We start from the raw sequence: 72,089 nt of genomic DNA, 5'->3' as shown, positions 1-72,089 counted from the left end.
AATATTTTTTTATTCATGTCTTGGTATGAAGTTGTAGAACTTTGAACGTTCGAGTCGTTGACCAATGCTTTCACTTTTGTAGTGTTTCTAATTTCAGGATGCATTTTATCTTGCAAAAGCAGACCAAACTGCGCGTCAAGTTTTTATCAGTGGCTTAGAGTGTCTTTTGAAAACATCGTTAGACTGTACTGATTCGTAATGCAAATTCTGGCCGTTTTTATAACCACGGCCAGCAAGACCTCTCATCCAATCAGAACGAGGCATTGATTGGTGTGTCTGACTTGCTGATATAATAATTTGCAGTTTTGAATGATTTTGGATTCTATACAAAAAATAGAATCAGAGTCAAACATCCTGTGTGAATAGGTTGTATGACTGTTGCTGGCTTTGTAATGCTATTTCATATTTTGCACAAAATAACGTGTTAATGAAAACCAATTTGTCGTTTGTTTGTCAGGTAGCATGACATTTGAATGACACCTATCAGTCCGAAGACTGCACCTTATGTTGAATTGAATGTCAATGAAACTGCATTCAAAGCTTTAAAAGCCTCCGGCTTACTTCATTGCATGGGATGTCATGTATTTGAATAATAAAGAGTATATCACAACTTACAAATTGTAAAAAGAAATAGGCGATCGAACATGCTGCAGACTTTGACGGTGATTGTCGCCCTCTTTCGGTCCCTTGCTGCTATTACGCTTGTTTCATATCTTCCAGTCCCATTCTATATATTTGCTGAGAAAAATTTCTCAAGTTGGTTTGATCGAGCTCCAATGTAATTAAGTTGGTAGCGCTCGAGGCATAGTTTTCCGGAAGCGCGTCTTTCCCAGCATTGCTAGGAACACAGTTTTTTAAGGCTGCGAAGTTCGGTAATATTATTTGGCGATGTTGTTAATCCGGGAATGTTTGAATCATTGATATTTTTCATACGATATCAAAATGTTCAAAGGAAGCGACCCGAGATGTATCACGGGGAAGTGTAAATATTTTACAATGTTTAAGAGTAACGTCTTGAAGGTTTGATAAACCTGTCATCATCTCGACGTTCTCAATACGGATAGTTTTCAATCGGATTCGAACCCACAACATACGGCATCAGTCGCCTAGCTGAGAGGCCACAGACAGAACCACTCGGCTAAATCTCCACTCCCAAAAAAGAGTGGTTCAATAGCCGGCTAAGTTGTTACATGTTTCTGACTGAGACCGCTCAACACGTTGTAGAGTTCGTGTTCTCAACATTACTTCAACTGACATCAAGGTATATAGTTATGTTAAATTAGGTATTTTCTGCGGAAGAGTTTTAATTTCATTAAGACTGAGATCTAATTCTTTTACCTTTATGGCTTTTGTTATATTTGTTAGTTCTGAAAAACTATTATCTCTGAGATTCAAGTGCTCCAGGTCACTGAATTAAGACAAATCCGGAAGGATTGAAACTTTTCAGCAAGACCAGTGAGATGTAACACTTTCAAAGAGGCAAAGATTTTTAATTACTGATACATCCGTGACAAGATTGTTACTCAAGGATAATCTGTATAGCACCTTCATATTTGACATCTCGTGAGGAATTCTGAGCTTGTAAGCACGCAATATTATTTCTTCCAAGTTTTCCCCCCTCGTGACGTTATGAGGTAATAACTTAAGGGCAAGGTTCATAATTTTAGCTTCCTCAAGTTCCCCATACCGAGAGGTAAATACAGAGATTGTTGCCACTGAGATTTAGATGCGTCAAATTTGGTCAATTTGTTATGCCCGTATGTACAACGGTAAGGCGAATCTCCGCGGTATTTTAATCGATCAAATTATTGAAGTAACCTAAAGCATAGGTATACTTTCAAGGTTATTTCTACTCACATTAAAATTTTTTAGGTTTTTTTAAATAGCACAATTGACCTGAAATTCTTGCAATTTATTTACATCCGATTAATTTTTTTATTATTATCCTTAAATTGAACTTAAGTAAGACTGTACATTTATTCTATTCTATTTTTGCCGATGTCTAGATTTCTAGGGTTTTTTAAGGGCCGCACTGCTTGGTGAGCAAACGATCGAGGGCTACTTACTGCTTCTCTAATTGAGATACTCTAGATTCGAAACCTTGTAAATTTCCTCCGGAAAGATTGGAATATCGTTGAATCGCACGTCCAATCCGTCGTGTTTGTCATCTTTGAAAGCTTCCTGTGGTATCTCTGTCTGCTGACAGTTTGATCCCGCGAAATTTGTGACAATTTAAAAATGCAAAAAATTTAACATTTAAATCAAGGTCTTGAAAGCTACTCGCTTTCAACCCACATGCCAAATGGAAGGTCTAGCAATTTTCCAATATTTCAAATGAAAGAAAATGATACCAAGTGCTACATTCGATGATTGGTTAAGAGGGCTGATCTTGACATCAGCTGTATAACATTGTAACCCCTGCCTTTATTAGATACTGAAATTCTCCATGTATATTTAGTGGTCAAATGTTTACCTTCAATAATCGAATAGAAACAAAACTTGCGAAGCAGTGAGAACTTGTTATAACGGAAGGTCTCACCTTGAAATTGGAACAACGATTAAAACTTCTGAAAATAATTATTAGGCCACTCCCTTTTTGAAATCGTATTTTTTCTTCACTAAGGAGCTACCCTTTATTTCTTTTAACTTGAAATTCAACAAGCCTGCCATCCCTGTGTCCCCCATGTAGTCAATTTTTGATTTTCATAAAAATGAATCAATGAAAATTGTATGTTCTACACAAGCTTCAAAACGAGACCCCCCGCCAAGTGGTAGACCAAAACATGTACAGGAAAAGTTTGAAAGTCCCGAGAACGGCGCACAATACAGAATAGGTGGCCGAATGACTAAATTTTATTTAACACTAGTTGCCATATTTCCTCGAGAGATATTCATGTAAGAATGAGCGAGATATTAATGAAAGAATGAGCGAAATTTGAATAATATCAAACATTCTCTTTGCTAATTATATATATATATATATATATATATATATATATATATATATATATATATATATATATATATATATTACATATATATATATATATATATATATATATATATATATATATATATATATATACACCTTCTTCATTTACGCAAATAACGTGTAGACAAAAGGATTAAAGTGGACTTAAAAAGCTACTTAATGAAAACGAAAGCTTCTTAATGAACACAAAAGCTACTTAATGAGCACAAAATAATATGTATCCTTTTCTTGAGTTGTTTATCTATTTAATGTATTTTTTATCTCCGTCATGTATTTTTTTTCCTTACTTAAGCTCTTTATGGCGTCATCTTTGACTGTTATGAGTTGATAGTGGGCCATGGACTCGACTCGTCCTTGTGGACTATTTCTATTGCCCAAATCAGATAAGTCATACTTTCACTTCAAGACTTCCAATGTTTTTTTTTCTTGTGATTGTACCTTTGTCTAGTTAAATAAACAATTTATGGGAGTAGCAGGTGCGGATGGTCTACATAAAACGACCCAGGCTATAAGAGCATCGAGGTTGTCATCGGATAAGGTGTTAAAAATATCTGCAGTCGGGGCCTGATTATATTGTAGAACCACTTAAAGCTTAAAAGCCACGTGTGATGTGTGGGAAGCGGTTAAATGCCAATTATTAGCAAGACCGATGTCAATTTTCTGTCACATTTTGCAGGACAGTAGTTTTAACAGAGGTTTTCAAAAGTCATGCTTTCACAAGTTGCAGCAATATCAAAGTTATCGAAAACAATGACTTTAATGTAAGCCTAACTAGGCTGATTAAATTAGATCAACCTCTAAATACCCTTAATTTTCTCCATTTCTTCTTGGATTTATTAGTCCCCACGTTCACGTCCGGGGGGACATATAGATTAGGTCATGTCCGTGCGTGCGTCCGTTAACTCAGAGATTCCTGGAGCGATTTCATTCAAACTTGGTACAAGGATTACTCCTCATGTAATACATATGCACGTCGATTTTTTTGTGATCCAATCTAATATGGCCATGTGACGGACACCATGTCATTGACAATGACTTTTTGAAAAAGAGCTCTATTTCTAAAGCGACTGCATTAAAATTTGATGGAACTTTGGAAAGATGTTCGTCACACAGAGCTCTGATAGCACACAGCCAGCATTGCATCAATGAATTGCTAATTTATTTGATGGATTTTTGTAATTAGGGTGATAAGTCTAGAAATGCTGCTAGCAGCAAATTTGATGAAACTTGGTTCAGATCTTTAGCACACAGTTTTATATTAGTGTACAAAGACATTTAGCGGTGTCTTGGAAATTGATTTCTAATTTGCATATTTAATAAACTTTCCTAATTAGTGGAATATCTCCAGAACCACTGCATCAAATTGGATGAAACATAGTACAGTTGTTGATTTTTCAGTACTGTAATACTAAATGAAGACATTTAGCAGTTTCATGTCAATTAATTGCTTATTTGCATATTTGATGAACTTTCATAATTAGTGTGATATGTCTAGAAATGCTGCATCAGATTTGATGAAACGTGGCACAGATGTTGATCTTTTGGTGGTGTAATGTTGTGCATAGATATGTTGTAGTATCATGTTAATTAACTGCCGATTTTCATATTTAATGAATTCTCGTAATTACGCTGATATGTCAAGAAGTTGTTCATCAAATTTCAAAAACATACTCAAGCACTCATGATCCATCCGTGTCAAATTAAATGGACCAGCCAGAGATGTATTATGACTATGATTTTAATAGTTTAAAGGATTAACTAATAATAATAACCTTAATAACAATGTTAATGACCATAAAATTGAAAAACAACAACAACAATCATCATCATCATAATCATCATCATCGTTGTAACATCAACATTCATTATATAATAGTATTATATAATCTGTGAATAGAACCAATAGAACATCGACAATAAATCTATATAATAAAGTGAACAAATGAGAGCCAGACAACCTAATGCATCATAACTTTTCATGACATTATCATTTCACAGTGTTAGAAGGATAGAAGTGGCTCATATTGAAGGCTTATTTTAGAAAGATCCGAAGAGTAAGACTGCAATAGATGGAACCTTTCAAAGCATTTTGTCTGTGTTGCTATTATAATTTGGTAGCCATTAAATATTCTCTATCTGTCGATCACAAGCTTGACCGTTACATGTACAATACATATAATCTTAGAGAATATTCACTTGTAATTTTTGGCGAAATCTACCTCAAGTTCATTACTCTCGTTTTCACCTCTCGTCTAATGAAATCCAAAAATAATAACGAAGCATATTTATCCTCAGGTCAAAATCATGATGCTAAATTTAGCTCTTCAATAATGAAATCCCTTATTTAGATTAGATAACGCTTACTGCAATATAAATATTCAATAATTTAATCAGAAGGTGTCATCTTGACCTTTGTATAGTTGCCATGATTGAATGTAATAATTCCCCTGGTGTCATTTTTCAAACTTTATATCGTTGGCCAATTACGCTTTACGTGTTAGATCACTATGCAGACGTTCAAAACACTGCAATTCATACCAAAATTTTGCAAGTTGAGAAAAGGCTATGCCACAAGACAATCAACTGTTTCTAAATGCTCAAAACGATATGATGAATGTTTCCTTTAACTTGAAGTTCATCGACCTTTCGGCGTAACTACGTTTTACTTGCTATTTGTAAAAAAATGTTACAAGTTTATATATCGTATAAAAAAATCCGTTCGTTTATTTTCTAAATCCGCATCGAAGTCCACTGGACAAAATGCTTTATATACGTTCAGTATATTTACGTTTATCACATGAACTGGCCCGAATCGTCACTTGTGTGTGTGACGTAGAACAGGAAAGATAGAAAATCCGAATTACCCCTGTAGTACGTCATCAACCGGAACTTTTTTCTGCATAGTATACCGTTCGTCTCACCGCGGCCGGCTCCGAGGGCCGGCTGAGCTTGCGAAGCATTTACCTGACCAGCTTAGCGTGATTTCCGTAAACAATTTTTAGAAAAAATAAAGTGATACTTATTTGTGATAAGCTGTATTCAGAATGGCCTGAAAGTTTGACATGCTTGGATAAATATCAAGGTGTTGAACTGTACTAAAAATAATATATCCTAAAAACCTGACAGGCTGCAGACAGTAACTGCTGACGACTAGCGATGGGGCCGGAAAATAGCGGGAACATTAGGACAATTTTTTTTGTCGTTTGCGCCTTTCTCAGTATTGTGCCAGTCGGTAAGGTGCGTCTGACGTTCGCTGCTACGAAAACTGAGCAGAAATCACGGTAAAATGGCCAAAGAAAGTCCAGAAGATCTCGACGAAGAAATTCGCGGGCTATTCCGTCTCGCGGAGGAATTGGGAGCAACTGGAACAGATGATTTTTTTTTTGGTATAGAGGAAAATATGCGGCCCGTTTCCTCTAACATTCAGCCATCGCGATCGCGCTACGTCGAGTTCTGGAGACCGACAAGCAAGAGCTGATTGTGCCATAAACCAGTTCAACAAGTGGATGCGTATTATGCGACCTTCAGAAACAAGGCCGATATCCGAAATTCCACCAGATGTCCTTGACAGCTATCTCGGCAGCTTTTACGCTGGCGTCCGTCAAAAAGATGGTAACGGTACGAACCAGACTCGCTTGGACCTTCCAGCGATGGGATAGATCGCTTCCTCGGTGAGAATGGTTACAAATTCTCGATCGGCCGCGATAAAGAATTTAGCCATTCGCAGGCAACTTTTGAGAGCAAAACGTGCCCAATTGAAGACCCAGGGCAAAGGCAATAAACAAATGCAGCCGAAGAATTAAAGGAACGCGAGGGAAAATAAGACAAGATCTTCTGGGAAAGTGAACGAACAACCAAGGGCCTATCCACCGAAGGCTTTCGCTATAGCTGACGACCGCTCTCGCTGTCGCTGTCCTGTCGCGTAGAAACAGTATGCGCTCCGTCGACCGCCAAGTCATCAAGCGAACGACGCGCCCTTCTATCTGGCGATAAATTACGAACCAGAAACATATATTTGGTTCAAACGTCAACAAACGGTAGCGAACAAGTTAGATACCATCTTGAGTACGATCTGTAAAAAAGCCTGTATCGATAGTAAAAAACCAACCACAGCCTGAGACGAACAACCATCAGATGTCTGCATGAAAGCGGAGTTCCCCAAACGAAACTCATGCAGCAGCTCTTCGATCACCGAAACGTGCAAAGCGTGAACCATTTTGCGGTGAATTCGCTCGACGATCAGCAGCGGATGTCGGAGATTCTCTCGCGACTTTCACGTTTTCACGTTTAAAACCAATCTGCACTGCGTCAGAAAGAATAATAGAATCTCACACCCCAAGGACCTGGCATCAGATTTCTCACACGAGTTGGGGATATTTTGTCTGCGGCTCGTGTGAGACAAAATATCCCCAACGAGTGTGAGAAATCTGATCCCAGGCCATTGTTTTCTCACAGGACCAGAAAATGCGTTAAATTCACACTGGAAACATTGAATGTTTAACTGTATCAGCGATTCTCCTACTTTATGTGGCCGTTTTGTATTCCGTGTCACTAACGCAAACTCCGTGGCGAGTTCCACTGCCGATACTTCAACTTCTGCTACAGACGAGATGTCAAAAAATTGTTATATGTTCCAAGTGGCCTATGTTCACCAGTTATTTGGAAAATTCGGCCGTTTTTATTGTAAGTCTGTCACCAATGACGTACAACATGATCTTATATCTTGACGACGCTGTCATCTGCCCCGTTCTCTGACCTGCTTACTTTGTAGTTCCGGTCCGTTTGGTACTCATCGTGCTATTGGATAATATTTTGCGCGTTGAACGAAAGGCTTCTTATCATCCAATCAGAGCTCGTGTAATATACACTGCAGAGTGTGAGACGGTTTCTGAGAGTGTGGGATCGATTTTTCTCACACTGTCGATCCCATACTCCCAGCGGCCAGGAATGTGAGAACACCAAATGACAGAGCGGAAGACGCCAACAACGCAGAACCGCGACCGGTTATTTCTGGGGCAACGTTAACATTGAACGTCAGCAGCAACGTCGTCTCCTCCGCGACCGCGTTTCAACATCCTGCGGCAACAGCGGCAGTCGGTGAAATATTTGGTACTGCAACTTATAATAATTGCACGATCAACGTTGCAGTAAATATTGGAGATGCAACATCTCCTCAGTCTCCGAAACGCAAACGTCGTCGTGTAGCAGTGATATACGACAGCAATAAGGACAGCTTAAGTCAGTAAGCCGGTCGGCCATCTATGATCTAACCCAAACCATAAACAGCCCTTTGAGGGTCACCACATTTTCCAAAAAGAGAACTACAGTTACTTTGTCATGATGTTCAATTATCAAAATTACCTTTAAAATGTAAAGTTTTTATTGTTCAAACAACAATTTCTAGCGATAAGGTTCCGAATAAAAAAAATATTCACGCCATAATCGTACAGACCAAATCAAACACAGACGGTCGAAGCTGTCTTCAAATTGCAAATCGACCGGCCCATCCCGGCAGTAAAGTGATTGACAGACGTTTCCTTTGCTCTGTATCAAAATTTAAGCCCAGTGACTTACACCGGCTCCCTGATTGGTAGCCTTCAAACCTGACTCACATTTATGAATAAAAGTAATCTGCATATCACCAGGAGTAACCGACCGTTCACATTTAGCTATGCGCAAAGAGGAAAGCAAGTAATCCGGCCAGCAAAAATTCTACTCGATGGAATATCTCTGCTATCCTACGAAATTATTTTGTCACATTTTATCTAACGTAGAGTTCGGAGAGTGTTCATGTGATAAATGTATAATCCCATGGAATTTTTCGTTGTTTGACGTCAAAAATTTCATGGGATTATATATAAATATTGACGTATATGGAACACAATATTAATTGAATACGCAATATATATCTTTGTATAATATATCGAATATTTCAATACGTTGATATGCGTAGCGTACATCCATGTAGATCAATAGTATACGTAGTTCAGATCTTTGCACACCAAGTGTACACTATACTTCATGCATTTTATAAGTATACACTGACATAACGTATACTTAACGTATTTGACAGATTTACAGAATCAGTATGTGTATATTTATCAAGCATTTGGCCCAGTGGGCCAGTCAAGATAATGGTATTGTTCAGTTAGTATTTTGTCGATACAAATTGTGAAAATAAAGGGAATAGATAAATGGCGCAAGAGCACTATCCATAGTGCATAATTACTTTGATCAGATATATCACCAACCGTCTTCAATGCAGGTTGAATGTAATACTATGTCTATGTTAAAATGTATAAGACTATCTTCAAAATTGTTGATTTGTTACTATCATGCACATATTTACCTTTGATGGATGATTTATCTCAAGATTTACCGAGGTCAGTCTTTAATCAATGTATGAAATTCAGTTTATGCAGACGAAATAGGCGATATTTAAATCTACAATGCCTTTCAAAAGATCGCGATTTGATTTGCAAATTAAGCTTTTTGAAATATTCTTAACACCTTATCAAAATAATATTAAATTTAATGTTAATTATATCATATATTTGGATATTTTGTACGATTTGATTTCTTTAACAAACACACATCTACGACTTGGAATAGATTGACATGCGCACCGATGACCTTGGCCCTTTGAAGATGATCATATACACGTATACAGAGTATGAGATATTTATATATAATCCCATGGTATTTTTCTCTGTTTGACGTCATCGTATACGAGTGTTTTTTTTGCGGAGCCGTACAACTTCGAGCCAAAGGCGAGATGTTGTGCGGGTCCGCGAATTATATACTTATAATTTATATCATATGTTTATGAAAATGAACAGTCTTCTTAATTTTCTTTGATGTCGATGGATCAAAAATATTGTCACAAACTGCAGGATTTTCGTCGCGATTTGTGTTGTATTTACTTGGGTTACTTTCATTTCATTAAGTTAAGCGGCCCGTGACCAAGGAGATGTGCAAATGTTTAGAGGTACACTTTCATTCAGAAATCCGATCAAGTTGAGAATTTGATACATCGAATGGTATCTCCACCAATCAGATTCGGTCACATGAACGTGTCAATCATTGTCTCGTGCTGGACCGATGCCAAGGGAAGTCGGCCATTGGCCCATATAGCTTTTACCGCGCAAGCGATGGATAGCCATTATGATAGTATTTTGAGTTATTTAGAATATTTACAAATATATTTATGAAGTGAATGCAACAACACGATCGAAAGAATAATTCTCATTCCTAGAGATGCCGTAGCTTTTAAAAATATCACAAGTTTACGACCTTCGCGAGCCAGAAAGATTCCGTTCGATGACACACAGAGTGTACTACGCTTGTGATGGGCACAACGCTGCCGTCACCGGTCTCCGCCGGTGTCAACTTGTCAATATTCCCATCTCGGTCGTCAACGTTTCCGTCTTACGGACTCAGATGTTTGCAATGACACATATATCGCCCTTAAATACATCCTGATTTTGTTATTTGACGGAAACTCTGTTCTATTGTGAGTGTTGTCCTAGTCAACTTTCTAAATACATCGGATTCCACAGCGCTGCACTGCAGAGTCAGGGCTACAGCTCGACAGCTTATGTCTTCTCTACAGCCCTATGCTGCAGATTTGATTCTGATCGAGAATGTAACGGAATTTTTAAGCGTGATGAAAAAAATTTGTCGAATGCCTTTATGCTTGCGCCTTCTATATCTCTTTCCCGAAGAGTATACGATACTGATTTACTTGGTTGAACTTACATTGAGGTGTATCTTTCGGGTTTATCGCCCACCAGGATCGCCAGGGACGACGTCGGTTGGCGATCGCCAGGTACGACCTTTGAGCCTTACGACTTGACTGGAGCCGCGATGTTTCTGAGCCATTAAAACGATCGACGGTATCCCCCTTCGATTCTTTGGAATGGGTAAAGCTTTAGCGACTCGAAATTTCGTTGGATATGTCTTCTATGTTTCCATGTCTGGATTTATCAGGTCAACTGTTTGTAAAATGCCATGAAATGCAATCGATCACGACAAATCAGTCTGTGTCGCGGCATGCATGTATGAATTGCAGGAAAAAAGTTCAGTTTGATGACTTACAACAGGGGTAATATAGATTTTTTATCTGTATCGGTGTAGGTCACAGGTAGCGATACGGGCCAGTTCATGTGATAAAAACACTTATCATTGATTAAATAAACATATTATAAGCGGAGTTGAATATCAATTTTTGTAAAATCACTAATAATATTATGAAAAACGTCATGCAAAATTATTTATCCTTGATGTCTAACTATATACAATAACGTGAAAATGTCACACATAAGTTTTTAAATAATGTTTATCCTTCAAACAACTTTGTTTTATGTGATTTACACTGACATTCAAGATCTCTATTTTTCTTAAACTTATTTTTGCATGCAATTAGATCTCAAATGTCTGTTTAATATGTAAAGGTCAATTTTCAAAATTGTTTCATTATTACTTTAATGCACATATTTACCTTTGATGCATGATTTATCTCAAGATTCACCGAGTTCACTTTTTAATCATTACATGAAAGTCAGTTTATGCAGACGTAATAGGCGATATTCAACACACAATGTCTTTCAAAAAACATTATATTAAAATTAAGTATATTTGAAATATTCTTAACACCGTTTCAAGTTAACATTAGATTTAAAATTAATTATGTCATATATTTAGATATTTTGTACGATCAGATTTTCTTCAACAAACACAGGCCTATATAAGACGTTTGTAACCCATAATACCATCCAGTTATTCGAAATATATGGACATGCGCAAAGATGACCTTGACACTTTAAAGCTGATCAAATACACGTACACTGAGCATAATATTTAAAACTTTTCATTGATAAAATACAAGAGCATGTTAATGGATTGGTTGATATAAAGTAATGCTACCTTTAGTAAAATAACTGTATAATGACGTGAAAAGCACACACAAATATGAATCATTGATGGCTAACTATACAATAACATGAAAAAATCACAAACTAATTTTTAAACATTTATCCTACAATTGAATTTTTTAAATAAATTTACACTGCCATACAAGATCTCTATTTTTCGTCTTTCTTATTTTTCTCAATTTCTCCTGTCTGATTTCTGTTTTAATATTGAAGAATAATCTTAAATAATGTATGCAAATGCGCCTCTGCCTCATTGGCCTTGATCAATGCAAAGTTTCCTTCGATAAAGTATATGTTATGAATATTCAAAACTAGCTGAATGTACACAATGCTCATTAATTATATATGAAAGTTAACGATACATCAACGACATAGTGATACATCAACTTGGAAAACTATTCGCGTCTTCCGTCCGACCGACATTTTCTTCCCGAATGTTGCACAAGAACAACAATACAAAATATTTATTGAAGTAGAAGAAAACTAATTGTACATCCTTTACTCTATTAACGCATCAATTTGTATCAGGCATCTTGAAGGATGGCAAGCCATTGCATTTGCAGATCAGTACGTTGACATCTGCTGAACTCTCAGGCTGCAAATAGAAACGCACCTTATATTTTTTTTTGTATTTGTGTCTTTGGAATTGTGCACATTTATAAATGGCTCTTATTTTCAAAAAATATTGTATAACTTTCGACCATCTGACTTTCTACTTTCTATAGTATTATTCAAAACCAAAAGATAAAGTGTTAACAGTCTTGTATTCGAATTATCGAGTATATCGTAGCATTTAAGTAAGCCAGTTCATATGAAAAAAGGTAAACTGATCTTGATTCTATTAATGACGCGGTACGCCATACAACATTGCATTGCACTGTGTAGCCAAGTACTGTGTCTGAATAAGGGGAATAAAGGGACACACAATTCTTACCCAACATCCTTCACTGTCCCATTCGCCGGTGATGTCATTCCAGAAGCTGCAAATATTGACAGAAACAGTAATCCATATGTCATGTAGATCTGGATCTCTTCTTGGATACTCTATAAAGTCGAAAAAACAGAAAACATTTTGTTTATAAGCTCAAAAATTTCACTAAAGATTTGTTGACAAGTGTTAAACCATCTAAACAGTGATTTCACAGCAAAAATGAGATTTTAAATCCATTAAAGTATATCTTTTCTAAAGCCTTATATTAGTTAATGCTTGTATTATGTAACCATAATGATTGTTAAAAGTAAGAAACACGTGAAAACAGTTTGAATATTCCGTTCACTCTTCACTTCCCGCATCAGAAAGGGAAATGGTACAAAAATAACTCCAGAACACAATTCTACCCGTGCTAATTCACATGCATTTCTGTAAGATTCGGTTCAGGGGCTGACTAGAAAACATCTTTAACATTTGTCTCATTGTTTCGAAATACACAAAGCATGTCGAGGCACTGCCGCTTCAAAATCACTAAGAACATATGTCAAATTGTTTAAACGTCTCGTCTCTGATCACCATCAAGGTGCTTTAATTCTGTCGTCGCCGTTCAAGGCTAATGAAGGAGAGAATTGCTGTGTGAGACGTACTGATTTGTCAATAGGTGCGGATATATGCTAAGATATTGGAGTGATTAAGTGAACGTAGTATATCTTGTTTTGCTCCTTTAGTAGGGCTGAAAATGCCAGTTCCTATCAATTTCAAAACCAGCTTTTATCCCATAGGCGAGCGGCGAATCCACAAAAAGAGCCTTATTTTAGGAGTTTAATGTACCCACCTTACATACGGCCTCATCATACATCATTTGAAAGCTTATTATCTCTACTTTAAGAAAATTGACGATGTGGAGCTGCCAATTAGGGCCATAACCTCCCGATTTGCATAATTAACAAGGGTACCCAATTTGCATAAATGCGATATAATATTTGAAATTTATTGTTAACTTCTCTAACGATACGTTTAAACTATCGAGTGATATATCTAATGAAAGGTCTTTCCATGTAGAATACAAAATGGATATTCAAAGAGATAATGAAATTGATTTCACTGAAATATTTTCATGTTTATATGGAAAACAATATTTTCCCCTTTTGAATAACAGTATTTAAAAAATTTTTAACACATACAGCCACAAAACAAAGCCACATCATACATCATTTGAAAGTTAATTATCTCTACTTCAAGAAAATTGACGATTTTGAGCTACCAAATCGGGCCATAACCCCCTAATTTGCATAATCAGCACGCATACCCAATTTGCATAAATGCGATATAGTATTATAAATTTATTGTTAACTTCTCTAAACATACGTTTAAACTATCGATTGGTACATCAAATGAAAGGTAGTTGCATGTAGAATACAAAATTAATATCCAAAGAGATATTGTAATTGATTTCACTGAAATATTTTATATTTTTATGGAAAAAATATTTTTCCCTTTAGAATAACAATATTTAAAAAAAATTAACACATATAGCCAAATCATACAGCCACATCATACATCATTTGAGAGCTTATTATATCTACTTGAAGAAAATTGACAATGTTGAGCTATCAAGGAAGGCCGTTCCCCTTTATGTGCATAATTTACACTGGTAAGCAATTTGCAGAAATGAGATATAAAATTAGTAAACATACTTTTGCACTATCGAGTGATATATGGTATTTGGTAATGGTATTTGCATGTAAAACAAAAAATTTTATCAAAAGTGATATTTAAAGTGATTTTACTGAAAGATTTTCATATTTCTGTTGAAATAAATATTTCCTCTTTTGAATAATGTATTTTAAAAAATAACTAAAGTATCAATGCAACCACAAGCATTATGATGTGAAAAAAGGGCATTTTGAACATGGAGAACAAACAGCTGAAATTAGTTCTGAAAATTATTACTTTTTTGTTGAATGTATGTTTTAAAACATATAAACATCTCTTCTTGTTTGCAATATTACTCAATACCGATGTCTAGCTTTTAGAGGTCAGAGGCTGATTCTTCGAATATGCCTTTTGTTTGGAGTATAATATAGCCATTCACAGCATAAGGAAAGTTTTTAATGTTACTCGAGAATACCAACAGTTTCTTGTAAGATTGTAACCATAAAAACAGGATATATATAACATTTTGATTTTAACATATATGGTAAATGATTTGAACGCCAACATTTTTTCGTAAAGATTTGTTGGGAAAATATCACCAATTACTATTAAGTGCGAACATAAAAAAGATCCACATAAACGACACTATTGTAGTTGTTGAAATGTAGCTCTGTAGCTGAAACAATGTGTCAGGGTAAGCTGCAGTCAAAATAATGGCATGATTCATGATCCAAGTCATTCATGTCATTTTCAGTAAATCTAGTAATTGTAGGAATTCATCATTCTCTTCTTCACCAGCATTGTCATGAGTAAAAGGGTTGCCACACTTATCACTGCCTTGGCAGGAACAAAGGTCTGTGCAGGGAAGATTAATTTGACAGCAGACACAATTGGGGACATGTAATAAGAGAAAACAGCTCCACACATAGTTCATATCTTAGTTGTTTGAATTTTGTGTATGATATTGTGTATATTGTAAGTGTATATTATGTTATGTTCGGCCGTTTTATGTATAGTGTTGATTTGCCATGGCGAGACGTAGCCCTCCGTATGGGGTAGCAAGACTAATGTGACTGCGATCCTTTGAGCTACCTTTCGAGAATAGAGTTGTTTTCATCAGTCCTTTATTTTCTTTTTGTGAAACGTGCACTGAGTGAATGATTATAGATGTTACCAATCGAGTTGTTCCACTGAAGTTCAGTTTGTTCAAGTACGGAAGCTAAAATGTCTACTGTACGTTCAGCCTGTATTTGTGTATGTTCCTTTGAATCGGAGATCGGACTGTTGTAGATTTTGTGAAGTTTGGCATCATCGTAACGCTTATATTTCCGTTTCTTATGTATGTGATTACGCTACGCTCACAAATAACGGTGAGGGGCGGAGGAATTCGGGTTGGATTCGAAAATTTTGAGAGATTGTACAGCGGTACTTGGCGTTTTTGATCTGCATATAGGGGACCTGAAAATGTTTTGGTTCTCTTTTACTTTTTACGATTCCAAGGTTTTGAAATTAATTTGATGAAAATTTAATAACATTTAAATGTCATCCGATTGTCCAAAGTTAGTAATAATTAAACAAGATTTAGAATCGTTTTGTCGCATTTCATTACTTTTATCTCGAAAATATCTTGTATTTTGTATTGTCTTGCTGTTGCATGATTGTTCTAATGTATCGTAATGTTTCGCGTTTAACAAGGCCCTTGAATGTTGCCATTTGGTTTAATGAACCGCAATGTTTCTATTGGTTTTGTGTGTGTATTGCAGTCGAGAATGTTTTCTTTGTTGCACCGATGACCTTTATAGATAATGAGGTCTAACGATATGATTTCCTGAGAAGAGCTTTCGAAAAGTTGAAAGTATGATGCATTTGTTAATGTTTGATATGTATTCATTAAGCTCGTGTTGAGTTCCAATGAGAATCATACATCGTCTCTGAATCTCAGTCAGAGCGATATTTGTCCAGTGTGTTGCTAAATTATTCTCATTTTGTCTTGTGAAATGTAATGTCGGGAATTTCTGGTAAAACTGAAGATCCTGTACCGCACTCAAATACCTGACGGTAAAATTCACTGTTGACTTGAAAGTGCTTTTTTCAAGATCATTTTCAGCATAGCTATCATGTATTTTGTTGTTAGTTGTTTGATTATGCAATCATTAGATGATCTTTCCTGATTTAATACTCTGCCGACTGATTCCATTGCTTTATTGTGCTGTGTATTAGTGTACATTGAAACTATGTCTAGTGTTACCAATGTCGCATTGGCCGGAACTTTTATTGTCTCAATTTTCCGTGTAAAATCTGTCGTATCATTGATGTATGTTGTTTATTTCTTCACGATTTGTTTGAGAAAATAGTCAATGAATTCTGATCTGTGAAAGGTTGGACTGCATCATTCACTTATAATTGGGCGGCCCACGAACTTTCTTGGTGGGCGTCATTTTGTTCACTTGTATTTTTATCATGAGGTTCAAACTTGTCAGTGGTGCTAGTATTTTATTGTTAACTTGAATAATCGCCATGGCTAATTAACACTTTAGTGGTGGACCATTTGATATCCTAGGGGGGGGGGGGGCTTGGAAGATTTGGGGGAAAAAGATGCCAGGTGGAGTTGCTCGAAAAAAAATCTGGCTTTAAGTGGCTGATGGAAAAACAATTATGGACCATTGCGACTCGGAAAAAAAATTATTGGCAATTGTTCGATGCACACTGCAGCATCAATAAAAATCAAGCAGTAGCTCTGGAGTTTTATAAAGCATAAACCATTTCAAGCTTGAGGAACAATAACTGAATATGAACAATTGTACAGTATACATGACCTTCTGATTAGAGGAAGTATGCTGAAATTGAAATTGCTCACCAGTGTTTTCCAGAAATGTGTAAATCTGAATGTATGGATTTTGTCAAAATAACACAAGAAGAGAGACAGCCTGCCATGAACTGGGTCAAGTGGACTCAGTCAGTCAAGTGAACTGTTCAACTTGCTAATATCACTCAAACCAGGACACTTGTCAGACAATGACATATTTTTTCAAGTACAAGTAAATGCCTGGACAGTGTTCTCCCTGAATAAGGTAACAGGGGCGTGGCGCCCTCTTGTAAATTCAGAGCGCCCCCTTGCCAGAAATGAAAAAGATTTATTTTTTTGAAAAATAATAAAATGTACGGGGGAAAAAGTTGACAGTGATTTACAAGCAAAATGCAAGCTTGAGCGTCGATCCTGCCGGCTGCAAACGTAATTCTCATCGATCTTGCAAATTTCGCGAGTTTGTGATGTTATCCGAGATCATAAGCCCATGTGCAACTCATTCATTGATGCACCGTCCCTCCTCCCTCGTGGGTGGAGGGACGGTGATTGATGGCAGCCATATTTGCATGGCACAGGCCGTAACATTAGCCACGGTCGGTCCCTCCATAGGGGCTGTGCATTAGGTAACCGACTTAGCTGTATAATCTTGTCTAGGAACTTGAGGGTAAGCAAGGACAGCAGAGTACTCTGAAGTTTTTATAGGAGGTTAGAATTTCGCTTTTGTATTCCCTCCAAAACAAAACGACCTATTATTAGACTCGGTCGGACGTGTACGTGTATCAGGCTGAGAACACATAAGCGTAAGTGTTATGGTGATAATTTTGACATAGATGAATAAATGTATGTCTGTCGCTATGTTTTCGTTTTCAAAAAATATAATCTTCATTGAAATCAGTGAACTGGATAAAAGTTATGGAACACTGTCTCAGATTTCTTTTCCTTTGAGCTTATGTATATGAAAAAAATCTGAAAAAATACTCCCCAAGTGCCACCAAATAACACTATTTTAATCTCTGTTTTTCAAAAGCTCCAATGGCAGGAGGGGGCACCCCCCCTCCTGACCTCCCCCCGCGACCGCTGACGTGGTCGCTTGTGGTGCTTCGCACCATGTCTTTATCCTCTTTTAACAAAATCCTTGGGAGAACACTGGCTGCCATAAATGTACATGATTTTACAAATATATGTAGGATACCATCATCTCTTCTGATGACACCAGTGATGTTCTCAGAAAAGTTTTCACCGTGAGTTCGTTAATGCTTAATGTAGAACTCAGTAATCAGGTTGTTTGATTTGTATTTTCAGTGTGTTACCCATGGTATAAATGAGATCTATAAACTGATATTTTTGTAAAGTGAACCAAAAATGTACATGTATTTACATATCTTTATTTAGTTTCTTAAATATAGTCTGTGTGCGATAGAACAGCATCTAGTTACTGGGTGTGAAAAACTAAGCAAACAAACATTGCACCGAAATTTGGTAAAAAAAAAAATATCTCGAAGAAGGAAAGTGAAAAAAAAAGTTGCCAGCATATGCCCTGTAGAAAAAAAATAATTCATGGTGAAGCAGGTGGGAAAAAAAATAATGGCTTTCCACCAATCTTTCAAGCCCTCCCCCCCCGGATATCAAATGGTACACCCCTTATATAAAACAGCTAAACTGCAAACAACGACGATATGAACGGTGTGTTGAGTTGCTTTTCCTTCATTATATAACAATAAATACGATAAATGAAATATAGTGCCTTCCATCTAAATATTCCACATAACTGAACTGAAAATACAGATGTAACACAGATGTAGTAACAAATGATGTCTCTATCAAAACAATATTTCTAGAGAAATTGAAACAAAAATGACATCAATAATAGAAAAGGGCCATTCAACACACAGCTATTTATAACCAGATTGGAACAAATTTGGGATGATTAGATGGTGAAGTAATGTCGGTTTAATTTTCAATTCACCTCCAGATGTTTTGGTTGATGATGATTGGGCTATAAAACATCAAATTGTGGTTCCAAAGCCCTATTGTGCTGAAATATTGCGCCTGGCCCATGAAACGCCCTGGGCTGGTCATTTAGGAGTCAGGAAAACTTATCACAAAATTCTCAGTCACTTTTATTGGCCTAATCTCAGGCAGGATGTAGCACATTTCTGTAAAACTTGTCACACATGTCAAATGGTAGGAAAGCCAAATCAGACCATTCCAAAGGCCCCTTTACAGCCAATTCCTGCATTTCAAGAACCATTTAGTAGGATACTAATAGACTGTGTTGGGCCCCTACCAAAAACAAAATCAGGAAATGAGTACATGTTGACAATTCTGTGTACATCAACTCGGTTCCCCGAAGCCATACCACTGAGAAATATAAAGACAAAGACTATAGTGAGAGCTTTAGTCAAATTTTTCACTTTATTCGGCCTCCTATGTGTCCAGTCCGATCAAGGCTCCAACTTTATGTCTGGTATTTTTCAACAAGTAATGGATCAGCTAGGCATTAAACAGTATAGGTCATCCACCTATCATCCAGAAAGTCAGGGTGCTCTTGAGCGATTTCATAAAACTTTGAAAAACATGATTAGGACCTACTGTTTTGACACAGAGAAGCAGTGGGATGAAGGAATTCATTTTCTGCTCTTTGCTGTTAGAGAGTCAATTCAAGAGTCTCTTGGTTTTAGCCCATTCGAGCTTGTATTCGGACATACAGTCCGTGGCCCACTTAAGCTCGTTAAAGAGAAATTCCTATCAGACGATGATGATTGTCTGAATATTTTGCAATATGTGTCAGATTTTCGTACAAAACTCTCTAAAGCATGTGAATTAGCCAGAGAAAATCTTGAGTCAACTCAGCAGTCAATGAAAATCAAATATGATAAAAGCACCTCAAAACGGAAGTTTGAACCAGGTCAAAAAGTTCTTGTTCTACTTCCTGTTCCTGGCAAACCACTCCATGCTCGTTACTTTGGGCCATACCTAATTGATAAAAAATTGAGCGATTTAAATTACATCATAATAACACCTGACAGGCGAAAACAAAAACAGCTATGTCACATAAATATGCTTAAGCCATATTTGGATAGGGATAATCCTACTATAACTCAGCCTGTCAGTACAGTCAGTTCTGGCCATTATGAAGATAGTGATACTGAAACTGACTTGAGTGAAAATACTCTAAACTCAAAGCTGGGCTCGGTCAAGCTTCAGAACTCAGAAATCCTTGAGAAGCTGGAGTCTACAAAGTTGGCACACCTCCAGCCAGAACAACAACAACAGGTGAAAGAACTGCTCCACGAATATAAACACCTGTTTCAAGATGTTCCAATGAGGACAACGTCATCTATCATGACGTTGATGTTGGGGACAGTAAGCCTGTAAAACAACATCCATACAGACTGAATCCAACAAAAGCGAAATATCTCCAGGAAGAAGTCAAATACCTGCTGGACAATGACTTTATTGAACCCAGTAATGGTAACTGGAGTTCGCCGTGCATACTTGTTCCCAAATCAGATCACAGTTATCGTATGTGCACGGACTTTAGGAAAGTCAACACTTTAACAAAGACAGACACTTTCCCGATCCCGAGGATTGATGACTGCGAAAAGCCAAGTATGTGACGAAATTCGACCTACTGAAGGGATTTTGGCAAGTCCCTCTGACGGATCGTGCTCGTGAAATATCCGCCTTTGTTACACCAGACGGATTGTTCCAGTACAAGGTGATGCCATTCAGAATGAAGAACTCTCCGGCAACGTTCCAACGGATGATCAACGACGTCATATCCGGGCTAGACGGATGTGCAGCTTACGTTGACGACGTCATCCTGTATAGTGACACCTGGGAGGAACACATCAAGCTCATGCGGAAGTTCTTTGAGAGACTGAGCAAAGCAATGTTGACTGTCAACCTTGCCAAATCTGAGTTTGGTTGGGCGAGGGTGATTTACCTCGGACATACTGTAGGACAGGGTGAGGTAAAACCTGTTGATGCCAAAATCAGTGCCATTTCAAGTTTTCCCATACCAAACTGCAAACGACAACTGATGCGCTTTCTCGGTATGGCTGGTTACTACAGAAAATTCTGTCCAAATTTCTCCACAATTACTGAGCCTTTGACTAACTTACTTAAAAAGAAAGTAAAGTTTGTTTGGTCAGAGCAATGCCAACAGGCATTTGATACACTTAAAGCCACACTGCAAAGTGCTCCAGTGTTGTCTGCACCAGATTTCACTTTGCCATTCAAATTAGCTGTGGATGCTAGTGATACGGCTGCTGGTGCTGTTTTATTGCAAGAGGATAGTCATGGTGTAGATCATCCTGTTTGCTATTTTTCACGCAAATTTAACAAATCCCAGAGAAACTACTCTACAATTGAAAAAGAGTCTTTATCTTTGATATTAGCTTTACAGCATTTTGAAGTTTATGTTACTTCTTCAAATCAGCCAATAGTGGTTTATATTGATCACAACCCTCTTGTTTTTCTGCAGAAATTTAAAGGCAAAAATCAGAGATTGCTAAGATGGAGTTTAATGTTACAGGAGTTTAATCTTGATATTAGACATAACAAAGGCAGAGACTATTTAATTGCAGACTGTCTCTCTCGTATTTAGAGTTTATTGTTGTTCACTTTCAAGAAATTTTACTTTAGAGTAAAAAAAAATAAATTTTGAGTACTTAAATCTTTTTCAAGATTACATTTACAAAAGAAAGAGTTTTCTTTGAAAAATTTTCTTTTTTTGAAGAGGGATGTGTTATGTAGGTCATTTCCCCCACACTCATCATGACCTGAGTCCAATTAGTCTAGAACATTCTCAAGGTCACTGCCCTTAATGACCTCACAACCTTGAATTCAATTAGTCATGTTTGGAATGTTCTGGAAAGTTGATTAGTTGTGTAAGAGAGATAATTTTAGAACAGTAATTAGCATGTCAATAAAAGTTCTAGACTGTTCTTATATGCTCTTATGTAAGCGCATGTGTATATAAAAGGGACGTGCACAGCTTCCAGTCAGACTTTTGGGATCGTGTCTCTTGTGTGTTACTAAACTCCAGCAGTAGTCATTCTCAAGACTTTTCAAGACCTTCACTGCCAACGCTGGATTTATACTGTGGACTTTGTGCAACTACAAGCCTGCAAGCCGAAGGACTGTTCATTCATCCGACTGACTGTTACAACTCTGAGACTGGAGCTTTGCCGTCCCAGCTGAGATAAGTAGTCTGTACACTTTTAAAGCTTGTACTGTATCCCTGACTTAGCAATTAGTTTTATTTTTGTAATAAATTTTGTTTAAACGGAAACTGTTGAGTTCACCCTTTTGTTCGTTTTCTTTTCACATAACAGTACCCATCGGATTTATGCAAATTAGGGGCTACGGCTGTACTTGACAGCTAAATGTTGTCTATTTTCTTGAAGTTAAGATAGTAAGCTTTCAAATGATGTATAATGTGGCTGTATGATGTCGCCGTATGTGTAAAAAAAATTTAAAATATTTTTATTCAAAAGGGGAAAATATTTTTTTCAATAGAAATATGAAAATATTTCAGTAAAACCATTTTAAATATCTTTTTAGATATCAATTTTGTATTCTACATGCAAATACCTTTCATTTGATATATTACTCGGTAGTTTAAAATTATGTTTAGAGTAGTTAACAATGAATTTCCTAATTTTATATCATTTTATGCAAATTTGGTACCCATGTGAATTATGGAAATTAGGGGGTTATGGCCCTACTTGGCAGCACCACATCGTCAATTTTCTTAAAGTAGAGATAATAAGCTTTCAAATGATGTATGTTGTGTAAGGTGGGTACATTAAGTGTGAAAAATAGGTGAGCCTGCCGCTCGCCTACCAGGAAAGTGCCCATAAAAATTGGCAGCTTGTAGATGAGTCATATACAGTTGACAAAGCCTGTTTAAACTGTTTAAATCGATATTAATTTGATATCTTAAGTACCCTCGGTAAACGGTGGCTCAGATCTTCATCATAATTGACAAAAAGGGACAATTGCCCGGAACAACATATATTATGTTTGTAGTAAGAATAGTATCAAAAGCATATGGCTGCTGCGCATGAACAAGAATGAATATTCTTAGAGGGTTTCCCCAAAATAACCTTAAAACGCACTCTGCGATGCACATAGTATCAGGATATACTTTTGGTATCTTTTGAAGTTCTAACAAAATTAAGGAAAGCCAAATCTTTATGTGACTCATATGCAGTAATCGTATGATTTCGTTTATGACTCATATGCAGTAATCTTATGGTTTACTTTACAGGCACGACCTATATCCACAATATCGTTTACAAACCCAGTGTCAGCAAAACAAAGTACGTCCCAGCATGCGTTGCATTGTGTACCACAGTTTTAGCAGGATTACCATGTATTTTCCATCCTCCATCGTGCATTATTTCATTAGCCATCAGACCTTCTCGAATATATACTCCATACACAGCAGATGGATCGTGAGATTCAAGTGTCATGGAAACCATACTGCTAGGGTGTGTGAGGTTGAACGAAAATCCAACAGGTTCGGTTTTTGATATACCCCGTCTTGCTCCCGTGGTTGTCGTGTTACTGTGTGCTGCCATGACATCGGTTTTGGTGATATTGATTGTGAAGATGCCATCAAAAGGACGTGGTACACCGTATTCGTCGTTTATCTCCATGGAGACGACTGGTGAACGTTTAAATACATCCGGTGAGTCAAACAGATGCGTGTTTACAATCGTTGACAGAAACTGAAACAAAAATGTCAGGAGTAATTTACAAAATGAAGCATATAAACACGACTTACACTTCTTTAAGGTTATACATAATTCATATATATGTCAGATACGGAGGTTAGTTTTGTCGCTTACGTTAAGCATTGACAAAGGTTACTGGGAGGTTTCAAGATTATGTACCGTTCGATTGCTTTGAGTGTCGTAAAAAAAATGAGTAGATTTTCAGAAGGGGAATACCATGAGCGTAGCATGTTCTTCATAAGTTGAGGTGGACAGGAAGCAATACGTATTGTTACCTTTACTGATCGTGTCTGATTCCCGCTTTCTTGACTGTCTGGCAGAGTAAAGCCTCCAAACTTCGAAGTAAGTTGTTTGTTCCGGAGGGAAGATGGTCGACTTTTCTCCACGCTCGCTTCAATGAATTGTGTCACTAACGTTAAATTATCCTCCTCTTCAGAATTCAGTGTGAGCATTGCAACATCAAGCACAACGTCAAGAGCTTCCGCTAAATTTGCAAGAATTGTCGTAGCCTGTATGATTGACAAAATAAGAAAATCATATGTGTACAAATAGTTTTCAATGTGCGCTTAAAGAATTAAGGCTTGAATATTTTATTAGGAGCAAATTATTTAAAGATGAAGGCTTTGTTGTGTGATCGAATTATCTTAAAGCCCGAGTAAATATTGCTTGATCAGGCTATTGACAATGTTGTGCGCATGACTGTGAACACGATAACTGATGACGTCATCCAGCAAGCAAGATTTCTAGCACTGCATGAAAACCCAATAATTCAGATAAATTCACATTAATGAGTTGCCTGTATTATAGTATAATACACGTGAATTCACACGAATCCACATGTATACAGGCTTGCTGAATACAAAAAATGAATTATTGACTGTATTCATCTGTATATGCACTCTTCAGCTAAAATACAGGCAATAATCCATGTTAATACAGTAAGTATTATAGGGTTTTTATGCAGTGTAGGACCATGAAAAATGAATTATTGACTGTATTCATCTGTATATGCACTCTTCAGCTAAAATACAGGCAATAATCCATGTTAATACAGTAAGTATTATAGGGTTTTTCTGCAGTGTAGGACCATGATCATGTTGCCAACGCAAGAAAAACAGCATATCTGCGTCTTGCTATGACTGGCTGAATGACCTAGGGTGATTTTAGGTGTTTACATCTCTGTTCACACACGTACTACTTTGTTTCAGAGCGTATAAATCCTTTGCAGTGGAGGGTAGCATCCCATTTTGTAGCATTATATGCGGTATATACAGCTAGCAAACAGTCGTTGGCCGTGGTTGGTCGATCAGGTTGGGCGGTAATTTTAAAATTCCGGTCCAGGTGCTGATGTAAAAATCAGTGATGAGGCGATTGCCAAATTGAAGGAACATACTTTGGTGGACTGTCATGAATATCGTTGGGATATCGCCGTTTGATAGCCTAGACCAGTCAGTATAAACTTCTGCGTACGTCAAAACTAAACGACCAGATGCAAGCATGATGCGGCTAATATATCAGCGATAAATAAGGTACTGTAGCTACTGGGATACCGCAGACCGTCAGGCTCTTCGCATGTTTTTGAGACTTCACATAAACGCAGTTTGAAAACAGCTCTAAATTTCCTCCTAAACTCTTGAAAACTCTTGAAAGGCGAACGTGCCATGGCCGCTGCCAGCATCTTAACTTTTACATAATCGGAACTTGATCTCAGCAAGCCAGTCAAACCGTCGTTATATAGTTCCCTTTATGATTAGATACTCGTGAATTTCGATGTTACATACATTTCTTTCATTTGGAATTATTATACAATGTCATGGAGAAAACAGAGACTCTTGGTACTGCTTGCAAGATATTTTGTGTTCGTTGCTGTATGTTTTCATAATAAGTAATGAGTACCATTTGAAGTAGCATGGCTTTCTGTGCACGCCATTGCACAACTTTCGTACTGAGGTGGTTTAGCCAATGAGCGTCACAAAGCATAACACCTTTTTTGATGTCGGCGCTATATATATATATATACTTTGATGATTGATTGAATGAGCTGTCATTGAGCACGCGCGACAGTGTGATTACATATCGTTTCGTTTGTTAACAAAGTGACAAACTAACAAACCTTAGGAGAAATAACTTTCCACTAATTTTACTTTAAATCATGTACGTCTGTAAGCCGAGATGCTTGTGCATTCATATTGTGCGATTCAGTATCATTACCTTGTACATAACTTTAAATCAGCGTTTCAAACAAAAGTAAGGCAAAAATGTACCTAAATGGCCATACTGGGCCTTCAATACATTTGTACATATCCTTGAAAATTTTGGTAATAGTTTTTTGTACAGCCTTTTTGTCAACAACCCGAGTAAAAAGTCTAGTGTGTTCTCCTAAAATTGAGTCTAATACTTTATGAAAGATATTTTCTTCTATATCTTGGTACGTAATATTGTATCTTTAATATTTGAATGGCCCTCAAATCAGCGGAAAATCACAGTTGAAACTTTCCAAAGAACATGTACTTCAAGGGATAACAGCAATTTACTTTTAGTACTCACTTTATCTTTTGCTGGCTCTTCATATTGCAATTTCATTAAGATCATTGATCCACAGAGGTTTGAAGAAGTGTCGACGATGTCTGCAGACAGGAATTAGCGTGAAAAAATAGAGTAGGTGATTATAGCGTTACTATTTATTTCAATTTGTATGATTTTGAGGTTTTTGTGTCATGCACATGCTTCATTGACAATAAACATAAAAATAAGTTATTAGTACATGAAGAATGACTTACTTGAGACGATTCTTTGAGTTTGTTGTGTATGAATATCGGTTCCGTTAACAGTTGTTGATAACAGCGCTTCTGTTACGTTTTTTAATGCCAAGGATACTGCAACCTGTTTTTTGTGTAAATTACAATGACTTTGATCAGAATTAATTACAAGCTCAATGTAGACACGTCTTTACTTGTTCGAATCATATGAGTGGTATGCAACGCCCATGGTACAAAACTGTTTATCATATATCTCATATCATTTCATCTAAAGACTACCTTTGTATCCAGCGACATTCCGTCACCATCTCCTTTTGACGTGATATCTTCTAATATTTGTGATGCGGGTTCTAGGATGTCCACACTTAAATCTTTGGCAGTTGAGAGAATGATAGCCAGAGCATTTATCAGCTCTTCCTTTGCCTGAAAAGATAAAGTAATGATAGCACACTGTTTGATCGCTACATGTGGGTGCTTGAAGACCTTGTGTGGATACATGTTTTAACATATATTTTACAGCATTGAACAAAACTGATCAAAAAGTAAAGGTTTGTTTCAGGTGTCTCAATCATCAGCAAGTGAACAATTTAAGTATACTAGTTTGAGCTCTTGGAATAGGTGAATGTACAGGACCCCACTTTTCTTTGTGATCCAATTACTCATCGCTGTATCTCCTTGTATTTTCATGCATGTTATTTGACCGTCTTATTCAATATCTTCAGAGCAGATCATTCGCTTGACATTAAGTCGTATCAAAATAAATTAACGGTAAGAGTTGGAACGCTATAAGAGAAATAAGTATGAGTCAGCGTTGTAATTTCCACCCAGGCGGACACTAAAGCGCATTACTTAAGTAACACATAAAAGGAACCTGCTATATTGTCTACATTAAGTGTATAATAGTCCTATATTATTTTTCTTAATGAAGGGTCAATGTGATTTAGCAAACCAATTTTGTGCATCATTGATGATGATCAAAACCACCGTGGACGTGTAACTGAGTGAGTTTCGTACTAAGTATACTCAAACGTTTTATACACTGTTATGTTGATCATTTTACCCCACACTTATAACTTGAGTGTAATTAAACTAGAACATTTTTAGGGTCACTGTCTTTCCTGACCTGGAAAGTCAAATTAGTCACAGGTGGAGATGTTTTAGGGCAGTGATTAGTATATCAATAGAAGTTCTGAGTTGTTGTTTTCTTATATAACGATTAGTATAAATACTTAGGCAGCGTGGGTTAGTCAGACAATTTTGGGATCCTTCAGGACTGTGGAAACTCTGGCAGTATAGTTTTTTAAGACTTTGTTTCACTGCCACGCTGGAGTTATACTGTAGCATTTGCACTGCGGTGGACTTTGCACTCAAAGTCTTAAAGCAAGCCAAAGGACTGTTCACTTTGTCTTACTGTCATGCTGGACGTAGACTCTGCACTCAAGTCTTCAAGCAAGCCCAAGGACTGTCCACTTTGTCTCACTGTATGACTCAATTCTGGAGCGGTGTGTCGACCCAGCTGAGATAAGTAGCTTGTAGACCTTTACCGTTTGTAATTTTCTCCCTTGACTTAGCGACTATTTTATTTTTATTTTTGGAATAAATTTCATTTTTAAGGGAAGCTGCTGAGTTCATTGGTTTTGTGTTTTTGTTTCACATAACAACACTCCCATGTAATTTTGTCTTGCACTTTTTTTTTATTTAGTCCATCATCCAACGGGCGCTAGCCCATTTACAGGATTAGGTACCCATAACCCACTACCTCAATGGAGCACTTAGGAGTAAAGTGCCTTGCTCAAGGGCACAACACCGAGCTAGAGTCTCGAATTCACCGTCCTCCGACAGTGGATCCGCTACTCTGGATCTACCGGGACTTGAACCGGGTCTCGAACTCACCATCCTCCGACAGTGAGTCCGTTACCCTAACCACTGGTCCACGGTGACACTTTGGTGTCACATAACCCAAAAATAGGTAATTTTGTCCTGATATCCCAATGTCTGCTATCAGACACAAAAATGATCAAACTGATGTCATTAAGGTAATGCAACTTACCTCCGATGTAGTTCCAACAGTTTTGGTGACCACATACAAAGCGGCTATGGAATCCTTGGTGCCATTTGTATTAAGTATCTGCTTTACTAAATGTTGCAAATCTCTGGATTGCGAGTCATTCCTAACATAAACCTTGTCACAAAAATAAAATTGCTTTGCGTATTAATATGATTTTCATGCCATGCGGCAAATGGTAAAATTGGTCTAGTTCATTCCACTATTCACTCACTTCAGTCCAGTCAAGGAAATTCAACATGAAATCGAATCAAAGGATTGCTAATCGTTATGATTCTACTCTGTGCTGTAATATCTCACCCTGCTACAGTCAAGATAATCTTAAAATATATCTTTAGATATTAATGTCTTTATGAGCTTCTTTGTGCTGTGATACCTGACCCCCCATTCTTTGCCAATTTTGATGATTTGAGCAATTGCTATTCTACAAATTTTGCATTATGTTTTGCCGTAGTCAATTTTGTGAGCAAAAATGTAACTTATGGTAGAATGCGCCTCAAAAGTGAAAGACTTAAACTTATGTTCAAACTTCCTAAATGAAACTTTCGACCATTCTCTTCAAAAATCAACAGTAAAAACCGGGGGTCACGGTGAAAAGTTTGCAACTAGCAAAATAAATTATCCGACATTTTGCAATATTTGAAATTCAAAATGGCCGCCTTTCCTCTGTCAACTTTATGGGGAAAATTACATTTTGGATTTTCGAAAAACTATGACGGTGAAAGTTTTTTTCTTTCTTGAAGAGCTTTAAATGAAACCCCACAATTGGTGGGTCAAAAAGGAATTGTAGAAATTTGAGAGTCCGACTTTTTGTCCTGAGGCGCGGTCCACCTCAAAAACGAGGGTTCCCATCCTCATTTTTGATTTTTGAATCCCAACGTACCCTTACCCCAAGATTTGTCATCTACAAATGCTCATTTTAGTACTTGTTAATGGTTTCAGTGAAGAACAAGCCTAAACTCTGTCAGTGATTAGTGTAATAAAAATGCCTAGTACTCACTGTTGCATTCAGAGGAAGCCTTACAATTTCTCCACACGCATCACTGACAATTACAACGAGGTCTAAGATGTAATCGTTTTCTTGTTTTCCGCTGGGAAACCACATCCCTGGAAATGAACTCTGCTCAGATGTATATATCAAGTCACCAACGTCTGAGGAACTACCTTTGCTCGTTCTCAATGCGTAAGCTGGTTGAACCGTGTCATTGTTGTCACAGGATGACGTTTCAACCAATAATTCCACGTGGTAGCATTCCACATTGTACATGTGAACCAGTGATGTACCTGTAGTTAAAAATGATCGCCATTTTACTACAATTGTTGGTAAATAAGAAAATAAGATGACATATATATCCGATAACATATATCTTATAAAACACTGGTTATATGGATTATATGATATTAAAATGTAGTGTTAATAGTGGTGGTGGTTCATTACTAATAGTAGAAAAGGGAAGGTTCACAAGTTTGTTCTCTTTCCAATTAGTAAAAACTTAATAATAATAATAACTGCACTGTTCAGTGAAATTACATACCTTTTGTTGGCTTAACTTGGCAATGTACAACTATCACAACGTCGACGTCAGTGCGGGATGAAAAAAGAAAATTTGACGCATAAATTATGTTCTTCGAGGCGATGCTGATTGGGATCATCACACAAAGTTGGTTCTTTTTGAGTAATTGTGATGTTTATTAGCTTAATTGTTAACACACATGAGCTACTGTCGTAACGATATATGCCAGTCTGTCCGTCTGTCTGTCTGTGTCTGTCTGTCTGTCTGTCTGTCTGTGAACACGATGTCTCGCGAACGGCTGAACGGATTTCAGCGGAGTTAATACGAAGATTATGTTGTCAAGTTGCATATAATTAACTACTTAAATTTCGGTGGACGTGGATTATATAATGATATTATAAGATTAAGAAATAGAAACATTTTATACGAGTTGATTTTTATGGGGAGCACTATTGCAGTATTGGCACAAGATCAAAAATCAAATTATATGAAACATTTTCCTCATACCAATATCACAAAATTATGTTGGTCAAATATATATTTCATATCAACCATCAACTTATTTTTATCATAGATCCTCGAGAAAAACAGGACAGGCAACTGCGGTAAAGGTCAAAGGGACTTTTGATTAGCAGAATACGATCCTACTTGGAATAATTAGGATGTGTTAATGGGTCGGAGACGGAATGGAGCTGGACGCGATCGACTCCACAGACTTGGCAAGCGGGTACTTGGCAATAATGTTTTTTGAATTACAAGTTATTTTGGATTACCCGCAAGTCCATTTCTAGAAAGAAAAGTGTTCAAAATATTTTGAGAAGAATTCGTCAAATGGTTTAAAGTATTTTTACATATTAGTAGCAAGATTTGATGCAAATAGAAGTCTACAGGGAGTCAGTATGTTGCTGTAAATTGACAAAGTTTCAAATACAAATCCGAAACACATATCACTGCAGTTCCAGACTTCACAGCAGTTGACATCACAGAGTTGTTTTACTTCCGCAATCGTCCGTTTATCTCCACATTTTTGCACATTTTTGCAGTTTTTTAACCGTCAAAATAAGTTCTGTGCGAGGAGCGCTCCATGATTCGGTAAAGTATGTATAATAACTACTGAAATGTTGTTGTTTGAAAACTGTGAACGGCCAAATTTGCGAGGATAGCGTTTAGCTTTGTGTAAATGCCTGTCCATCTTACCGCTTCTGACTCCACCAAGCGTTGTTGAGTCCCGATTTATCGCAAGGTTTCGCCTGACAGCGAAACACAGTGTTGAAAATGTTTTTTTCTCAGTATTTTGCGAGTGTAAACATGTGTAGCATATCCGAATTGCAATGTTTCTTTAGGCTAAAACAGAACCAAAACGTTAGAGATCGCGTACTTGACCTCCGATGGAGTAGTCATTTTTTGTATTCCCTGATTTCCTTAAATTTTGCGTGACGGATTAAATAAAGGTCAGGTCTTCGTTTCTTAGGGCTGGGGAAGTGTAGACTTGCCTAACTTGTAAAGATTTGTTGTTATCGGAGATTTTTCCTGCAGGGAATGTTAGCTTTAGATGTCGATACCTAGCAAGAGTTTTCTGTAGCGTCTATGGCTAAATGTACACTGTTTTTATCGTCTGGTGTTTTCCTGTTGGCTTCGTCTAGAAACCAAAATGGGATCTTCATCGTTATCAGAACATTCCCCATGACTGGTATATCAAGCAAAAACCTCAAAAAATATCTGTGTCATTACTCGGAACGTGCCATGCAAGAGCAAAGTGTACATATGCACAACGTCTGTTTGATCGTTAACGAGATTAATGTACGTACTGTTGTCGGGGACCGCTTGGCAAATAAACTAAATATTTTCCAAGCAAAATCGTACAAAGAAACAACAGCAGTTGCCTGTCCTGTTTTTCTCGAGGGTCTATTATGTTTACATGTATGTTTACAATGACAACCTGATGGCAAAATATCAAAGAAAAGAGTAAATTTACAGGCAACTGCAACATACTGAGACTTGAACATTTCAGTTCACAATTGACGAATCTGTCTGGTTCTACATCTAATGAACAAAAATGTAAAAAAAATGACCAAAAAAAAATCGTAATTGCGGATTCTTGATGTGTCTCGATCAAATTATTTGAATGATTGTCATGCATTTTTGAAAGTATACAAAACATTCAGGTTGATCGTATCAATTGAACGTTTACCTGTACTAGTTTGAACACCGCCTATGTAATTCACCTTTCCACTAATAGGAATATCACCTAAAATAATATAAACCTATTAGACAAACTGTTGCTAACTAATGCAACAAAGACCTGAAAAAAATGTCAAAAGTCACAGTTACTTACTTTTTAAAACACATGTGGCGCAATGACCTTTATTTGATTGGGGATCACACTTTTTATTTATTTATTTTATCCATTTATTTATTTATTTATTCATTTATTTATTTGTTATTTATTTAGTTATTTATTTAGTTATTATTTGTTTACAACCTACTAAAATCTAAAATTTTAAAACAGAACGAAAAAGAGTTCCCACTTTACGAAAAAGTCAGGGTTTTCTCAATTTTCATGTGAAAAATGGAAAAGTAGCGGCATTTGATTGCTTGTTTTGGATAATTTATCTCCAAAATTGCGAATTCTAAAACTTGTGTTAAATAACTTTAATTTTTCTTTGCATTTGACAAGATTGCCATATTTTGACACAAAGATACAATTTCCATTTTCACAGAGAAAAAAATAATTTTGGTGATGTACATAAATTTACCTCTTGTGAATGGCATGAAAATGAAGGAAAAAACTGACCAATGAATTTGCACATTTTAGATACCAACACACCTCATTAATTTTCTCTGAAATAATTTTTTTTTAATAATGAAACCCACCTGTACTTACATTTTTGCAAAGAAAACTTGCATGCATCAAATTGCTCAAGGTAGTTTGCAGATTTTTAAAGAAAAAATCCTCTTATACAATTGACTACAATTATTTTCTCTCATTTTTCATTATAATTTGCGAAGACTGGATGTTAAATGAAGCAACTCCTCTATTTTGTGCATTTTTTACAAAATTTCTGTCCAATAAGCTTGTCAGCTGACAAAAGTGTACATTTAGAAAGCCCATGGTACAATTACCTTAGCCATCTCAACTTTTGTTCACTTTGAAGTTCAAGTTCAACTTTTGTTGATATTTGGAATCCAACCGTGCCTAAGGTAACTCAACTTTTGTTCACTTTGAAGTTCAAGTTCAACTTTTGTTGACATTGGAATCCAACCGTGCCTAAGGTAACTCAACTTTTGTTCACTTTGAAGTTCAAGTTCAACATTAGTTGACATTTTGAAGCTCACCATGCCTATGCTATTGTTCGCTCTGAGTTGGACCATGCCACCCTGGAAGATATCCCAGAATTCACCACTTCATCTTCCCTTCACAAATGACGGCCATCTAGCGATATAGCGGTAAATACGCTAAATTTTCAAACTAATTTTCAGAGCCACTATGTAATTTCTAGTAAACTCATTTTCACACCATCCGGTGTTTATTGCCTGATGTACAAGGTAGTGGTATTTTTACGAATTTCCATTAGTTCTACGCATGAATTTTTTGATCGAAAAATTGATGCTTGTAAAGTTTGGTCAAACATCCCACGCATTCACTTTTCCAAGGACGTTTTTCGATAAAATTTGTATGGTCAACCCAATGTAATATCATTCGACTCTTAATGGTACGAAATGTGTCAAACTGTCAGCCGACCCCTATCGACCCCTAGCATTGGGGCTTTATTTCTACCCACTTTTAGTGATTTTCTAAAATGTGGACGCCTTATGTAAACATAGCCAGGGCTGCAGCTTGGGGCCGGGGCAGCAGGTAACCTCGACCCCTGTCCATTTCGACCCAAGTATTCACACCCTCTTGTTGTTGTTTGTGGTCAGATCAATCCCGGTGCCTTGGTCACTTCGACCTTCAGTCACTTTTCATGTTACATGTACCTGACAACGTTTTACTGAGTACATTATGAAACTTGTTTCTGTGAGAAAAGCTGCTTGCTTCAAATTCGCTACAACAACCAGATACTTGTGTACGCCAGCGGCCCCATTGTCATTTACTGACTAGGGAATGTGTGTCACTGAAGTGGGGATGGATTACAGCATGTCATTTACTGATTTTCGGAATAAGGCATTCATCATTATCGCAATTGCTTGTCATATGCGGCAAGACTGGATGAGAGAAGCCGACCCGCTCGCCTTGGTGTCTTGACGCCAAATGAGCCGATTTCCGGTTTAAGCGTTGGACTTACAGCAATGCATTATGGGATATCTTCCAGGGCGGTGTGGAGTTGAACTTAAGCTAATGTCATCTGTTCACTTTCAAGTGACACAAAATTTACTGGTGAGTGTTGTGGTTTTACCATGTGTAGCAGTGCATAAATAGCTTTAAAATAAAAATAGTGCTTACACTATTGAATACATATAACAGGAGAGATAATGCATTTCTAGTTAAAATAAATGTATTTTTTAATTAAAATTGACAGAAATAAGATCATACAAACTACAAACACATGGGACCATTAAGATTTATGCAAATTTACAGGGCTGCAGACATTTATAGAAAATCATTTGAAATACATGAAAATATTAACAACATACATTTGTATCTTTGTAAAGACTGGACTGAAATTACTATGGATGGCAAATCTTTTCAAAGTGATGCTACACAAAAGCGTGACCCTTCAAGTGTTTTTGCATGACAAAGTTCCACCCTCCCAATTATCATGTGCTAAAGCAGTAATCTATCCTCTGTGTGTCAAAGTCTAATAATAATAATGTCTGATTTGACACAGACTTTCTCATTTGACCTTTGAACAATTATATATTTGTCCACATCTGAATGGAAAGTGATATCAAAGAATATAAAGGAAAAAGTTTGAAAAACTGTCACAAAAGTGGTTTCAAAGAATGTTACAAAATATGTAATTACATTCTCTTAAATTCTTTACAAACATGAATAAATCTACATATATACAGTGCCATCCAATAATATATCAGTATTTGAAACTTCTATCTTTTGATCACCAGGTGTTTTCATATTCATAGAAGATAAATTTCAAGTACAGAAACTGTAAATTGTGATGGTTTTTTACTATTCTTCTTTTTTATTGCAATGTTCTATTCCTAAGGTATTAGGATACACAGTATTCAGCCTGTCACTTCAGCCTGAACACGCATGTTTAACTGAAAATGTACATGTGAAAAGTGTATTATTGATGAGTGAATTCTGGTGCAGACTAGAATTCAAATGTAAACATTAAAGGCCAAGAAATGCTAAATGTTTATGACTTTTACCAAATTTCAGCCAGATTGTCTTGTCTTACTCCCATGAGTACGTTTGCGTGCAGGGTTTTAAGCCTGTCAATTCAGCTTGTACATGTGTAAACTGCATTGCCATTGTTGACAAATGAATTCTGGTCCGGACTAGAATTCAAGTTAAACAGTTTCCCCAGTTTTGGTAATGTACAGTCTATATGCATGTGTTTGTATATCAGCTTGTGTGTCCTCTGTTAATTACACAGAAAATCTGCAAGATTTCTCAGAGCTACTTGTAAATGTATGCCTGTACAACTCCCTCCCATCATTGTCATCAGTTTGTCTTTATGTACTGCATGAAAGTGAAGGTGTTTTGTAATATGGCAGTTTCCCCAGTGTTGTGTAGTGAGGAAATTTCATGTAATGAGAAAAGTCACACAACTACATCTGAGTGTCTCTACACTGTAAATTTTTTTGGGGGGCTTGAAAAAATTACCCGTGTAGGACTTGAACCCACGTTCCCCGAATTCGGTTAAAGTTGGTTTGACATGTGCTGTCCTGTTTGCCTTTTTTCTTCCGAGAAAAAGACCTCAGATTTTACACTGGCTATTCTCCCAAAGGAGATGTTTTAAGGAATCACACACCTACACACACACACACACACACACACGTGTATATATATATATATATATATATATATATATATATATATATATATATATATATATATATATATATATATATATATATATCTTTGTGTGTGTATGTGTGTAGGTGCGCGTATATAGTATGTCTATGTATGCAAGTGTGCTGCACAGAAAAATTTGCACAATTTTTCAGAGCTACACTGTATGCCTGTACACAGTCACTCTATCATTGTCTTCTCATTGTCTGTCTGTACTACATGTCTATTCACACATTTGCACGGTATATATATATGTGAATATACATATATGTACATATGTAGTAGTACAGTACATACAGGGACTATGATGTGCATATGTATGCACGTTCATGCCTGTTGCAATGTAAAGACATAAATAATGCACGTCCATCTCAACCCATGTTGTTTCCCTGTACACCTGTAAAAACGTTTTCCAGTGTGTTAACTTATTATTTTCCATTTGAGGCCTCGTGTTTCAATTTACACCAATGCAGTTACAAATATTTCAGTATGCTTGCTATGACAATGGGTCAGAATTTTATAAATTCATGACAAGCATTGTAACATATCGATTGTAATGACAACCACCATTGTTCATATCACTGGAGTAAAATTACCAAGCTGTTGTGAGTTTGAAATAGAATAAATTATATGCAGCACATAACATACATTGGCCTGAAAGTGTTCATCTTAATTTGTTCAAAGCCTTGACAAGGAGTAAATTATTTTACCTACAATTTTATGGCATTAGAATATTCATGCAACAGTGTCCCTTAATGTTTTTGGATGTCACTGACACTTGGTTCATAAAAGTAAAATGCAAAATTGCTAAAGTGAGCATATGTTGCTTATAATATTATTAGTGAAGTATCTTAAAGGTACCCCCTTTTTACTCAACATTTTGGAAACTTCAAGCTCAACTTGGATGGGTACACCTCAAACCGCACCTCCCCCCCCGTGTAATGATGAGTTTCTCCTTGCACCATAGGTATGCAATATGCATGTTTAAATGTTTGACCCCTTGTTAACTTCAAAATAGATGACCTAGGCCTATACCTTCAACTGTTTCATCCGATGTTTTGTTTACAGCTTGTCGGGTATTCCTTCTCGTCTCAATTGCAGATTGTTGCATTGCATTCCTTTGTAAAGCTGCTGCTGTTATTAGCCGCGATAAGTACAACATTCATATGATTTGAGGCAGATCGTCCAACGCGCTGGGATTACCTCCGGGGATTACCTCCATTGAAGGGAAAAAGTACCTGCCGTGTGCCGGTGCAGTAACGATCAGTGACCCGAGTCAAACGATGGAGGTAGCAAACGAAGTCAAACATCGCATTTCGGCATGGTTGAGACATCTCGCTTCTACTCTCACGGTCAAAATAATCTTCGCAGCGGCGTTTTCTTTGTCCTTGAGTGCAGCTGTGCATGTTTTGGTATGTAAGCTGGGTGTGTTTTGACGTAACTGTATATACTATTAAAATAGGTAGGGGTCAGTTCCTTGTGCCATGCCGCCAGAAAAAATATTGCAATCTTAAAGCTGAAACTATATCACAGGACGAAAACACAGTAGTGATTGTAAGTGATATACAATAGAATTATACTCAAGAGAGAAATGCACACCTTACACTTAACAGGCAGTACAAGATCTGTTCCCTACTGTCCTTCCCTTTTTACAATGGACTACCCGACCCTTGACCTTCACTAAGGTAAAAGGTAAATATGAACCGAATCTCGACACACAGACAGAAACCGGCGGAACGCATAAGTCATGTCACGGTTTTTGTGGAGGGACCGTGGTCATGCACAGTGGCTGCGTGCACGATTTTGTGGAGCGACCATGCTGCGTATCATACCATCGTCAAAGATTCGCACAATTCAACATTTATTCGACCAGTCTTCAAGGCGACAGCTTATGCAGTGAACTGTGCGTGATGTAACAATTATGCAGTGGATCGTCGCTCAGACCTGCTTATCCAGGTCATGGATAATGGCGTGCAGTTGCAGAAAAAACAGCCGGCTTTAGACTCAAGCACCTTACACAACATGTACTTTTGAGCACAGTCGAATCGTGACTTTAAACAGCGTGTATGTATAACCGACATACTTGTTCATCTCAGGAATTTGACCACTTCGGTTCACTGTTGCGGCCGGCCAGGAATGTAGTGTAGTGGAGGTATCTCATTCACACACTCTTCCATGCCTATATAAAGGTATGTCAAGTTTGTAATCTTTATCCAAACACCCTTTTGGTTCAAATCAAACAAACATTGACCAGTAAAGCTCAATCTTCAAATAGCAAGGGAGGAGTCCTTGGGCGAGGGGGGAGGGGGTTGTTACTTTGAAATGTATTATGCCAAGGGACACTTTGTAAATTTTAGGCATGTCCATTTGATCAACAGACATTCAACTGTAGACATTTACATTTCAATTACATTCAGCATCGCCCTTCAGGTCTTTTTATACTCCATTGTGTAATTATACAGACATACACGGTATAATATTGCAAATTACCAAGGTACATTTTCTTTTAACATTGCACCTCTGCTTCTACAGTACATGCATGTGCGTTTCTCAGGCCCACTTCTCCCATCCCTTACCAAAAAGATAGCGCTATTTATAGTAGATATAGCGCTATTTTTGTAGGTTCTTAGGAGTTTTTGGTAGATCTCAAGAGGTGTTAAATAGGTGTCATTTTACTTGTAGGTCTTCAGGAATAAGTCTAGTTATGCATCTACTTAGTACCTAATAACACCTATCTTACACCTACTTCTGTATTAGATCAACTGTAGGTGACAAATAGATTTGTGTAGGTAAAGCACACCTACATAGACCTATCATGACCTATCATACACCTAAAGGAAAATTGAGGCGCCCTCACAGGAGAACAAACGTAAAAGCCGTAGTTGAACTTTAAACCCTATTTGAATAAAGAATTCTGCCTACAGGGGTACACCCAATTGATCATTGTTTAGGGGATTTCCCGGCCTAAAAGTTTGTCGGCTGCAGGCTGGTGAATATTTATGTGACCTTTGCGCTTGTTTTGGTTCCGTATTGCACTGAGTTTTCAACCAAAATCTTAAAATTGGCCGATCTGAGCGATAGCACGGAGGTTGGACATCGCATTGCTGACATTTTTTGTGGTAGCAGCAGTGACTCATTTTATGGTTTTACCAAGTCCAGACATCGAGGATGACATGTACTCTCAGTCCTCTGGTTCGACTATGTGATTGCCATGAATCGTCTGACAATAAAGTTGACAAAGACGGTGCAGCAATGATCAACCCGGAAATAACGCTGACATCGATTCAAGACCAACATCGTATGCTTCAACAACTTCAAGTTGCAGTAATTCTGACGACGATTTGGGTGAGTGGAGTCATGAATTTGAAACGAGAGATGGTTTGACGATAAAGAACATTGATGTTTGGTCATGGCGGGAAGTTCGTAATCGGAGAATGGCGGTACCTGTTGTAATATTGAACTACATCGTTAACCAATGGAGGTACAATGAGATGGATGTGGGAATAGAACGATACGCGAACTAACTGAACAGCATGGAGGCGAAGCAAAATGATTCTAAGTCAAAATGGCCTGAGAACATCTTGAGAACCCGGAACATTTTTGATTGAACATTTTCGAGTTTGTTTCGGACTAACACCACGATGGGTCTGGTTGATATGTATGTATGTTTTTCAAATATTTTTGCTTGAATTTCTGGCCAACTTGATCCAGTGCTTGCCTTCAGTGCTACTATGCCGAGAGACATGTTCACTTTGTTGACACTGACAGAGTAATATACAGGATAAAAGAGGTGATCCTGCATTTGACAAGCTTTGGAAAATTCGTCGAATTTGTGGAACATGATCACTGGTATAATCTTAGAAAATGTGTAAATCTGAGCGATGTGCGATGTTTGTCTGTGGATGATACCATGGTCAAGTTCAAGTGACGTATATTATTCCACAGAAACAAGCCAAGCATTTAAGTTAACTGGAGTCTAAGCACAATCACATATATAAAAAAAATAAATTTCTTGTGAAATTTTCGAACGAAAGATTGCTAAAATTCATAATTCATAAATTGTAATATGTTACTTGATCAAATGTGCATTTCGGTGCTTTTTAGAATGTAGACATTTACTGTGGTCACATACATAGGTCTATCATAGGTCACTAATAGGTGCTTGTTGTATCTTAGTAGGTGTGTTGCAGATTTATGTAGGCATGTTAGTAGGTCTGTCGTAGGTCTGTACTAGGTACAAGGTAGGTGTCGCAGTAGGTGACTGGTAGATGTCTGTAGGTATCATGTAGGTTGAAATCCTTTTTTTTCCAGGTGAGGCAAGTTGTAGGTGTGCAGTAGATTTCGTAGATATTTAAATGACTTAATTTGCATCTCATAAATATTTCGTTGAAATTACTACTTAACGCCTATGATAGACCTACTTGTTAGCTTGTAGTTTTGTAATAGGTGTAGGTAGATTTCAAGTAGATATCCATTGTTTCAGTTGGAAATAAAGCTCTGTACACAAACTTTCACCTCCTTGTCACCTATTTGTCACCTCTGTAAAATAGCGCTATCACCTTCTAAAAATAGCGCTATGTTTTTGGTAAGGGTTTGCCAATATCTTGTATTGAATATAAAATATATTAGGATTTCACTGAAATTTTCCAGCTCACAGAGTCAGAGCCATTCATTGTGGCACCAGAATTTTGCCAGCACTGAAGGTCGTCTAGCCTTGTGTTAGGAAAACTATAAGTACATATAATTTTACTAAGTGCAGTGGTTTTTCAGAGACATGCACAAAAATTTGTATCTTTTAAACCTCAAATTTAATTAGGCCATGTTGATGCAAACTGTCAATGTAAAAGTAGTGTACAGTTTGCAATTTCCTGAGAAAACTGACAAGAACTTTGCCATTTAAACAAATCCAATCATGGTGCAATGAAGCATTTGATAACTAACACTTCTCTTACATGTTCCCTACCACAAGTTTGTTGAACTGATTGCACTCTGAATAATTGCCTGTATTTTCACCAAAAGTACCACATTATCTTTCACAATATACAAATTTTATGTTTTGTAAATTCATTGAACACTAACAAAAGAGCTCTCCATTATATTTAAATGATTAGAGAGAAAAATGAATTAAATGTGAACTGACAAATATAAAGAGACTTAAATAGTACATGTACAGTTGTGTACCAGTCAAACATACATTTGATGCTGAACACTTGCAATAAGTAGGTCTTTCATACTCTGGTATTTTAATTGCAAAGGTAATTCTGGAGTTTTAAATGAAAGAGTAAGTGAAAACTACACTGTACAGGTACATATGACAGCCAGCTATAATACTGTACTGAAATGCCAGTGTCAGTTGCTTTGAGACAAACAGCTTATTACACCTTGACTAAACTGCTGGATCTACTTTCCCTTGGACCCCTCACCAAAAACAAAAAATAGAAGCATAGTCACATAGGGGTCATGATATAAATCTATGAAATGGTCATAAATGTGAAGACAGTCAGAATTGAGCTGACGATGTTCTGGTGTACAGTACTGAAAATGAGAGTAATTATACACATGGTACATAGTGAATTTAAATATTTTTTGTTTTTTCTTTCAATTACATGTCAATACATATTTTGTATGCTGTTTGGTTTGTATGGCTCAACTAATATGTGTGTTTTATTATCTTTGATTGTAGATCATTGCCATGAGAAGGACACCAACAACACAATAGAGGCTGAAGAATTACATGGGAACATGAACAGTACTTCATTGTGTGTAGAGTTGATAGAGGAGATTGGTGACGGAAACAAAACGGATGGGACCCAGAATACTTGCCAAGACTTCAAGACCATATTGAGGAGTAAGTAGTCAAACCCTTGATGGAAAAGCTACATCATATGTCAAAGAAAATCAAGGGACTATAGTTTACATAATGTAGGTAGATTCTACAAATACTCAAAAATGTTTGAAGCTTTCAACTTCGTTGATTTAAGAACATTGTCACAGAGTTTTCCTTTTCCTTCCTCCAATTTGGTTTTAGAATGGATACATGTAGCGAACAAAATTCAAATTGACATCTTTTGATACATGTACAGTAAGATTGAAGTCATGGTCAAAGATACGAGAAATTCCCCTGACAAAATACTGGTTCAGTTGCTTTGAATATTGAAACAAGGACTCTAAGGGGTGTCTTTAGCTCATACTTGTATACATGTAGTTAAATACATGAAGCTTTTTTATGTGATGTGTATTTTGCATAATTATAAAAGAATGTAGCAGTTATACAGGAATTTGTTTGGCAATACTAATTACGTACAGTTTCAGACTTTCAATTCAGTCTAGTTTTTGTGGGTTTTTAGCTTGTCAAGATCTGTTGTTACACATTTAGAAATGATTTCATTCAATTCTATACACTGTTCTATGGCAGAGTACTAATGTGCAATATTTTGTTCACAATCTGATTAATTGCTGGTGGCTGAGATAGGACCCATACATGTATATGTACATGTACAACTCACATATGCTTGAATTATTTCAACTCTGTAAACCAAAACAAAAGATGAAATCATGTTTACTTTGATACATGTATGCTTACTGTCAAAAGAGAGCATTGATATACTTTTATAAAAAAAATAAAATTTAAATAGAAAAGGCCATTGCTTTGAATCTTCAACATTTTGCAAATGTGCCATGATAAACATGCAGAAATTATTCAATTCTGAAAATTGATATTACTTACATTAACCCTTTTCCTGCCAATTCCATATTTCACCACCAGGTCAAGATGGTTAAAATGATGAAACGCAACATATTCCATATGATGTATTTTAACATATTACTGTACATTTGAAGGCTGTTGAAAACATAAATTCTATAAACTTGATTTTTTTTTATCAAGCCAAGTGGGTGAAAATACGTCATGTTTTGGCTCAATACCGCTTTTTACTGACTTGGCTGATGGGGAAGTGATACTGTCTGGCACGAAAAGGGTTAACATAACACTTTTTTACATCAATCCTTAAGCAGTCACAATATTTCAACAGATCACTTGCGGTATTTGCTTCGTTAGATGGCTATTGTTTTTCTCAGGCTAGAACTGAAGGAGCCAAGTGTAGTTGGATGTTTTTAATTGTTGTAACATGGCAAGGATATTTTGACGGTAGATTGGAGACAATGTGTTCTCTCTTGTAGACAATGTGTTCTCTCTTGTAGACAATGTGTTCTTCTTGTTGACAGCAATTTAAGTATTAAATGCTTGAAGAATAATTTAATCTAACACTTTCTCAATACGGTTAGGGGTCAAAAATATCTATCTGTGCTGACCTGAATTCAACATTAGTAGTACTGAAGCAACAATTTGGACAACAGTGAAACTCTAACAATCACATTCTTTTTCACCTCAGTGACTTCATAGGTCTCTGTGGCAGCTACAAAGTCACATAAAAATTTTTTAGCACACAACATGTATTTCCATACATGTAGGGACTAATAAACAGAATTGAAAATTTAATTGTTTATGGAAACTCCACACAGGGCACTCTGCAGTCCATTTTGTTGTCGTTCACAACTGTACATTTTCCTCATCTTTTAAAACCCTTTGAAGTGTATACCAGTTTAACAAGAGGGGTATGTGTTCAAAGACTGTTCATCAAATTTCCTTCCAAATTATTATAACTTTTTACAATCCACATTCATTAGTTACCATATTATTTTTTATTTAAGTGTGATGCTACATGTACATGTATCTGTATGTAATGATTAAGCCCCTTCATATCAATCAACATGATTACATTTTATTCTGTATCAGATTTGTTCTTACATGATTAGGTTTTCATTTTTCTCTGACACTTCTGTGTAGAGCTATATAGGCTGGCTGCAAGGTCACTTGTAGTATGATGTAAAACTCTGTCTTTCAATTTGAAAATAGTATAGTAGGTCTCCAGTGCTACACTTAACTTTGTGGCCACCCAGTGTATGGTTCATCATCATGTATCAGGACCATCAACTTACAATGATAATTCAAAGACACTAAAAATTGCATTCATTTGCTAAGAACTATGTATATTGTATATCAACTGCTTTTTACCAGTCAATTACATTGCAGTAGCATGTATATACAATGTATTATCTGTTGAGAATTTGTTGAAAGCATTACTACTAGATATTGCTAAATTGTTGTAACATTGCAAAAATAATGATTTGTTAATTGTAAGGTGGAAGGGTTGAAATTTAAACTTAATGCTGCATTCATAAACACCTCTGGAGGTGAAGGGCAGGAGATTTCAGGGAAGACTTAAAAAAAAATTTAAAACATGCCCGGGGCATCATAAAAAATTGACATTGCAAAGGATGGGAGACTTGAAAATTTATTGAATATCAAATTCCTTTCAAAATACCTTCTGGCACTTTCATTTCCAGCCATTTCCATTTGCGGCGTGACATAGTTATATGTACTTATGAGTACATGAAATTTCATGTACACACAAGCACATATACATTGTAATTACCATCTTCTAATAGTTATGTCAATTATTCAGGTCCATAAATGCACCAATATTGCAGTTTTAAATTAGGAAAAAATTATTCACAGTTTTGCCATAGACTCCAATGTATAGGGATCAACATTTCTTGTACACATATGCAGTTTTTGCCTGCCAATTCAAGCAAAGTACATTTAAATGAATTATCACACACATATAAATGTAAAGGTATAGCTTGTTTTTATGGGAACAAATTGAATAATTTGCCCAATAGCCTCGCATGCATTATGATTTGATATTTTCAGACAAAGCATTATATTGGCCACATTTTGCCTTCCTTTGGGAGTGACTAAAAATTATAGCAAGTCAGAAGGGAGGGGAGGGGGTTTGAACACATTGTAATTTTAATTTAAAATTTGTTAGGGGGTATTTGAAAAAATCTGAGAACTTATTTGGGAATCCCCCCTCCAGAGCTGTTTGTCAATGCAGCCTAATGGCTCAGTGTAGAAAAGCATTCAATCTAAGTATGGCAAATTATAACTGTAATTTTGAGATATATTTTGTTTGAATATATTTGTACCTGATGTAACACAAACATTGACTTTTCTTTCAAATCAGATGCTCTCTTAACATAATGTACAATGTATTTGTGAATATATTTTGTAATGTATATTACTACTACATGTACTCATTGAAATGTTAAATTCCTTATATATATGTCAATAAATGGTTATGAATTGTAATTGAATGTAATTTATGCCTGTCACTTTCATTTTTTCCACAAAGAATTTCACTATTACCTTTATCTGTGCACACATTCTATATTTACACATATTGTCCTCTAGTGATGGTGATTCAATTAGGAAATGTCTAAACAGTCATAACTGAGTATGGCCAATAGCATTAGAACAGACGAGTTCACCATGTGAAGTATCGTCAACAATTGTTCAGATTTGGAACTGACTATATAAGTAGTGTTTAATCAGATTATTGACTTTGAAGTGTTGTCAACTAAAGTTGAGATTTTGAACAGAGTATAAATGTTGCAATTTTCGACAATGGTTGACAAACTGAATCACCTTACTCTGAAATTGAAATTTTTTATAATATAAGGCAAGTACTGCTAATCACGTATGTGTTTTGTGGACTTTTCCTTGGAAAAAAATGAATTTCATGTGCAGTAATTTCTCGGTCACATTTTTCATCAGAAAATGTTACATGGCCATATTTGTATCAAGATGGACTCTCTTTTTCATAGAAAAATAGAAAAATGAAACCACATTAATTTGTGTTAGGATTTTCAAGCACTTTTTTTTGAAAATTTTAAAAGAAAAAAATTGATTCCATGATTTTAAGAAAAAAACTCATTTCACCTCAACTTTTCGTAAAGTGGGAACTGTTTTTCGTTCTGTTTTAAGTTATTAAATGGCAAATTTCCCGTCACTAAATAGCCATTAACATAATTAAGATAAATGAATACTTTTCATTGTACAAGACATCTGTTTAAGCCCATTTATCAGTAGGCTTGCGTCATTTAGCTTCTTATTTCTCCAAATATTGTTTTGAGGCCAATGATATCGAAACTTCAAATTACGTAGTTTAACTTTAACAAAATTCGGTCTTTTATTTTTTAGAATGATGTTTGTGGTGTACAAAAAATCAAATAAAAAGTGTACCGAATGTATTATCTAAAATAGATTTCACTTGGATTAAGGTAAACTATGCAGTAAAATGTGTCAAATACCATATGCCTTTTGTTTCGATAGATCTCTGTAAAGCTACTTAAGCCATATCTCCAACGTAAAAACTTTCCGCATATCAATTGAAAAACTGTTGACACTGAAGCTCCATCTAATGTAGTGTTACTGAACATATCATCCTCAATCGCTCTTACTATAATGAAGATCCACACTGAGAATGATGTGTAAGCCAAGCCATGTAGTTAAGGCCATTACAGCCCTGTCTAATTGGTAAACATATACCAATTTGTTACTTGAAAGCTGCTGATATGAAATTTCAAATAAGTATAACGTAATCCGTGTACTTTACAGAACGGATCTTACTTTGGTATAGATCCATCATGGAGTAAAATAATTTGTGTCAAGAAAATGTATCAAATCGTCCCTATTTTAAAGGTACAGGCTACGCCATGTCATATAGGTGTACAAATTCCAAAGGATTATACTCGCAAAAGGCTATTAATATTGAAAATGTAGTAAACACAGTGCAGTACATTTGGTATCCTAAACATGTCTTAAATTGATGACAGATTACTTTTAGCTGCTGTAGTTGTCACTAAATTGTATCATAAGACAAAGGCTATATTAACAAAAAAAAAAAACAAAAAAGAATTAAAATTTTGTACACTATAGAACTTCTTTTGTAATACTATACGTATATACATGTACATAAAAATACGAGCTGTGCCCAAGACATTCATATAATTGACGTGCTGCATTATCTGTCTCATATAACATACTCCTTTAATTGCCATGTGTCATGCGTTAAGTGTATACATATATCTATATATATATATATATATATATATATATATATATATATATATATATATATATATATATATATATATATATATATATATATATATATATATATAAATATATGTATATAATCTCCAAGTATTTCTCACTCGTGTGACGTCATCAAAGACGAGGGTTCCCCCAACATAGCGCCAGTATCCCTCCGAGCAGGGAGGCGAGGAGGGATACAGCTATCTATCGGGGGAAACACCAGTCCTCGATGACGTCACACGAGTGTGATACTGAGATATTATATTTCTATCACACACATATTCCCGCTTCTTTTACTCGAATAAAATTCACTTTCGCGTGAGATGTAATTTGAACCTTTAATATATCAGCGTGGCGGATGAAGTTATTCGGCTCCAGCTAATTCTGGTCACATTCGGTCGCAGGTTCATTTAGATTCGTTAGAGTAGCCGCTGTATATCGGATTTTCGCGCAAAACTTGAATGGAAATAGCTGTTATCATCGACGACAGGGGAAAGGACGGTGATACAGTATCTTCAGATATGCATTACTTTATTTCAAGGTAAAGTGGTTATGTAAAATAATGCATCGAAATTTATCCTTGTCTGGCTGTCCATAGCGGTGCTCATACGTTAGGTTGTTTATACTGTACGAACGAACACACTGTGCAATGTTGTCGTCATTTTTACTGCTATCTAAAAATTGAGTCAAATTACTTAGCCTAAAGTATATGAATTAAACCACCACTGAACTGTATCACATCGTCCTTGATGGTCATTATGTAACCGCTATGCACTCAGGAAAATTAAAAGGCTCGAAACTGGCGAGGACTGGAGGGGTACCATGCAGTATGAAGATCGTACGTTCGCATATATTCTCAGCGCCCGGAACGCTTTTTGATTGAATGTGTATCATCATCCTTTATCGTAATTATGAATGAAACAAAAATTATATTATATCAAGCTACCATGCGCCATTTTGATTGGACGAGAGCTCATTCCACAGATACTAAAATACTATTTTAGCAGTGGTAAAACGGGCCCCTAAACCAGCATTTTCGAAAATTGCCCAGTCGGTGCATTTGAATGTTAAGATCTAAACTTAATCCGAAACAGTCCGCTTTGTTTCAAAGACCGAAGTCCGAATTTCGATATACAGATAAAAGTATGGGTCAATGATGAAAGACACCTCTGAAGCAGCACATCTGGGTTTGATGTACACAAATCATTGCATTTTGCTTGATTCAGCGGGAGTCGAGACGCGACACACAGCTCTTTAAAAGGAAGCCAGTATTCCTTCATACACAAATAAATTGACATTTCCTCACAGTAACGGCATGTCAGATATTCTTTGCCGAAAATTGGGCTGTAACAGACCAGGGTGTTCTAACGATGTAGACCAAGAAGTTCAAAATAACAATGGAATTACTCCTGGCGACTGCGACGAAAGTTGACATCAAATGCAACAATTAGTGTCAACGTCCAGCTCTCGCTGAATCAGGTAGCGTACTCTCCAAAACTGTTGATCACAGTTGCTGGCATCCCAAGTCTGGATTATTTCAAAACTCGAAATATCCATCATTCAAAAATAGCGCCTGTAACCTCACTGTACAGAGACTGGACGTTGCGATGGTCGACGCATGGGTACAAAATGAGAGAAATCTAGTTTTAGTATGACAAAACAGCCAGGACTATTGTTCTTATTTAAATTTACGAAAACCATTGATACTTTTTCTTTTGATTTGAACTCTTGACCCATATTCTGTTTCTGCAACAGGTCACAAGTTAGTGTTTGCGTTGCATGTGAATAAAATGCACTGTTAATGAACGTAATGCGTATGTTATCGTAGGATACTGTGTGCGTCTGTTGTCAACAGGATCCAAACTTATAAAAATGCTCGGTCTCGGGCGCTGAATTCCGACGTTCGATCTCTCATAAGTCCATTTTCTGCATTTGGTGCTTAAAGTGACGAAAATACCCAAGCAAGACAAAGAAACCACACAATTTGATATAATATAATAGTAATAACCCCTGTCGCTATCGGGTATGCACGAGATTTTGGTACAATTCGCTCAATATAGCACTCGCCTATCGGCTCGTGCTATATATCGCGCATTGTACCAAAATATCGTGTATACCCTCCTGCGGCGGGGGTTATTGTTTAATTATAAACAATCACAATAAACGAAGCGTAACAAGAAACTTTAACATTTGCTATTAAGCGCTCATTCGATTTAGCTTTTACTTGCGCTCATTCGATTTAGCTTTTACTTGTGTCACACATATGTGTAAAACACTTCATTGTGACCGCGGCTCCGATCAAATCTAGCTGTCGACGAAGTGGCACAAGCTACACCGCGTTTACCGTACCCTACGTAGCTCCGGTAAACATTTTCGCTTTCGTATGCGTACGGCCTACCGCAGACGTTCAACAGCAATACAACACTTTGTCGATACTGAAAATTTAACCAGTCGCCTGACAGGATGATTTGCTGATTTTGATACATTATATTATAAATGTATATTTGATTCTGATTCGGTGATAAATTCGTTAATTTTGACCGATGACGCGGCTGTTTACAGCTTGTGACGAGCAGTGGTGGTAGCAAACGCAGAGAGTTGTAACAGTTAAAAAAAGCCAGACAAACTGTCACAATCATCGCTATCAATATCTTTGACAATTTCGCTGTATATTACAATCTCATCATTTTCAGTAAATTTATCAGTACCCACTCAATTTTTCTCTGCATGAGAATGCTAGCAAACACCTTTAGTAGAAAAAAAGTGCCGACCGTATGCCCCTACTTCTGACGTCAGAAGTAGGGGTATACAGAAATCATGGAAAACGTATTACTACTTTGTGACGTCATAAAATAGGGATAACTGGGTCTAAGTATGATATATATATATATATATATATAATATATATATATATAATATATATATATATATATATATATATATATATATATATATATATATATATATATATATATATGCAATTAAAGATATATTAATTCAAACGCAAAATGGTTCCATATGGTGATGATGTAATGAATGCATTTTATATCATTCATGTCGACATAAAGCTTAAATTAAAACTGTTGCACATCGTGCGTAACAACGGTGGTTGTTAACTCCCTAAATCCTGATCATAAAGGTAAAACAAGTTTCTATCGTAATGATTAGCAAAAGGGCTCGCGCACGTTTCTTGAATTTGTATTGATACTTATCGTACAGAAAAAAGCCTAACACCCAAACCAAGTTTTGACCTGAGGAAAATTCGATGGATCAACTCTGTCATTTTTACAAATATCTATTGAAAACTTGGTCATTAGAAATTTAAATCAATAAAATGCAAGATAATTTTAATGTGGCAAAAATAGTTATGCGATAGTGTTCATCTGAGGGTCCACCCTGTTTATTCAAATGCATGAAGTGACTAATTGACTACCTTATTCGTAATTGATCTAGTCTGTTTTGATTCACTGTACAATTTTTATACGATGGCAGAGGATGATTAAGTGTTCATTTAGATACCATCCGAGTCATCTATAAATTCTGGGCCATAGTCCAATGGAGCAAATCCTTAAACACACAATGTTTTCTTCATGCAGCAGTCAGGAAAGTATCCATTTTGACAAGGAAAATTAATGAAAGATATATAACTTACCGACAACTGTTACTTCAAAATCGCACGTCGCATCATTGCCTGCCGTGTCGATGAACACACAGCCAACATTCGTCTTTCCAACGTAAAATTTACCATTTAATTTCGGTGTACATTCAGCATTGATCAGGTTTTCTTCATCTACGTTGTCTGTCATTTTGATCATCCGTGGCGCAATTGATGTGAAGTTTACGCCAGGCTCGGTTTTGATGCTAATGTCTTCACAAAGAAATTCGACATCTGATAAACGTAAAGATAATTGCAACATATCAATTATGGACGGTTTTAATTGAAGAATATAATGTGCAGAAAGGTTGTGCTGAAATTCTCCAATGTGTCATCCTTATGTACTGCCACTATAGGAAAAAATTCGAGACTGGAGCGAGCAAGTGTAGTAACTTTCTCCCAATCGTTGAGAATCTCCAGTATTACTCACCACTCTCAGTGAGAATTTAAATTAAAAATGCATTCCTTAGTTAGACTAAAGTATGATAACATATTTTTGCCTAAGAGACTGGCAATTCTCACGAAGCACAGTGAGAATGACACTTTCACAAAAAAATGTATCATACTCATTATTCACTGATGAGAATCAACCAGACTAGCAGTTTACCAGTGAAGCTTGAGTCTGGTTGATTCTCACAAACTGGTGGCGAGTTGTGTCGATTTTCGAGACCTGAGAATGAGAATGATCCATTCTCACTGTGAGAATTGCCACTCTCACTTGATGAAATTTTCATACTCATTGGTGAGAATCTGTTATCATGATAGTTGATTCTCAAAAACGAGTATATAATTTAATGCTAACAAATAAGAATAAAATGGAATTCTCACTAAAAACGATGAGAATATCAAGAGATTTTTACCAATTACAAGAAAGTGTTACCTTCTCGCTCTAGTTTCGCAAGTTTTCCTGTAGTGTACACAACTTCATTCTGTTTATCGTAATCTAAGATTTGTTAGCTTTGCTACTTGATGTGCTGTTGCCCTGTTATCTTTAAGCGTGTATTTCACTTTGGTTGGTTAAGTTTCATGGTAGCAATTTACTGTTTCATTTAAAGTAATGTAATCCTTCGGCCCTGCCAATTGTTGACCATCAGACGTCAGGAATTTGTGTCATGGAACTATCAGTGTGAGACGATGCCTGCTTTTCGCATATCATATCGCAATGTAACGACTTCTCGATCAGTTTTCTCTGTGTCCTGTGTTTTGTTACCTTATTTCTCGATATTTCTTCAGGGACTACATTGAACACAGGTGAGACCTCAACTTTTTGTTGAATAGACCACAGAGTGTTAAATTTGGTGACAAAATTTCAAACTCCATTATTCTTAGTACCGGTGCACCTCAAGGCTGTGTCTTATCACCGATGTTGTACTCTTTGTTTACTAATGATTGTGTTTCCCATGATGATTCTGTAAAGTTTCTAAAATTTGCAGATGACACTACAGCTATAGGGCTCATCATAAATGGCAATGAAACCATCTATCGCTCTGAGGTTGCCTGGTTAGTCGACTGGTGCTCAAATAACAATCTTGAGCTAAATATCAAGAAAACCAAAGAAATGATTATCGACTTTTGTAGAAATCCGGGCTCTATAGTTTCACTTGAAATTAAAGATCAACTTGTAGAATTGGTGGAGTTTTTTACCTTTTTAGGCTCAACAATTACGAATACATTGAAATGGGACACCCACATAAATGGTGAAAGCGCAACAACGTCTATTTTTCTTAAGACAGCTTAAGAAATTTGGGTTAAGTCAGGATGAACTTATTCGTTTTTACAGAGCAACTATTGAGAGTATTCTTTCATTTTCTATTACTGTCTGGTACGGTAATGCAGCACAGAAGGATAGGAATAGTCTTGAAAGAATAGTGAAGACTGCTTCAAAAATTATTGGTTGTGAACTACCGTCAGTCGAGTCACTTTATTCTGTTCGTCTTCTCCGCAGATCAAAGAAAATCATCAATGACATAACTCATCCGGCACATCACTTTTTCAAACTGCTTCCCTCGGGGAAACGTTTCAGGTCTTTTAAATGTAGAACTAACCGGTTTTTACATAGCTTCTTTCCAAAAGCAGTTAAAAACTGTCGTATTTGAGATATTGTTTTAATGTTGTCATTCTGAGTTTTTATGAATTTTGTGCGATTGTAGTAACTTTTAAAAAATCTGTATTTTAGATTATTATTTTGTACGTGGTGGTGTGCTATGCCTTTTATATGTTGATAGTTTTTTTGTGTGTAAGTGTTTTTAGCAACGCCAAGGCACATTCCTCTCGATTCTTTTATCGACTGGCAATAAAGATTATTATTATTATTATTATTATTATTATTATTATTATTATTATTATATACTGGTCATCTATACTCAAGCAATACAGTCTATGTCTTGTAAATGGAATATACTAGTCTGTTTTTGTCAAACCCTCCTGCATATGAGCAAGATCTATTTAAACGTACTTTCTCTGTGGATCATATCAAGTACCAAATTCAAGCTCTATTTGATACAAACTTGCAAATATTCCTTGCGAATTTCGATGATGCCATAAAGTATTTTAAAACAGGTTACAGTGGAACGTATTCAGGACAAATTTACTAGTACGTGACCACTGTAAAATGAAACTACGCCAATGTCCCTAAGGGAAATAGTCATACGAGGATCATGTTTTTGTGCACGTCCACTTTAACATATTATTGAGAGGATTGCATTGTATTTTTATCTAACAAGGCCCGAATTGGATGAACTCATGCATTACAGCATATCAAAAGCAACGCATATAGAAGCCCTGACTGCAGAGGGATAAAAATTTACCCGGCGAAAAGATAATTATTGATCACAGGCAATGCAAAGTCTCAAACTAAGAGCAATGCTAAATAAAATTTAGACAGGCAGCCTCTCAACTCTCTTCACATTTTCACACACATGTTTATTGTAACACTTCGCTGAAAACTCAGCATGATAAACCTAGTGGAATGGCAGTGTCTTTGAGTAGCTTTAACTGATTCAAATGTTTCGGAAATTATATGTTTTGGCTCAAATACTAAGAAACGATTTAATATCGCCCGTCTATGATAAAAGAGATTCCACGGAAGACATTTGAGCACTTTGCGTGAGGTAATTCCATCAACTTAGATATTATATATACATTCTGAATAAATTAGGATCAATTTTAAATTGCAATCTTCATTTACAGGCAGGGCTCTCTTCTAAAACCTATTATCGATCGGAAAAGAAACATTTTTTTCCTTCAGAGTACTTACAAAAACATTAATGAGTTGTTATGTGTAAGAACACCGGTTTTATCAATCCTCACGCAAAAACTTTGATTTAAAGTAACTTTAAAAAAAGCTTATTATCGGGCTGTAGCTGTGAGCGCAAAAAAAATGTATCAAATCCAACACTTTGTGAAGCGCTTTTGCTTATCAAACCACTTTGTTTGATTGTTCTGAAACAGTTTTAACAGAATTAACATAAGGAGATAATTCCATAACGTTTACGGGTGAGTTTCATGAATATTATAAAGTTTTAAAGGGGAGAATTCATGTTGATATTAGAGGGAATAGATTATGTTAATATCATCTTAAATGTCGATACTATCTGCCTCTTTCATTATTGTACTCGAGTCAACCTGCGATGTTCCGAATAGGTCGTATTACATTGAATAACAAATTATCTGTACGGTTGCTGTGAAGTGATTTTTCATCTAGGACTGGAGTTTGTGATGTTCTTTTCAGATTAATTTTAAAACTTTAAGTGGTTACTATATAAAGTTGCACTTTCCTTTTTTGTACGAACATGAGTGTAATTTCATTATGTAACCGAACATTGGAGGCGGGCGGGTGTCTGACAGGTAAAAAGTGTCACGTAAGCTGATGCGACGGAAGGACTTTGTGATATTGAGTATTACGTAATAATTAATTTACCATATAGCCATGCTATAAAGTTTACAGGTATAAGTAAACCCTAAGTTTGAGGAGGGTTTCTACATTAATGCTCCATGCGCATCGATATGGCAAAAATTTAAATCTCCGCCAAACGCGACCCGTCCAGATCTGACTGCCACATTTTAATTTACTAAACGCAGTGACGCAGGAAAAGCTATTTACAGTTCATGTTAGATATGATCTGCCTTAACCAAGCCGTTTGATTGGTTAAATTAGGGTTTGAAGTCTCATCGATAAGAGCATTATCCCAGAATAGTTATTAATACATTAAAAGCTGTAAATGCATTCACTTATTGCCTACGACAAGATAAAATTGTCGTGCAGCCTCATAACATCCGCATGCTTGTGCTACTTTCGACAACAATGTCAATTTGAGGTAACATTTTGTCTCGAACAGGGGCTCGATGACCCCATCGATTAAGAGTTTGGACGTGCAATTTATTACGACAGAGTTACAACAGGCACTCACATCAGCAATTGGTACAACTGGGAGTTCTGAAGCGAACTATGACTTCCTTTCAAAGTTGTGCCGAATAGCTTGCAGCCAAGTAATAAGTTATTAAGGATGCGACAACAAAATTACTGATAAGTGAGTATACTCTCGAAAATCACCATGACGTTTGTCAACCAAAAGACTGTTACAATGATTGCCGCCGCCCTATTCGCCGTTTGTACAGCACCATTGATCGTTTGACCTTACACTTTTTCACGTTAACTAAGTATCGATTTCTGAGTTTATTTTCTTTTATCTCCCTGGTATGGGTAACAAGAAACTTCTGCAAAGCAAATAACGTCCTTGCTAGAAAAATTAAGATTTTAAACAAGCAGTCAATGATGAGATCCAACATATACATGTAACAGGATAAGTATAGAAAGCTAAGTCTTGTAAATGTTTGTAAGCGGGACACTGTCGGATTAGTTTTTCTTATTTAGTATTTTTATTGCCGAATAGAACGGGACAGTCTTCAGACCTTGGAAAAGGAGAGTTTCATTTTGAAAACAGATAACGAAGGAAACGAGTCATTGCTGAAATTTATGAGAAACGACAAGAAAATTCCGGTGATTTAATTTAAACGACAACTTCGTATCACAGACGCGCAGGTAATAATAATAAATATTTAATTCTCAAGAAACGCACTCTACAAACGTCTCAGTGCGCTGTACGCAACAGCTTTAAAAATACAAAAAGACAGCTAAATACTGAAAAAGCACGATGACAAATAAAATTTAGTAAAAGAAGGTGGGTCTTAAAACCACATTTACAAGATGTAACACTACTGCTGCAACGAATTTCTGAAGGCAGTGCATTCCATAGCAAAGGAGTACATAAAATCTGGCAGTCTTTAGAGTGGTCAATAAATTTTTGACATGTATGCACTGGGCAAAATGCTTGATATAAAACAATATATACACATATACTGATTCTGTACATGTGTCAAATACATTCAGTATACAGTACGTATGCTAATAAAATGCAAAACTACAGTGTACACTTAGTGTGCAAAGATCTGCATTACGTATACTCATGATCTTCATAGAAATACATTACGCATATCAACGTATTGGAATGTTCCATATACAAAGATATACGTTGCATATGCAATTAGTATTCTGTTCCATATACATCAATATACGTAAATATGCTAAGCGCATATCAAGCATTTTGTCTTGTATGCGAGCTTTTACAGGTAACCGGTGTAAATCAATTAAAACAGGGGTGATGTGGTCAAAATTCTGACTGAAAAATGAGCCCATACCTAACCCTATATTCGTTAGCAGCACAGCCAGCGGTAGAAATAGGGTAGGGCACCAGACTATTGACGGCATGTTCGCTTCCATTGCAATCCCATGATGCTTGTAATTGCGTCATCGTACGTCACGGTCCAGATAAAGAAGTTTTTTTTAATTTTGAGCAAGATTTGCCAGCAATATACAAAACTACTAAATAAACTTACAAAAAGGAATATAAATCAAAAGGCATCCATAATTATATTTTCGTTTGGGATAAAATATATCACACTATTCGATAGCATCAGCAATTCGCGCACTGCACGCTGGCAGCCGTCTTGTGCCAAAGGTCACCATCCCGGTCACTGCCATGGCACAAAGTACGCTGTTGCCCTGAGCAGTGATAGGTGGTCTCAGTTCAGGGAGCTTGCTGGCTACGAGACTACCAACATTTTTAAGAAAGAAGAGTATCTTAAAATTATCTTTATTGTATCCCCATCTAACCATCTAACACAAACAGCAGTGAACTGTCACTGTATTGAAATTATATAGCTGCGCGAGCTTATAAGCTCAGCCCTAGTGTGATATTAAGAAAAGTTCTAAAGATTTGCCCGGTAATTACTACCCAAAATCTGTTCTTCCTGTTTTCAGCAAAATAATGGGGAAAAAACAGTCAACACTAGACTTACGGGTTTTCTAAATCAATTGAAATCACTCTATGGACTCAAATGTGGTTTTGGAGGTGAACATAGCTCAAAAATCGTCGCTTATCAATTTAGTGAGCAATTTACTTTTAATTTACCAAATTGACTGTGGCAATGCTACATTTGAAATTTTTATACATTTTACAAAGGCCTTCAACACATTAGATCATTTGATGTTACTTTCAAAGCTGGAGCATCATGGGATAAGAGGAAACCCCTTTAACTGGTTGCAAACTATTTTTATAATCATACTCAGTTTGAATGTGCTGATGTTATCAAATATGAAAATATGTCGATCACTTGTGGTGTTCCGCAGGGTTCGACACTAGGCCCAAAATTGTTTTACATAGGGTCTTTGATATTGAATTTACTCCATTAAATCCCAGTGTTTGTCTACGCCCAGGTCGATCGCCAGGAAAAGTCCGTTCTAAATAGTTGCAGTCACTATCCGGCAGATTCTTGAAATATCATGATATTTCAACAACTTTTCTTGCTATTCAAATCTAGGTGAAAACGGAAACCTTCATAAAATGGGTAAGCAAGTTCAAACTTGATAACATTGATGCTTCAATTAACACTTTCCAAAGGAAGATTTCCGGAAACGGTATGACGGGCTTGGCATCTAACAAACGCGCATATTTACTTCGCACTTGAACGTATGTAACATGTTTCAGGTACACATTGATTGGCTTGTTTTCCTCTGTCAGCTATATTCTGATGACAATTATGCTGTTATTATGATTGCTTCAATTGAAAGTGATATGACAGCACCAAAACTGCTTCTGATCGGTTCCGGAAATGCCTAAGACAATACCTCGCTGATGAAATGTAATTAATCCATTATAATACTGTAACAGTAGCAATTTCCTGAAGACTTGCTCAAGTTGCTTACCTATCGCATCCTTTCTCTTCTTTGTGTGTGTTTAAAAGTTAGTATGTATGTGAGAGATGTGGAAAGTCCAAGTTCCCGTCGGCGGTCGAATTGATAAAGGTAAAATAATATTATGTTTTGAGGAAAACATTGGTCGGTCTAATGAAACGAGTGGTCGAATTGATCGGGTAAACAGCACCACAAAAACTGACAATTTAATTACGTGATCCATTGTTTACGCAAGGATACTCCGTATGAACAATAGTTAATGCAAATACGCACAGCCTGGCGTGAACGTGGACAATGCCGTACCCGTCAGAAGATTGTCCCTTCCATATCACGTGATGAAAGCGCCAAGGTTGGCGTTTTATCCCACGATTCAAATTACACGGAGTTGATGAAGTCCTAAAATACAACTTTCGGCGCTATTTTTATCCGTTTTTGTAAACAAGGGTGCAGTTGTAAATGGCGAAAATGGCTTATCCGAAATAAGCGACCACAAAAATAGCACATATGTAAAAATCATCCTCGGTGAACTTCCTCTTTAAGAAAATATTCTCACTCACACAATAAAACTAGTGGGTGAGGAGCTCATACCGAGATACCCGACATAAGACATCACATGAAATACTGAAACCATTGAATTAACCATGCAGAAGCTAATCTTTCAGAAAAAAAAGTAATCGCATACAATCGAAACAAAAACATAAAAGACACATTAGTGGAGGCAAGACTAAACAAACAAACAAACGAACAGCAACGACATGGTTACAGCGTCTTCAACAAAGCTTTAACAAATCATTATATATATTGAAAATTTGTATAATTTGCCGACACCTGTCAATTCACGGCCGGTCCCGTGGCGGTGCACGGTGCAGTGTTTTCGTGTTGTCTACGCTGCTGATGATTACACCATGGATGTATCATTACACGTAAAGATATCGGTTGACAGAACATCATGATAAAATCGCTCTACGACAAGTTTCCTGTTGATCTAGGCGGTGAATTACATCGTTTACATGAGCCACAAAAATCCAACCGCACTGAAAATAATCACGACAGACAAGGTTGAAGGTGCACATGATATTTCCGATTTGTACCTGTCAGTGCACAGGTCATGATCGTGTCTGGTGGCACCGATGCGGTGCGGGTTTCAGATAACAATGTACCATCTAGGGAAAGTCAAACTTTCGCTTAGGTTGATAAAGGAAGTTTAGTTCTATTTAGGCAAGCCAGGAACGAAAATATACGAGCAGACGACGGAAATACCTTTGAAATGTTTTATTCGTACCGCAACAAAATCACGAACAAGTTACGACACTACAGCTTACAGTGTACTCACTTCATGTTTTCACTAATCCGCTTACTTATGTTGTAAATTCGGCATATTTGACGTCTGGGAACATGTATAATTCTTCGAGATAAACTGACTGGTACGGGTATTATATCCACTGTATGTACATTCACAGATGTCGCAGAGCTGCTTGCTCTGTGCTCTCAGCTGTTCATACTCGATAGAGTTTGAGCGTGGCGTGAGTATTTTGACCCGATTTTGGTGACCTCATAACTTTCACGCAGGGATGAGGTTACGTATCAAAACACGAAAAAACACCCATTTTACAAACCCCCGCCTATGTTTTACATCCATCGTCATTTTAAACTAAAAATAAATGTTCTTCAAATTGTGAAAACCTGTGTCGACATCGTAATATTTAAATTGTTGGCTTCAAAAGTGCTCCACAAACCCTCCTTTGAAGTGGAATGGCCCAATAGCGGAATAATATCAAAAGTGATACGGTTGTCATCACTCCTTAGCAACCGACTTTTTATAAGTACAGCCTGGAGGAAGCAAGGTCTATTTCAAGTTGATTTCGTCGCTAATTTCGGAGCGTCTGTAGGAAAACAGTCATAACCAAAGCATGCATGTATGATAAAGGGGTTATTACAAGAAGTTAGGGCGATACCGCGTCGTATTCTCGTGATGTGTCCGTATTTTGACTCGTTGCTGCGCAACTCGTCAAAATACGGACACATCACTCGAATACGACGCGGTATCACCCAAACTTCGAGTAATAACCCTAAAGTATTATATATATATATAATATATATATATATATATATATATATATATATATATATATATATATATATATATATATATATATATATACATATACACACACACACACATATATATATATATATATATATATATATACACACACACACACACATATATATATATATATATATATATATATATATATATATATATATATATATATATATATATATATATATATATATATATATATATTTATCACATGAACTGGCCCGAATTTCCACCTGTGTGACGTAGAACAGGACGGATAAGAAATCCGAATTACCCCTGTTGTACGTCATCAACCGGAACTTTTTTCTTTCATGGTACCGTTCATACATGCAGGCGTCGCGACACGAACAGATTTGTTGTGATCGAATATTCTAAGTAACTCTGAATACTATGATTATCCGTCGCTAGCACGGTGAAAGCTATGTCCGCCGATGGCCAACTTGCCTTGGCATCCGTACAGCGCGAGACAATGATTGACACGTTCACGTGACCGAATCCGTACGTCTGGTTGGTGGAGATACCCTTTAGTGTAGCAAATTTCAGCTTGATGGGATTTATGAATGAAAGTATCTCCTGGGTGACGGGCCGCTTTACTCTTTAAATGAAAGTAATCCGCGTAAGTAAAACACAAATCGCGACGAAATTCATGCAATTTGTTACGATAATTTTGATCCATCTACGTCAAAAGAAAAATAAGAAGACTGTTCATGTGATAAATATATAATCCCATGGTATTTTTCTCTGTTTGACGTCATCGTATACGAGTGTTTTTCGCGGAGCCGTACAACTTCGAGCCGAAGGCGAGATTATATATAAATATTCAAACAACACTATTAGACTGTTGTAGAGCCAAGCATGGAGCTAAAATGACTATATTTTTTTAGCTCCATGAGTAAAGCAATCAAACAAGAACCAAACAAAACCCCCATTCAAGCGACTGATAAAGGAACCGCTCAGGGTTCCAAAATGAAAGTGTTCAAATGGGTCGCAGTGTCTCAGACCACGGTCCCTTAGGGACCGTGCTCAGACATAACCGACCCAGGCTTCGTTTCGCCATGGCTAATTTGTAACGCCTAAAAGCTGAAACATACCATAGTGCACAGCATGAATATACTACAATTAAATAGTCATTAAACAATTACAAAACCAGACCATACCACAAAACATTAAACCACACGACTTCCAACATAATTTTTAATAGACGATGTACAGCTGCGTTCCCTTATTTACTTCCAATATGTTATGCTTTCCTGTGTTCCGCTAAAGTGCTAACGAGACAATGATGCTTTCAAAGTCACATACCAAACCATTTTAAAACGGTTATCAAGATGGCCAGAACAGCCAATTTTGACCAACTACGTTCAAGAATCTGTGAAAAGGTGCTGAAAGCGTGCGATAGATATATCGCGTGAGATAGATAAACATTAAGAACAGTAAGATTTAGAGAGGTGTTACTGGTCCAACCTGTTCAGTTTCTGTGTGGGAAAAAGTTGGAATAATGTATATCCACTTGTAGGATGAGACTCTTATACGTTGATTATAAACCCATATAGTTTCATGATAACTAATATTTGAATTTTCTTTGTTTTTGACTGTTTGGCAATATTCAATACGTGGTATGACCACAGACCGATGACTTCAAAGCTGTGCTTACTAAAGGGTAGGAGGTCAAAGGTTTTGTTCTGAGCAGAGCGATAACGTATTTTTGGTAAAAAGAGTTGAGAATGAAGGCTTGAAAACTGCAAGGAAATGGCTCAGGAAAGTTCCAAAATTGGGAATTCCATTTAACTCCTTTCTGACATCCTGTCGTTGCGCCTGAATAGTGAATGTATAGGCTGACAATAAAGAGCTAAGCGCAAACTTGCAATTTTCTGAGTAATTAGAAATGTTGTTGGGGCTTGAACCCACTGTCGTATGAAGTATTGCCTTTGAACTTTAGCACAAGAACAGGAAGCAATAACGATGTTGAATTTTTTTATAAAGGTCAGGATCATGATGGTATGAAGATCACAGTTTTTGGTACTTTTGGGTTTTTACGTTGTTTTGGTTAATTTTTGCGTCTTTCATTGATTTATTTATGTCACACTTTTATTGAATAATTTTTATATATGTTATGTACTTTCAACATTATTTGTTATGTTTTGCACACTTTATCAAGAATTGAAGTATTTCACTAAGTTATGCCTTATATTTGTGAGACATTTGTCGTTCATTATTTTTCTGTTTGTTGCCTTTATTACAACATTTGTTCTTCAGTATCACGTACAAAATGCGAAATTTCTTTGTCATCGCGAATGAATATGTGGACAACATTACTCGATGATGTGGGATAAGTAAATTAAACATTTCATCAATTTAGGAAGTTAAGAAAGAACACAATCGACTCTCAATATGTCTTTGTTAATTTCTTTGGTTAGTGTATTGTCACCATTAAGTTGCAGCCGAAGCATCGCCGGTGGTGAATGTCGGCGCACACAAGTGCTAACTCAGTATTTAAGAACAATATGCTCTCACCCCACAGTTATAGGTTGAAAGAATGGTTGACTTATAGGATAAAAACCCGCCTGAAATATGTTGTTTTGGTGACATCAGTGAGTCACTACGAAAGTTAACGCTTCTGCAATATACATTAATAAACTAAAGACAACTTCCAAATAAATTAAAAGATGTGAACGTGCACCATTCGCGTCACATGCATCCTCATCTCTTCCTTGGCGTTAGTTTGGCCGTAGGTTTAATGATCTATGGTAAAATGTCAAGAGTATAATACCCAAATGAGAATACTAAGGTAACCTCCATAACAAAACAAAACGAACCCTCCGTTTTTCAAAAATAACTATTGTATGAAACAGATCGACAAATTAAAGGAATCAAAGTATTTGCATAACGCTGGTGAATAGAAGGTAACTTGCAAGCGGAAGAACTGCGATGGATGCCTCCAAGTACCCAATGTCCTCATAGTGACTACGTACCCTATCTGTATTTGGATTTTGGGATCTTTCTTTGTCTTGATCGCGAAAAATAAACCCTCGACAAAAAATTGAACCAAAGGACAACAATGACATGACTAATGATAAACTTTAAAAAAGTGTCAACTGTTTAAAATGTAAACATTAAAATACATCAACCGAAAAATGGTAGCAAAGGAAAATGGACATGCATGATACCTATAAGTCCGTGCACACCGAAAGTAGGCTCATTGTGACAGCTGATGGCAGGAGAGAAAAGGTATCGACGTAATATCATTAATCTGCCACACCCACAGTTGCGTTTCTAGTGTTCTTGTGTAAAGGTCAATCCTTTTGACAACATTCCGTAGCTTTTTGCTCGTCCACTGTGACTTTCAAAAAGTATTCGCGAAATATCAACGAATAGGAACAACTTATTGTTTCCAACGCTAAATCTGCGATGTCTGGTTTGGCTTACCTTGAAGAGGTTATTAAATCTTCGATACAGTATTTCTGATAAATATCAGCTTTTTCATGAGTTCATCTACTTTGAATCTAACGCTGGGTACGAAAAATCGGTTTGTTTGTTTTTCGCCGGCGTTGTAGAGATAGCGAAATCACCGATATACTCTCTGCGGTTTCGTGAGTCTTATATTATCAAGTATAAAAGTAGGAGAATATGATCCTAGAAAGTCAAGCGAGGCCGAATGGTTCTACTCCGGAATAAAAAGGACGCGATGCGTACGCCGTTCTACATACTCAGAACGTCCAAATAATCACGTGATGCCGGTACAAACAAACCCACATGTGTACTGAACGCGTATGGAAATACACGTACGTCTGTGCGCGTTTGCGCACGTGGCTTTGTTTGTACCGTGGTCGATTCGAATTCCGGGTGAGGCCGATTTGTGAAGGTTTTGGTATCAGCGGCCTGATATTGTACTTTATCACATAAACTGGCCCGAATCGTCACCTGTGTGACGTAGAACAGGACGGATAAGAAATCCGAATTAGTGTTCTGCGTCATCAACCGGAACCCTTTTCCTGCACTTCGTCGTGACGCTTTCGTGCACAGACCGATTTGTCGCGGTCGATGCCGTGCTCTCATGACATTTTTACGAAGCGGTAATGGGATAAATTCAGACAAGGAAACATGGAAGGCACGTCCAAAGAAAATTTTGAGTCGCTAAAGCTGGTTACAGTATTATGGCTATCAGGCGCTGGCGCGGTGAAGTCCCCCTCCCTCACCGCTTTGCAAACCGATGGCAGATTCCTTTTGCGTCGGGACAGCGCGAGACAATGATTGACAAGTTCACGTGACTGAATCCGTATATCTGATTGGTTAAGATGGTTAAGATGGCATTCAGTACATCAAAAGTTCAACTCGATTGGATGAAAATACCCGGTAAAATTTGCATATCTCCAGGGCGATGGGTCGTTTTACTCATTAAAAAAACTAATCCTGGGAAATGAAACTCCGATCGCGACAATATTTTTGCAATCCTCGACTATAATTTTGATCCATCCTCATCAAACGAAAGGTAAGAAGACTGTTCATGTGATAAATATATAATCCCTTGGAACGGCTCGAGGTTGTACGGCTCCGCGAAAAACACTCGTATACGATGACGTCAAACAGAAAAATGTTCATGGGATAATATATATTCACAGAAATGAGCCAAAATCACAATAAAATACATATTCGTTCGTTTGTCTTCAATTGACTGTCGAAGTTACAGAGCAAACTTAGGAATTATATCCCATTTTCCTTTAGTGCTTTCTTCAGAGTTAATATATATTCTTCATATTATTCAAATTTTATATTTTATTGCAAGACATAAACGTTCTGCAACTGTGGTATTTTCTTGAGTTTTCTACAGTAATAAATGTACTTTTTTATCTAATGATACAAGATAATAATTGTATAAATTAGATGGGATTTACAGTGCACATTTATGTTAAAATGATGCAGGATAAGTATAACATAAGCTTTAGATGAGGTAATAGAAGTACACAAACGATAGTCGTACTATCAAGCGATGATTGGTATTTAGCAAAATGTAGAACTTTTAATCCACATACCTGCATAAACCTCAACTTCACAAAATCTCAATGGATATACTTCATGCTCCTGCTCAATGCTGATGTATCGGGCAAAGGTCGGGGAACATGGAAATACGAGTTCGTTTTGTGATGCATCATCTAGAGATACTTTGTTTCCACATGCTGCGTTCACACCGAATTCCGCCGAATTCCCTGCACGTACGGTTGCATTATAAGTTTTCAGTGACGGTTTGTCTGCGTGAAGATCATGTAGAGTGCCATGATTATTTCCTTTTAACCAAATAATCTTTAGATTACACGCCGATGCAAGTGAAAATATTCTCTTTAATGATAATACACGTGCCAATCTCAAACCTGAATTCATGCAAATTGTATTATTAATCCCAAGTTCGAACAAAAGTATTTAATACAGTGTGAATCATTGCCAGTGTTAAGAACATTTAAAATCACATCATCATTATCATCACCATCATCATCATTTCAACCATCTTTGTAAATATAATAATCATCATCAACATCATCATTACAGTATCAGCAGCAGCAGCATCTGTATGACTGCTGTTCGTTTGTGTTTCTGGCTATAGTCTCGGAAGTGTCTGTTATGCCAAATTTTCTCGTAAATGTGCCTCCGCAACTGAAGTTCTACCCCATCTTTCTTGCAGGGATTATTTTTCTCTGGTCAGCTCATGCTTGTGCACGTATTATACTGCATTGCAAATCTCCAAATGTTCAGAGACGACTCATATGAACCTGTATTTTAAGATGTTAAAATATGAATGACGTATTCCGTAACTGCTCCCAGCACTTTCTTGCACAGTAAGAATGTTTAAATGAATACGGCCGATTGAAGAGACTTCATAAATCTCCAAATCGAGTTTATTCATTATTGTAGAGTACGGTTTACAAATCACTGCACCATAGTGATGATCTCCGATTTTTCCGATAATGAGTTTCTCTATCCGAAGAGTGCAACTGCAAGAGAGACAACCATCAATCGGCCACAACAATGCGACAATTATAGGCACAACTGTAAATATACAACACGGTCCGGAAAAGCCATTTTCGCCATTCCTAGCTCGCGCGATATTTTACAAAAACGGACAAAAATAGAGGAGGAAGTTGCAGTTTAGGGCTCCATCAACTTATGATTTTGAATCACGGTATAAAAAGTGCCAAGCTTGGCGCTTTGATCGCGTAGTATGGCAGGGACCATCTTCCGATGGGTAGGGCATTGTATTGTTATTCGCTTTCAAATCCAGGCCGTGCATATTTGCATAATTATTGTTTACGTTATGGAAAAACGCACAGCACAGCGTGAATGTGAATGTTCCCTACACAACATATCAGAACCAGATGTGAACTGAATGAGCGCATGTGTACGTTTCACAGAAACGTTCACGAAACTGATTGTTCTATGAAGCATACTTCTATTAATAAACCTGTTGTAAAACACGTGAGCACATTCAGTTCACGTCTGGTATTTTTGTTGTGTTGAATAATGCATATTATATACAAAAAATCAGTAAAAAAACTTTATTTTCCAAACAAATTTTAGTCAAGCTCTTTTGCTAAATTTCTTTTTAAAATAACAAAAAGACTAGTGTGGATGAAAAAGCATGGGGGTGGGATACTTTAGGATCCCTTCATTCAAAATGTAGGAACAGAATCGAACTTTAATTGTTTTTGTTGATATTATTGATCACAACAAAAGACATGCAAAAAACCAGAAAAATTACGTTATTTGCTGACATATTTAGGATTTTTCTTCACCGAAACCATCAAAGAATAACAGAAAAGGCCTCTCTGTAGTTGAAAAATGTCTAGACTTTGGAGACTTTGGGACTCCTAGCTCTAGATGTAGGACGAGAAGCCCTCTTTTTGTGTTTGTGAAATTGACCGGAGCACAACTATGGCGCGCCCAAAGTTTCAAAATATTTATCGATTCAGTGCAAAAATAAACTGTTTTCTCGACTGAAATAAAATTCGGTGGCATAAGGGAAGGAAATAAGTAAGAAAAGTATAATTAAAAAAAGATAAAAAGCAGAAATGTTGTTGAATCCTTAATTAACTTGGAAATAAACTGTTTTCAACGATTTGAAATAGTCATATACCAATACTTATTACATATGTACCACAGTTTACTCGAATCGAAGCGTGCGTGCTACCGGTATTTGCACTGCAGTGCAATACCAAAAACATTATGCCATTCCTTTATGTTAATGAGAATTTACCAATTTTGACCCGGAACTATTTCATTTCACTTTGGTTCGATGCTCGTTATAGTAAAATGCATGACATTACAGATTAAAAACTACGACAAAGAAAATTGCATGTACTTATTATACTGTGAGGATGATTTTTGTTATCCGGAAGAGAAGTTTGTTTGTCAGCGAAGCAAAAACATTGACAACGGGCGACGTCCGTTTCTAGCTCCATGGATACGCGGTGGATACACGGTGGCGGCCATTATACATCGAAACACACGTAACTGCGGGCGCAGCGGAATCAATTAAACAGTTAACATTTTCAGAGACGTTTTTGCAAGTAGTTTCACTAGGCAAAATGCATGATATACAACAATATATACACATATACTGATTCTGTACACGTGTCAAATACGTTACGTATACACGTACGTATACTAATAAAATGAAAAACTACAGTGTACACTCAGTGTGCAAAGATCCACATTACGTATGCTCATGATCTGCATAGAAATACGCTACGCATATTAACTTATTGGAATTTTCCATACACAAAGATATACGTTGCGTATGCAATTAATATTGTGTTCCATACACGTCAATATACGTAAATATGCTAAGCGCATATCGAGCATTTTTTCCAGTGTTTTCTCACCGGACATTCACTGTTTACGATAGAAAGTAACTTTTGCATGCAGTTTATTCTGTGCTTATGTGTCCCACACGCTATTGATAACAGTGAGCGCTTGTGTGCCACGGTGAACACTGAAATTTGATCGTTCGACAAGTTTGCCGAATCTTACTCTTAAATTTCCCGTAAAAATCTTCAAACTGTTATTTGTAAGAATTGCAAGCTCAAAATGTGAAAAAATCAAAAGCGTTCAATGTTCAAAGTTCTCTTAGTTTGGCTATCTATGGCATTTTGCTACGTATGTAGGAGCGATCGTAAGCAGTGTTCGAGCCCTCCGATGTTCCTCTTGCGTCATCCTTGATAAACAAGTAAACAATAGTTTAGCCAATCAAAATCGAGGGTGCGGCGACGTTGACCTATGAAAAGTGAAAGCTGATTCGATGCCTCAATACAGTGATGTCAATGTTATATAACTCTGCAGGGTCGCCCTGAAGCTTTGACAGACAAGTAGTAAGCACGACTGATCGTCGATTCTCTCGATAAATGATACAAATAAAAGATAGAACATTATGTAATAATAACAGAACCCCATGACATGTGATTGCAAGCGCGCCGTACTAGCGGTATCAAAGGACAGTCGAATACACCGCAGCACTCGTGCAAATACCGTCAGTACGGCGCGCTTGCAATCACAGGTCATGGGGTTCTGTCATATTATTGACGTACATACACGTATAATAGTTCACGTAAAAGGTGCGATGGGTGCTGATTTTACAAAAAAGTAGAAAATGTTAACAATAGTACGCATACAAAAATCACAAGATAATCATAAAAAACAGCGTTACCACTCGGAAAAAATGTTACAAAAAATTAAAATGAACCACAGACAGAAAATCATTATAAAAGAATTAGACAAAAAAGTCATACATACATAAATAAGTATTTAAGAAAATTTAAAAGCCGTGGGCCTCATAAAAATACCCTTAGATAATTAAATATATAACACGAACCACAGCCGCTTTGACAGTAAAGAGGGAAAATCAGAGAAAAAAGTCGACAGTGATGGCTTTAGACAAAAGTGGACATCATCTACTCAAAAGAATAAAATAAATAAAATAAAATAAAATAAAATAAAATAAAATAAAATAAAATAAAATAACAAGAAAAAATAGAAAAACAAAATTAAATTAACAATAAGAAAAACCATGAACACAGCAAATACAAAAACGTATGGACCCGTGGAAAGAAAAACAAACGAGCACTCGCCACAGAAAAAAACAAACAAACAAACATCAACTAAAAAAACCCGCGAAATTACAATTAATTTATTTAAAAAAAATCATGGTACACGTTTCCGCCGATCGATGAATTCTCAACAGCAGGGAATCCGATCACCACGAAATAAGCTTATTATTTGAGTATTTCAGCGATAAGTATTACATCTTGAAACCGTACTTGATGAATTGAAGTGGGCAATATGACCAAAAACGCCCAGGTTAACTGTGGATAGTTCCAGAGAATCAGGTTAAGTGTGCCAATGTCAGTCAGTCCACAGTTCTGATCACGAGCGAGACGTACAGCCCACGACCCTTCATAGCAACCTTGCGAACACATGGATGCCTTAGGCGCGGCACGGTGGGGCCCACTGCAGGCCTTCCACCGAGCCGCTCTGTCATCGCCGTTACATGATTTCTACAATGGAATGAATTCAAATACCATGATAATAAACCACCTCGTTGTTTGGAAATTTCCCCGTCTATCCTCAAAGATCACCCTAATCATGATAAAATGAATAGTTTTGAACGTCCATCGTTTTCCTTGTTAGACAAGACGAGCGACGTAACTATAAACATGCACTATGATGCAAGCCTCATTGCGAGAGTGTCCAGCTTTCGCAACGTCAGACACTCTCACTACACTCGCAGGGCTAGACCGGCACATACAAGACATGTCGATCCCCATTGCAGAAAGCTTTGTCTAAGAAATACATTTAGAAATATTTGGACATCTGAACCTCAACGTTACTAGTCTGTAAATCTGATAGTAGTTAGGAATATCGATCAAGCGCGGACTTCCATAATAACTATGGAAACCAGCTGTTCTTCCTGAGAACACTTGCGACCTATTTTGCTGTGAATGTCTCTGTCGGCAAAAAGTAATGACTGAGAAATTTTGAAATCTGTCCGACTTACTTACTGTTGTTTTAGACATGCTGTTCATATATGGAGGGGTGCTGGAGAGACACATCGAAATCATACAGCAGAATGGTTCAAATATTTCAGAAGATGTTACTTGTTCATCATAATTTCTGATGCAAACCCTAAACGAGAACGATTGCCGGTCTATGCTGGATGTAAACATTTCCAGAGATGTTCAGTATCGGGATTATCTCCCCATGAGGAAGCATTTTAGCCTTACAATAGGTATGAGATATTTCCAAAGTGGTAAACGTATGTATTTTGACTAAATATTTTTGTTACAGTATATCCGGCCAAACAGAATGTACATGTCATGGATGCTTGGCATGACGCCTAGCATGACTTTTGATCTTCTTGATAACTTTGTTATTGAATACTAATTTTGCAATTGAAACCTTGTAACCGTCCAAAGTTCATTCATTCATTTATGCATCCACGATTGTAGCATAATTGTTCATAACACATTCATAACACAATCAAAATTGATGCAGACACCTGACATTCGTTGCACAATAACCCAAAAGCTCAAACTCAAGAACGACTGTAGGTTATTTCAAGATGGCCGAAAATAAGACGTGTCACGTAATCCGCGCGTCTCAGGCTGCTATAAAACTTAATATTCTTTCCAATCTATGTGAGCGAGAAATCGCTCACACCGGGAAGACGTCATGTCTTCATCCCTAAGGAATGTCTGTGTAGGAGATACGTTTGCTGTGCAAAACGGCAGCGATCTCAACATCTAGTCAATCAAGAGAGACATTGAGTCTTTCCATACAATTCAATAAATAATTTAGATATTTACTAAACAGCCTTAGACACGGATTACATAGGATTTGTTAAAACAGCTTAAAATACGTATTAAAATGTCGTTATACTGCGGAAGTACAATGTTTTTTGCTCACCGATATTAGGAGATAAGGACGTGCGTTTACCCACAGTTGCTTGTGGTTAATGCCGCGGACGATCCTGCGACGTGAAACCCTCGTAATGACGTTATACGTAGAACGGTTGGACTATGTTTATTACTTTAAATATTGGTAATGAACTGGATTGCAATTGTCTACTCACATGAGGACGTGCCTATCGATATTTTTCAAACGAGCACAGTCTGGTGATAAACAGATAGCATAGGGTACAGACGTATGGTAGAGGGCGAGCTCATCGCTAAAATACAGATTTCTACGGGCTTTTCCTGTTCGGCTAAGCTCGGCCAGGCTAGACAGGGTTCGACTTGGCCACGATCGGGCGAATTAGAATGAAAAAGCTGGAATGATAGACCCCATCTCGAGGACCTTAAAAAGACTATACAACGATTGTTTTATTTATGGGGCAATTTTGTTCTGAACGTTTTGCAGATTTTGTTGTAATTGTTTGTTCTTCGGGATTTTTAGACTGTGGCCAATGGACCTGGGCAATCTAGCGACTGTTACGAATGCTCTACGTACGTCCCATAAGACTTTTTCGGTCCATGGAGGACAACTCTAATAACGGCGCGAACCGTAAATACGACTAGACGACTGTCTTTTAATGATCCTGAAAAGAGCCGTTATTCTTTACTGCGTTAGAACACGCATATAGTAAAGGTTCACCAATGACTGATGGATTAGGATGTGGCGAGCGAACCTTTTCGACGACGCATTACTTTGCATATT

General features: G+C 36.8%; 1 protein-coding gene and 1 long non-coding RNA gene across 2 annotated transcripts; one reads left to right on the top strand and one right to left on the bottom strand.

The window, feature by feature from the left end:
* Nucleotides 1-12,156: 12,156 nt before the first annotated feature.
* Nucleotides 12,157-30,643, bottom strand: LOC139144123 (polycystin-1-like protein 2). The gene is made up of 10 exons (XM_070714788.1): nt 30,427-30,643; nt 29,892-30,175; nt 28,877-29,008; nt 27,106-27,249; nt 26,848-26,950; nt 26,615-26,694; nt 24,343-24,576; nt 23,632-24,061; nt 12,860-12,969; nt 12,157-12,520 (listed from the first exon to the last, which is right to left on the bottom strand). The coding sequence occupies exons 1-10, from the start codon at nt 30,542-30,544 to the stop codon at nt 12,440-12,442; spliced, it is 1,716 nt and encodes a 571-aa protein (XP_070570889.1). The 5' UTR covers nt 30,545-30,643; the 3' UTR covers nt 12,157-12,439.
* A 6,420-nt stretch (nt 30,644-37,063) lies between these two features.
* On the top strand, nt 37,064-45,603 carry LOC139144122 (uncharacterized). Its single transcript, XR_011554748.1, has 2 exons — nt 37,064-38,571; nt 42,066-45,603. It is a non-coding gene; the product is annotated as an uncharacterized lncRNA (long non-coding RNA).
* Nucleotides 45,604-72,089: the final 26,486 nt, after the last annotated feature.

Source organism: Ptychodera flava, chromosome 11 (assembly GCF_041260155.1).
Source record: "Ptychodera flava strain L36383 chromosome 11, AS_Pfla_20210202, whole genome shotgun sequence".
NCBI lineage: Eukaryota > Metazoa > Hemichordata > Enteropneusta > Ptychoderidae > Ptychodera > Ptychodera flava.
Note: the sequence above shows the minus strand (reverse complement) of the source record. Positions and strands in the feature narration are given on the sequence as shown.

Coding starts and splice junctions, on each gene's coding strand:
- LOC139144123 (XM_070714788.1), bottom strand. CDS start 30,544: ATGATCCCAATCAGCATCGCCTCGAAGAACATAATTTATGCGTCAAAT. Junction 27,250..28,876: donor CTGTTGGAACTACATCGGAG/GTAAGTTGCATT, acceptor TTATCTTTTCAG/GCAAAGGAAGAGCTGATAAA. Junction 24,577..26,614: donor AAGAGCCAGCAAAAGATAAA/GTGAGTACTAAA, acceptor TCAATCATACAG/GCTACGACAATTCTTGCAAA.